Genomic DNA, 72089 nt, shown 5'->3' with positions numbered 1-72089 from the left:
ATTGAGGACGAGGAATGACGGCTGAGGATTGAGGTCTGAGGATTGAGGATTGAGGATTGAGGACTGAGGATTGAGGATTGGGGATTGAGCATTGAGGATTGAAGATTGAGGACTGGGGATTGAGGATTGAAGGTTGAGTATTAAGGATTGAGGATTGAGGATTGTGAATTGAGGGTTGAAGATTGAGGATTGAGGATTGAGGATTGAGGATTGAATATTGAGTATTGAGGATTGAAGATTGAGGATTGAGGATTGAGTGTTGAGGATTGAGGATTGAGGATTGAGGATTGAGAATGAGGGCTGAGGTCTGTGTGTTGAGGTTTGAGTATTGAATCCTGAGAATTCAGGATTTTCTATTGAGTTTGAGAATTGAGGATTGATGGTTGAGTATTGAGGATTGAGGATTGAGGATTGAGTATTGGGTATTGAGGATTGAGGATTGAGGATTGAATATTGAATATTGATGATTGAAGATTGAGGATCGAGGATTGAGTGTTGTGGATCGACGACGAGGACCGAGGGTTGAGTATTGATGTTTGATGTCTGAGGATTGAGGATTGAGGATTGAGAATTGAGGATTGAGGATTGAGGATTGAGGATTGAAGATTGACGATTGGGTGTTGATGATTGAAGAATGAGGATTGAGGATTGAGGATTGAGGATTCAGGATTGAAGATTGAGTATTGAGGATTGAAGATTGAGGATTCATGTCTGAGGATTGAGGATTGAGTATTGAGAATTGAGGATTGATGATTGAGGATTGAAGATTGAGGATTGGGTATTGAGGATTGATGAATGAGGTTTGAGGGTTGAGGATTGAGTTTTGAGGATTGAAGATAGAGGATTGGGGATTGAGTATTGAGGATTGAGGATTGAGTATTGAGAATTGAGGATTGAGGTTTGAGGACTGAGGACTGAGGATTGAGGATTGAGAATTGAGGATTGAGGATTGAGGATTGAGGATTGAGGATGAGTGCTGAGGGTTGTGTGTTGAGGTTTGAGTATTGAATCCTGAGAATTCAGGATTTTCTATTGAGTTTGAGAATTGAGGATTGATGGTTGAGTATTGAGGATTGAGGATTGAGGATTGAGTATTGAGGATTGAGGATTGAGGATTGAATGTTGAATATTGATGATTGAAGACTGAGGATCGAGGATTGAGGGTTGTGGATTGAGGACGAGGACTGAGGGTTGAGTATTGATGTTTGAGGTCTGAGGATTGAGGATTGAGGATTGAGAATTGAGGATTGAGGATTGAGTATTGAAGATTGAGGACTGGGTATGGAGGATTGAAGAATGAGGACTGAGGAATGAGGATTGACGATTGACGATTGAAGATTGAGTATTGAGGATTGAAGCCTGACGATTGAGGATTGAGGATTGAGGATTGAGTATTGAGGTTGAAGTATTGAAGATTGAGTATTGAGGATTGAAGCCTGACGATTGAGGATTGAGGATTGAGAATTGAGGGTTGAGGATTGAGGATTGAAGATTGAGTATTGGGTATGGAGGATTGAAGAATGTGGATTGAGGAATGAGGATTGAGAATTGAGGATTGGGTATGGAGGATTGAAGAATGAGGATTGAGGAATGAGGATTGAGGATTGAGGATTGAAGATTGAGTATTGAGGATTGAAGCCAGACGATTGAGGATTGAGGATTGATGATTGAGGATTGAGGATGGAGGATTGAAGATTGAGTATTAAGGGTTGAAGGTTGAGGATTGAGGATTGAGGATTGAGGATTGAAGATTGAGGATTGGGGACTGAGTGTTGAGGGTTGAATGATGAGGATTGATGTTTGTGGATAGACATTTGAAGATTGCTGATTGAGTATTGGGTATTGAAAACTGTGAATTGATGATATTCTATTGAGGATTGAGAATTGACAACTGATTGTTGAGGACTGAGGTCTGAAGATTGAGGATTGGGGATTGAGGATTGACTATTGAGGATTGAGTATTGAGGATTGAGGGTTGAGGGTTGATTATTGAAGATTGAGTATTGATGATTGAAGATTGAGAATTGAGGATTGAGTATTGAGGACCGAGGATGAGGGCTGAGGGTTGAGGATTGAGGTTTGAGGACAGAGGACTGAGGATTGAGGTTTGAGGTTTAAGGATTGAGGATTGAGGACTGAGGATTGAGGATTGGGTATTGAGGATTGAAGAATGAGGATTGAGGATTGAGGATTGATGGTTGAGGACTGTAGATTGAGGGTTGAGGATTGAGGATTGTATCCTGAGAATTCAGGATCTTCTATTGAGTTTGAGAATTGAGGATTGATGGTTGAGTATTGAGGATTGAGGATTGAGGATTGAATATTGAATATTGATGATTGAATATTGAGGATCGAGGATTGAGGGTTGTGGATTGAGGACGAGGACTGGGGGTTGAGTATTGATCTTTGAGGTCTGAGGATTGAGGATTGAGGATTGAGAATTGAGGATTGAGGATTGAGGATTGAACATTGACGATTGGGTGTTGAGGATTGAAGAATGAGGATTGAGGATTGAGGATTGAGGATTGAGGATTGAAGATTGAGTATTGAGTATTGAAGATTGAGGATTGAGGTCTGAGGATTGAGGATTGAGGATTGAGGATTGAGGATTGAGGATTGAAGATTGAGGATTGAGGATTGAGTGTTCAGAATTGAGGATTGAGGATTGAGGATTGAAGATTGAGGACTGGGTGTTGAGTATTGAAGAATGAGGATTGAGGATTGAGGATTGAGGATGGAGGATTGAAGATTGTGTATTGAGGATTGATGATTGAGGATTGAGGTCTGAGGATTGAGGATTGAGGATTGAGAATTGAGGATTGAGGATTGAGGATTGAAGATTGAGGATTGGTTATTGAGGATTGAAGAATGAGGCATGAGTGTTGAGGATTGAGGATTGAGGATTGCAGATTGAGTATTGAGGATTGAAGGTTGAGGGTTGAGGATTGAGGATTGAGGATTGAGCATTGAGGATTGAGGATTGAGGATTGAGGATTGAAGACTGAGTATTGAGGATTGATGATTGAGGATTGAGGATTGAGGATTGAGGATTGAGGATTGAGGATTGAAGATTGAGTATTGAGGATTGAAGATTGAGGATTGAGGATTGAGGATAGAGGATTGAGAATTGAGAATTGAGGATGAGGACTGAGGGTTGAGGATTGAGTGTTGAGGATTGAGGACGAGGAATGACGGCTGAGGATTGAGGTCTGAGGATTGAGGATTGAGGATTGAGGACTGAGGATTGAGGATTGGGGATTGAGCATTGAGGATTGAAGATTGAGGACTGGGGATTGAGGATTGAAGGTTGAGTATTAAGGATTGAGGATTGAGGATTGTGAATTGAGGATTGAAGATTGAGGATTGAGGATTGAGGATTGAGGATTGAATATTGAGTATTGAGGATTGAAGATTGAGGATTGAGGATTGAGTGTTGAGGATTGAGGATTGAGGATTGAGGATTGAGAATGAGGGCTGAGGTCTGTGTGTTGAGGTTTGAGTATTGAATCCTGAGAATTCAGGATTTTCTATTGAGTTTGAGAATTGAGGATTGATGGTTGAGTATTGAGGATTGAGGATTGAGGATTGAGTATTGGGTATTGAGGATTGAGGATTGAGGATTGAATATTGAATATTGATGATTGAAGATTGAGGATCGAGGATTGAGTGTTGTGGATCGACGACGAGGACCGAGGGTTGAGTATTGATGTTTGATGTCTGAGGATTGAGGATTGAGGATTGAGAATTGAGGATTGAGGATTGAGGATTGAGGATTGAAGATTGACGATTGGGTGTTGAGGATTGAAGAATGAGGATTGAGGATTGAGGATTGAGGATTCAGGATTGAAGATTGAGTATTGAGGATTGAAGATTGAGGATTCATGTCCGAGGATTGAGGATTGAGTATTGAGAATTGAGGATTGATGATTGAGGATTGAAGATTGAGGATTGGGTATTGAGGATTGATGAATGAGGTTTGAGGGTTGAGGATTGAGTTTTGAGGATTGAAGATAGAGGATTGGGGATTGAGTATTGAGGATTGAGGATTGAGTATTGAGAATTGAGGATTGAGGTTTGAGGACTGAGGACTGAGGATTGAGGATTGAGAATTGAGGATTGAGGATTGAGGATTGAGGATTGAGGATGAGTGCTGAGGGTTGTGTGTTGAGGTTTGAGTATTGAATCCTGAGAATTCAGGATTTTCTATTGAGTTTGAGAATTGAGGATTGATGGTTGAGTATTGAGGATTGAGGATTGAGGATTGAGTATTGAGGATTGAGGATTGAGGATTGAATGTTGAATATTGATGATTGAAGACTGAGGATCGAGGATTGAGGGTTGTGGATTGAGGACGAGGACTGAGGGTTGAGTATTGATGTTTGAGGTCTGAGGATTGAGGATTGAGGATTGAGAATTGAGGATTGAGGATTGAGGATTGAAGATTGACGATTGGGTGTTGAGGATTTAAGAATGAGGATTGAGGATTGAGGATTGAGGATGGAGGATTGAAGATTGAGTATTGAGGATTGATGATTCAGGATTGAGGTCTGAGGATTGAGGATTGAGGATTGAGAATTGAGGATTGAGGATTGAGGATTGAAGATTGAGGATTGGTTATTGAGGATTGAAGAATGAGTATTGAGTGTTGAGGATTGAGGATTGAGGATTGCAGATTGAGTATTGAGGATTGAAGGTTGAGGGTTGAGGATTGAGGATTGAGGATTGAGCATTGAGGATTGAGGATTGAGGATTGAGGATTGAATACTGAGTATTGAGGATTGATGATTGAGGATTGAGCATTGAGGATTGAGGATTGAGGATTGAGGATTGAAGATTGAGTATTGAGGATTGAAGATAGAGGATTGAGGATTGAGTATTGAGGATTGAGGATTGAAGATTGAGGATTGAGGATTGAGGATGAGGGCTGAGGGTTGAGGATTGAGGTTTGAGAACTGAGGACTGAGGATTGAGGATTGAGAACTGAAGATTGAGGATTCAGGATTGAAGATTGAGGATTGGGTATGGAGGATTAAAGAATGAGGATTGAGGAATGAGGATTGAGGATTGAGGATTAAAGATTGAGTATTGAGGATTGACGCCTGACGATTGAGGATTGGGGATTGAGGATTGAGGATTGAGGATGGAGTATTGAGGATTGAAGGTTGAGGATTGGGTATTGAGGATTGAAGAATGAGGATTGTGGATTGAGCATTGAGGATTGAGTATTGAAGACTGTGTATTGAGGATTGAAGTTTGGGCATTGAGGATTGAGGATTGAGGATTGAGGATTGAGGATTGAGGATGGAAGATTGAGTATTGAGGATTGAAGATTGAGGATTGAGGATTGAGGATTGAGGATGAGGGCTGAGGGTTGTGTGTTGAGGTTTGAGTATTGAATCCTGAGAATTCAGGATTTTCTATTGAGTTTGAGAATTGAGGATTGATGGTTGAGTATTGAGGATTGAGGATTGAGGATTGAGTATTGAGGATCGAGGATTGAGGATTGAATGTTGAATATTGATGATTGAAGACTGAGGATCGAGGATTGAGGGTTGTGGATTGAGGACGAGGACTGAGGGTTGAGTATTGATGTTTGAGGTCTGAGGATTGAGGATTGAGGATTGAGAATTGAGGATTGAGGAATGAGGGTTGAAGATTGACGATTGGGTGTTGAGGACTGAAGAATGAGGATTGAGGATTGAGGATTGAGGATTGAGGGTTGAAGATTGAGTATTGAGGATTGAAGATTGAGGATTGAGGTCTGAGGATTGAGGATTGAGTATTGAGAATTGAGGATTGAGGATTGAGGATTGAAGATTGAGGATTGGGTATTGAGGATTGAAGAATGAGGATTGAGGGTTGAGGATTGAGTATTGAGGATTCAAGATTGTGGATTGGGGATTGAGTATTGAGGATTGAGGATTGAGTATTGAGAATTGAGGATTGAGGTTTGAGGACTGAGGACTGAGGATTGAGGATTGAGAATTGAGGATTGAGGATTGAGGATTGAGGATTGAGGTTGAGGGCTGAGGGTTGTGTGTTTAGGTTTGAGTATTGTATCCTGAGAATTCAGGATCATCTATTGAGTTTGAGAATTGAGGATTGATGCTTGAGTATTGAGGATTGAGGATTGAGGACTGAGTATTGAGGATTGAGGATTGAGGATTGAATATTGATTATTAATGATTGAATACTGAGTATTGAGGATTGATGATTGAGGATTGAGCATTGAGGATTGAGGATTGAGGATTGAGGATTGAAGATTGAGTATTGAGGATTGAAGATAGAGGATTGAGGATTGAGTATTGAGGATTGAGGATTGAAGATTGAGGATTGAGGATTGAGGATGAGGGCTGAGGGTTGAGGATTGAGGTTTGAGAACTGAGGACTGAGGATTGAGGATTGAGAACTGAAGATTGAGAATTGAGGATTGAAGATTGAGGATTGGGTATGGAGGATTAAAGAATGAGGATTGAGGAATGAGGATTGAGGATTGAGGATTAAAGATTGAGTATTGAGGATTGAAGCCTGACGATTGAGGATTGGGGATTGAGGATTGAGGATTGAGGATGGAGTATTGAGGATTGAAGGTTGAGGATTGGGTATTGAGGATTGAAGAATGAGGATTGTGGATTGAGCATTGAGGATTGAGTATTGAAGACTGTGTATTGAGGATTGAAGTTTGGGCGTTGAGGATTGAGGATTGAGGATTGAGGATTGAGGATTGAGGATGGAAGATTGAGTATTGAGGATTGAAGATTGAGGATTGAGGATTGAGGATTGAGGATGAGGGCTGAGGGTTGTGTGTTGAGGTTTGAGTATTGAATCCTGAGAATTCAGGATTTTCTATTGAGTTTGAGAATTGAGGATTGATGGTTGAGTATTGAGGATTGAGGATTGAGGATTGAGTATTGAGGATCGAGGATTGAGGATTGAATGTTGAATATTGATGATTGAAGACTGAGGATCGAGGATTGAGGGTTGTGGATTGAGGACGAGGACTGAGGGTTGAGTATTGATGTTTGAGGTCTGAGGATTGAGGATTGAGGATTGAGAATTGAGGATTGAGGAATGAGGGTTGAAGATTGACGATTCGGTGTTGAGGACTGAAGAATGAGGATTGAGGATTGAGGATTGAGGATTGAGGATTGAAGATTGAGTATTGAGGATTGAAGATTGAGGATTGAGGTCTGAGGATTGAGGATTGAGTATTGAGAATTGAGGATTGAGAATTGAGGATTGAAGACTGAGGATTGGGTATTGAGGATTGAAGAATGAGGATTGAGGGTTGAGGATTGAGTATTGAGGATTCAAGATTGTGGATTGGGGATTGAGTATTGAGGATTGAGGATTGAGTATTGAGAATTGAGGATTGAGGTTTGAGGACTGAGGACTGAGGATTGAGGATTGAGAATTGAGGATTGAGGATTGAGGATTGAGGATTGAGGATGTGGGCTGAGGGTTGTGTGTTTAGGTTTGAGTATTGTATCCTGAGAATTCAGGATCTTCTATTGAGTTTGAGAATTGAGGATTGATGCTTGAGTATTGAGGATTGAGGATTGAGGACTGAGTATTGAGGATTGAGGATTGAGGATTGAATATTGAATATTAATGATTGAATATTGAGGATCGAGGATTGAGGGTTGTGGATTGAGGACGAGGACTGAGGGTTGAGTATTGATGTTTGAGGTCTGAGGATTGAGGATTGAGGATTGAGAATTGAGGATTGAGGATTGAGGATTGAAGATTGACGATTGGGTGTTGAGGATTGAAGAATGAGGATTGAGGATTGAGGATTGAGGATTGAGGATTGAAGATTGAGTATTGAGTATTGAAGATTGAGTATTGAGGTCTGAGGATTGAGGATTGAGGATTGAGGATTCAGGATTGAGGATTGAGGATTGAGGTTTGAAGATTGAGGATTGGGGATTGAGGATTGACGATTAAGGATTGAGTATTGAGGATTGAGAATTGAAGATTGAGGATTGATTACTGAGGATTGAGGATTGAGGATTGAGGATTGAGCATTGAGGATTGAAGATTGAGGACTGGGGATTGAGGGTTGAAGGTTGAGGATTAAGCATTGAGGATTTGGGATTGAGTATCCAGGATTGGAGATTGATTATTGAGGATTGAAGATTAAGGATTGACGATTGAGGATAGAGAATTGAGAATTGAGAATTGAGAATGAGGACTGAGGGTTGCGGATTGAGGTTTGAGGATCGAGGATTGAGGATTGAGGATTGAGGACTGAGGATTGACGATTGAGTATTGAAGATTGAGGATTGATTACTGAGGATTGAGGATTGAGGATTGAGGATTGAGGATTGAGGATTGAGGATTGAAGATTGAGTAATGAGGATTGGTATTGAGGATCGAGGATTGAGGATTGAGGATTGAGGATTGAGGATGAGGGCTGAATGTTGAGTATTGAGGTTTGAGTATTGAATCCTGAGATTTCAGGATATTCTATTGTGTATTGAGAATTGAGGATTGATGGTTGAGTATTGAGGATTGAGGATTGAGGACTGCGGATTAAGTTTTGAGGATTGAGGATTGAGGATTGAGGATTGAATATTGAATATTGAGGATTGAAGATTGAGGATTGAGGATTGAGGATTGATGATTGAGGATTGAGGATTGAAGATTGAGTATTGAGGATTGAAGATTGAGGATTGGGGATTGAGTATTGAGGATTGAGGATTGAAGATTAAGGATTGCGGATTGAGGATGAGGGCTGAGGGTTGAGGATTGATGTTTGAGGACTGAGGAGTGAGGATTGAGGTTCGAGAATTGAGGATTGAGTATTGAGGATTGAAGATTGAGGTTTGGGTATGGAGGATTGAAGAATGAGGATTGAGGAATGAGGATTGAGGATTGGGGATTGAAGATTGAGTATTGAGGATTGAAGCCAGACGATTGAGGATTGAGGATTGATGATTGAGGATTGAGGATGGAGGATTGAAGATTGAGTATTAAGGGATGAAGGTTGAGGATTGAGGATTGAGGATTGAGGATTGAGGATTGAAGATTGAGGATTGGGGACTGAGTGTTGAGGGTTGAATGATGCGGATTGATGTTTGTGGATAGACATTTGAAGATTGCTGATTGAGTATTGGGTATTGAAAACTGTGAATTGATGATATTCTATTGAGGATTGAGAATTGACAACTGATTGTTGAGGACTGAGTTCTGAAGATTGAGGATTCAGGATTGAGGATTCAGGTTTGAGGTTTGAGGACTGAGGATTGAGGATTGAGTATTGAAGATTGAGGACTGGGTATGGAGGATTGAAGAATGAGGACTGAGGAATGAGGATTGACGATTGACGATTGAAGATTGAGTATTGAGGATTGAAGCCTGACGATTGAGGATTGAGGATTGAGGATTGAGTATTGAGGTTGAAGTATTGAAGATTGAGTATTGAGGATTGAAGCCTGACGATTGAGGATTGAGGATTGAGAATTGAGGGTTGAGGATTGAGGATTGAAGATTGAGTATTGGGTATGGAGGATTGAAGAATGTGGATTGAGGAATGAGGATTGAGAATTGAGGATTGAGGATTGAGGATTGAAGATTGAGGATTGGGTATTGAGGATTGAAGAATGAGGATTGAGGGTTGAGGATTGAGTATTGAGGATTGAAGATTGAGGATTGGGGATTGAGTATTGAGGATTGAGGATTGAGTATTGAGAATTGAGGATTGAGGTTTGAGGACTGAGGACTGAGGATTGAGGATTGAGAATAGAGGGTTGAGGATTGAGGATTGAGGATTGAAGATTGAGGATTGGGGACTGAGTGTTGAGGGTTGAATGATGAGAATTGATGTTTGTGGATAGAGATTTGAAGATTGCAGATTGAGTATTGGGTATTGAAAACTGTGGATTGATGATATTCTACTGAGGATTGAGGATTTGACAACTGATTGTTGAGGACTGAGGATTGAGGATTGATAATTGGGGATTGAGGATTGAGGATTGAAGATTGAGGATTGGGTATGGAGGATTGAAGAATGTGGATTGAGGAATGAGGATTGAGGATTGAGGATTGAAGATTGAGTATTGAGGATTGAAGCATGACGATTGAGGATTGAGGATTGAGGATTGAGGATTGAGGATGAAGTATTGAAAATTGAGTATTGAGGATTGAAACCTGACGATTGAGGATTGAGGATTGAGGATTGAGGGTGGAGGATTGAAGATTGAGGACTGAGGATTGAGGATTGAGGATTGAGGATTGAAGATCGAGGATTGGGGACTGAGTGTTGAGTGTTGAATGATGAGAATTGATGTTTGTGGATAGAGATTTGAAGATTGCAGATTGAGTATTGGGTATGGAAAACTGTGAGTTGGTGATATTCTATTGAGGATTGAGAATTGACAGCTGATTGTTGAGGACTGAGGTCTGAAGATTGAGGATTCAGGATTGAGTATTCAGGTATGAGGTTTGAGGTCTGAGGATTGAGGATTGAGGATTGAGGATTGAGGATTGAGGATTGAGGATTGAGGGTTGAAGGTTGAGGATAGGGTATTGCGGATTGAACATTGAGGATTGAGGATTGAGGGATAAGGATTGAGGATTGAGGACTGAAGATTGAATATTGATGATTGAAGATTGAGGATTGAGGAATGACTGTTGTGGGTTGAGGACGAGGACTGAGGGTTGAGTATTGATTTTTGAGGTCTGAGGATTGAGGGTTGAGGATTGAGAATTGAGGATTGAGGTTTGAGGATTGAAGATTGAGGATTGGGTGTTGAGGATTGAAGAATGAGGATTGAGGATTGAGGATAGAGGATTGAGGATTGAAGACGGAGTATTGAGGATTGAAGGTTGAGGACTGAGGATTGAGGATTTAGGATTGAGGATTGAAGGTTGAAGATTGAGTATTGAGGATTGAAGATTGAGGATTGAAGATTGAGGATTGAGGATTGAGGATTGAGGATTGAGGATTGAGTATTGAGGATTGAGGATTGAGTATTGAATGTTGAATATTGATGATTGAAGACTGAGGATTGAGGTTTGAGGTTTAAGGATTGAGGATTGAGGTCTGAGGATTGAGGATTGGGTATTGAGGATTGAAGAATGAGGATTGAGGATTGAGGATTGATGGTTGAGGACTGAAGATTGAGGGTTGAGGATTGAGGATTGAGGATCTAGGAATGAGGATTGAAGGTTGAAGATTGAGTATTGAGGATTGAAGATTGAGGATTGAAGATTGAGGATTGAGGATTGAGGATTGAGGATTGAGGATTGAATATTGAGGATTGAGGATTGAGTATTGAAAGTTGAATATTGATGATTGAAGACTGAGGATCGAGGATTGAGGGTTGTGGATTGAGGACGAGGACTGAGGGTTGAGTATTGATGTTTGAGGTCTGAGGATTGAGGATTGAGGATTGAGAATTGAGGATTGAGGATTGAGGATTGAAGATTGACGATTGGGTGTTGAGGATTGAAGAATGAGGATTGAGGATTGAGGATTGAGGATTGAGGATTGAAGATTGAGTATTGAGGATTGAAGATTGAGGATTGAGGTCTGAGGATTGAGGATTGAGTATTGAGAATTGAGGATTGAGGATTGAGGATTGAAGATTGAGGATTGGGTATTGAGGATTGAAGAATGAGGATTGAGGGTTGAGGATTGAGTATTGAGGATTGAAGATTGTGGATTGGGGATTGAGTATTGAGGATTGAGGATTGAGTATTGAGAATTGAGGATTGAGGTTTGAGGACTGAGGACTGAGGATTGAGGATTGAGAATTGAGGATTGAGGATTGCGGATTGAGGATTGAGGATGAGGGCTGAGGGTTGTGTGTTGAGGTTTGAGTATTGTATCCTGAGAATTCAGGATCTTCTATTGAGTTTGAGAATTGAGGATTGATGGTTGAGTATTGAGGATTGAGGATTGAGGACTGAGTATTGAGGATTGAGGATTGACGATTGAATATTGAATATTGATGATTGAATATTGAGGATCGAGGATTGAGGGTTGTGGATTGAGGACGAGGACTGAGGGTTGAGTATTGATGTTTTAGGTCTGAGGATTGAGGATTGAGGATTGAGAATTGAGGATTGAGGATTGAGGATTGAAGATTGACGATTGGGTGTTGAGGATTGAAGAATGAGGATTGAGGATTGAGGATTGAGGATTGAGGATTGAAGATTGAGTATTGAGTATTGAAGATTGAGGATTGAGGTCTGAGGATTGAGGATTGAGGATTGAGGATTGAGGATTGAGGATTGAAGATTGAGGATTGAGGATTGAGTGTTCAGAATTGAGGATTGAGGATTGAGGATTGAGGATTGAAGATTGAGGACTGGGTGTTGAGTATTGAAGAATGAGGATTGAGGATTGAGGATTGAGGATTGAAGATTGAAGATTGAGTATTGAGGATTGATGATTGAGGATTGAGGTCTGAGGATTGAGGATTGAGGATTGAGAATTGAGAATTGAGGATTGAGGATTGAGTATTGAAGATTGAGGATTGGTTATTGAGGATTGAAGAATGAGGATTGAGTGTTGAGGATTGAGGATTGAGGATTGCAGATTGAGTATTGAGGATTTAAGGTTGAGGGTTGAGGATTGAGGATTGAGGATTGAGCATTGAGGATTGAGGATTGAGGATTGAGGATTGAAGACTGAGTATTGAGGATTGATGATTGAGGATTGAGGATTGAGGATTGAGGATTGAGGATTGAGGATTGAAGATTGAGTATTGAGGATTGAAGGTTGAGGATTGAGGATTGAGTATTGTGGATTGAGGATTGAAGATTGAGGATTGAGGATTGAGGATGAGGGCTGAGGGCTGAGGGCTGAGGATTGAGGTTTGAGGACTGAGGACTGAGGATTGAGGATTGAGAACTGAAGATTGAGGATTGAGGATTGAAGATTGAGGATTGGGTATGGAGGATTAAAGAATGAGGATTGAGGAATGAGGATTGAGGATTGAGGATTGAAGATTGAGTATTGAGGATTGAAGCCTGACGATTGAGGATTGAGTATTGAGGATTGAGGATTGAAGATTGAGGATTGAGGATTGAGGATGAGGGCTGAGGGTTGAGGATTGAGGTTTGAGAACTGAGGACTGAGGATTGAGGATTGAGAACTGAAGATTGAGGATTCAGGATTGAAGATTGAGGATTGGGTATGGAGGATTAAAGAATGAGGATTGAGGAATGAGGATTGAGGATTGAGGATTAAAGATTGAGTATTGAGGATTGACGCCTGACGATTGAGGATTGGGGATTGAGGATTGAGGATTGAGGATGGAGTATTGAGGATTGAAGGTTGAGGATTGGGTATTGAGGATTGAAGAATGAGGATTGTGGATTGAGCATTGAGGATTGAGTATTGAAGACTGTGTATTGAGGATTGAAGTTTGGGCATTGAGGATTGAGGATTGAGGATTGAGGATTGAGGATTGAGGATGGAAGATTGAGTATTGAGGATTGAAGATTGAGGATTGAGGATTGAGGATTGAGGATGAGGGCTGAGGGTTGTGTGTTGAGGTTTGAGTATTGAATCCTGAGAATTCAGGATTTTCTATTGAGTTTGAGAATTGAGGATTGATGGTTGAGTATTGAGGATTGAGGATTGAGGATTGAGTATTGAGGATCGAGGATTGAGGATTGAATGTTGAATATTGATGATTGAAGACTGAGGATCGAGGATTGAGGGTTGTGGATTGAGGACGAGGACTGAGGGTTGAGTATTGATGTTTGAGGTCTGAGGATTGAGGATTGAGGATTGAGAATTGAGGATTGAGGAATGAGGGTTGAAGATTGACGATTGGGTGTTGAGGACTGAAGAATGAGGATTGAGGATTGAGGATTGAGGATTGAGGGTTGAAGATTGAGTATTGAGGATTGAAGATTGAGGATTGAGGTCTGAGGATTGAGGATTGAGTATTGAGAATTGAGGATTGAGGATTGAGGATTGAAGATTGAGGATTGGGTATTGAGGATTGAAGAATGAGGATTGAGGGTTGAGGATTGAGTATTGAGGATTCAAGATTGTGGATTGGGGATTGAGTATTGAGGATTGAGGATTGAGTATTGAGAATTGAGGATTGAGGTTTGAGGACTGAGGACTGAGGATTGAGGATTGAGAATTGAGGATTGAGGATTGAGGATTGAGGATTGAGGTTGAGGGCTGAGGGTTGTGTGTTTAGGTTTGAGTATTGTATCCTGAGAATTCAGGATCATCTATTGAGTTTGAGAATTGAGGATTGATGCTTGAGTATTGAGGATTGAGGATTGAGGACTGAGTATTGAGGATTGAGGATTGAGGATTGAATATTGATTATTAATGATTGAATACTGAGTATTGAGGATTGATGATTGAGGATTGAGCATTGAGGATTGAGGATTGAGGATTGATGATTGAAGATTGAGTATTGAGGATTGAAGATAGAGGATTGAGGATTGAGTATTGAGGATTGAGGATTGAAGATTGAGGATTGAGGATTGAGGATGAGGGCTGAGGGTTGAGGATTGAGGTTTGAGAACTGAGGACTGAGGATTGAGGATTGAGAACTGAAGATTGAGAATTGAGGATTGAAGATTGAGGATTGGGTATGGAGGATTAAAGAATGAGGATTGAGGAATGAGGATTGAGGATTGAGGATTAAAGATTGAGTATTGAGGATTGAAGCCTGACGATTGAGGATTGGGGATTGAGGATTGAGGATTGAGGATGGAGTATTGAGGATTGAAGGTTGAGGATTGGGTATTGAGGATTGAAGAATGAGGATTGTGGATTGAGCATTGAGGATTGAGTATTGAAGACTGTGTATTGAGGATTGAAGTTTGGGCGTTGAGGATTGAGGATTGAGGATTGAGGATTGAGGATTGAGGATGGAAGATTGAGTATTGAGGATTGAAGATTGAGGATTGAGGATTGAGGATTGAGGATGAGGGCTGAGGGTTGTGTGTTGAGGTTTGAGTATTGAATCCTGAGAATTCAGGATTTTCTATTGAGTTTGAGAATTGAGGATTGATGGTTGAGTATTGAGGATTGAGGATTGAGGATTGAGTATTGAGGATCGAGGATTGAGGATTGAATGTTGAATATTGATGATTGAAGACTGAGGATCGAGGATTGAGGGTTGTGGATTGAGGACGAGGACTGAGGGTTGAGTATTGATGTTTGAGGTCTGAGGATTGAGGATTGAGGATTGAGAATTGAGGATTGAGGAATGAGGGTTGAAGATTGACGATTCGGTGTTGAGGACTGAAGAATGAGGATTGAGGATTGAGGATTGAGGATTGAGGATTGAAGATTGAGTATTGAGGATTGAAGATTGAGGATTGAGGTCTGAGGATTGAGGATTGAGTATTGAGAATTGAGGATTGAGAATTGAGGATTGAAGACTGAGGATTGGGTATTGAGGATTGAAGAATGAGGATTGAGGGTTGAGGATTGAGTATTGAGGATTCAAGATTGTGGATTGGGGATTGAGTATTGAGGATTGAGGATTGAGTATTGAGAATTGAGGATTGAGGTTTGAGGACTGAGGACTGAGGATTGAGGATTGAGAATTGAGGATTGAGGATTGAGGATTGAGGATTGAGGATGAGGGCTGAGGGTTGTGTGTTTAGGTTTGAGTATTGTATCCTGAGAATTCAGGATCTTCTATTGAGTTTGAGAATTGAGGATTGATGCTTGAGTATTGAGGATTGAGGATTGAGGACTGAGTATTGAGGATTGAGGATTGAGGATTGAATATTGAATATTAATGATTGAATATTGAGGATCGAGGATTGAGGGTTGTGGATTGAGGACGAGGACTGAGGGTTGAGTATTGATGTTTGAGGTCTGAGGATTGAGGATTGAGGATTGAGAATTGAGGATTGAGGATTGAGGATTGAAGATTGACGATTGGGTGTTGAGGATTGAAGAATGAGGATTGAGGATTGAGGATTGAGGATTGAGGATTGAAGATTGAGTATTGAGGATTGGTATTGAGGATCGAGGATTGAGGATTGAGGATTGAGGATTGAGGATGAGGGCTGAATGTTGAGTATTGAGGTTTGAGTATTGAATCCTGAGATTTCAGGATATTCTATTGTGTATTGAGAATTGAGGATTGATGGTTGAGTATTGAGGATTGAGGATTGAGGACTGCGGATTAAGTTTTGAGGATTGAGGATTGAGGATTGAGGATTGAATATTGAATATTGAGGATTGAAGATTGAGGATTGAGGATTGAGGATTGATGATTGAGGATTGAGGATTGAAGATTGAGTATTGAGGATTGAAGATTGAGGATTGGGGATTGAGTATTGAGGATTGAGGATTGAAGATTAAGGATTGCGGATTGAGGATGAGGGCTGAGGGTTGAGGATTGATGTTTGAGGACTGAGGAGTGAGGATTGAGGTTCGAGAATTGAGGATTGAGTATTGAGGATTGAAGATTGAGGTTTGGGTATGGAGGATTGAAGAATGAGGATTGAGGAATGAGGATTGAGGATTGGGGATTGAAGATTGAGTATTGAGGATTGAAGCCAGACGATTGAGGATTGAGGATTGATGATTGAGGATTGAGGATGGAGGATTGAAGATTGAGTATTAAGGGATGAAGGTTGAGGATTGAGGATTGAGGATTGAGGATTGAGGATTGAAGATTGAGGATTGGGGACTGAGTGTTGAGGGTTGAATGATGCGGATTGATGTTTGTGGATAGACATTTGAAGATTGCTGATTGAGTATTGGGTATTGAAAACTGTGAATTGATGATATTCTATTGAGGATTGAGAATTGACAACTGATTGTTGAGGACTGAGGTCTGAAGATTGAGGATTCAGGATTGAGGATTCAGGTTTGAGGTTTGAGGACTGAGGATTGAGGATTGAGTATTGAAGATTGAGGACTGGGTATGGAGGATTGAAGAATGAGGACTGAGGAATGAGGATTGACGATTGACGATTGAAGATTGAGTATTGAGGATTGAAGCCTGACGATTGAGGATTGAGGATTGAGAATTGAGGGTTGAGGATTGAGGATTGAAGATTGAGTATTGGGTATGGAGGATTGAAGAATGTGGATTGAGGAATGAGGATTGAGAATTGAGGATTGAGGATTGAGGATTGAAGATTGAGGATTGGGTATTGAGGATTGAAGAATGAGGATTGAGGGTTGAGGATTGAGTATTGAGGATTGAAGATTGAGGATTGGGGATTGAGTATTGAGGATTGAGGATTGAGGATTGAGTATTGAGAATTGAGGATTGAGGTTTGAGGACTGAGGACTGAGGATTGAGGATTGAGAATAGAGGGTTGAGGATTGAGGATTGAGGATTGAAGATTGAGGATTGGGGACTGAGTGTTGAGGGTTGAATGATGAGAATTGATGTTTGTGGATAGAGATTTGAAGATTGCAGATTGAGTATTGGGTATTGAAAACTGTGGATTGATGATATTCTACTGAGGATTGAGGATTTGACAACTGATTGTTGAGGACTGAGGATTGAGGATTGATAATTGGGGATTGAGGATTGAGGATTGAAGATTGAGGATTGGGTATGGAGGATTGAAGAATGTGGATTGAGGAATGAGGATTGAGGATTGAGGATTGAAGATTGAGTATTGAGGATTGAAGCATGACGATTGAGGATTGAGGATTGAGGATTGAGGATTGAGGATGAAGTATTGAAAATTGAGTATTGAGGATTGAAACCTGACGATTGAGGATTGAGGATTGAGGATTGAGGGTGGAGGATTGAAGATTGAGGACTGAGGATTGAGGATTGAGGATTGAGGATTGAAGATCGAGGATTGGGGACTGAGTGTTGAGTGTTGAATGATGAGAATTGATGTTTGTGGATAGAGATTTGAAGATTGCAGATTGAGTATTGGGTATGGAAAACTGTGAGTTGGTGATATTCTATTGAGGATTGAGAATTGACAGCTGATTGTTGAGGACTGAGGTCTGAAGATTGAGGATTCAGGATTGAGTATTCAGGTATGAGGTTTGAGGTCTGAGGATTGAGGATTGAGGATTGAGGATTGAGGATTGAGGATTGAGGATTGAGGGTTGAAGGTTGAGGATAGGGTATTGCGGATTGAACATTGAGGATTGAGGATTGAGGGTTAAGGATTGAGGATTGAGGACTGAAGATTGAATATTGATGATTGAAGATTGAGGATTGAGGAATGACTGTTGTGGGTTGAGGACGAGGACTGAGGGTTGAGTATTGATTTTTGAGGTCTGAGGATTGAGGGTTGAGGATTGAGAATTGAGGATTGAGGTTTGAGGATTGAAGATTGAGGATTGGGTGTTGAGGATTGAAGAATGAGGATTGAGGATTGAGGATAGAGGATTGAGGATTGAAGACGGAGTATTGAGGATTGAAGGTTGAGGACTGAGGATTGAGGATTTAGGATTGAGGATTGAAGGTTGAAGATTGAGTATTGAGGATTGAAGATTGAGGATTGAAGATTGAGGATTGAGGATTGAGGATTGAGGATTGAGGATTGAGTATTGAGGATTGAGGATTGAGTATTGAATGTTGAATATTGATGATTGAAGACTGAGGATTGAGGTTTGAGGTTTAAGGATTGAGGATTGAGGTCTGAGGATTGAGGATTGGGTATTGAGGATTGAAGAATGAGGATTGAGGATTGAGGATTGATGGTTGAGGACTGAAGATTGAGGGTTGAGGATTGAGGATTGAGGATCTAGGAATGAGGATTGAAGGTTGAAGATTGAGTATTGAGGATTGAAGATTGAGGATTGAAGATTGAGGATTGAGGATTGAGGATTGAGGATTGAGGATTGAGTATTGAGGATTGAGGATTGAGTATTGAAAGTTGAATATTGATGATTGAAGACTGAGGATCGAGGATTGAGGGTTGTGGATTGAGGACGAGGACTGAGGGTTGAGTATTGATGTTTGAGGTCTGAGGATTGAGGATTGAGGATTGAGAATTGAGGATTGAGGATTGAGGATTGAAGATTGACGATTGGGTGTTGAGGATTGAAGAATGAGGATTGAGGATTGAGGATTGAGGATTGAGGATTGAAGATTGAGTATTGAGGATTGAAGATTGAGGATTGAGGTCTGAGGATTGAGGATTGAGTATTGAGAATTGAGGATTGAGGATTGAGGATTGAAGATTGAGGATTGGGTATTGAGGATTGAAGAATGAGGATTGAGGGTTGAGGATTGAGTATTGAGGATTGAAGATTGTGGATTGGGGATTGAGTATTGAGGATTGAGGATTGAGTATTGAGAATTGAGGATTGAGGTTTGAGGACTGAGGACTGAGGATTGAGGATTGAGAATTGAGGATTGAGGATTGCGGATTGAGGATTGAGGATGAGGGCTGAGGGTTGTGTGTTGAGGTTTGAGTATTGTATCCTGAGAATTCAGGATCTTCTATTGAGTTTGAGAATTGAGGATTGATGGTTGAGTATTGAGGATTGAGGATTGAGGACTGAGTATTGAGGATTGAGGATTGACGATTGAATATTGAATATTGATGATTGAATATTGAGGATCGAGGATTGAGGGTTGTGGATTGAGGACGAGGACTGAGGGTTGAGTATTGATGTTTTAGGTCTGAGGATTGAGGATTGAGGATTGAGAATTGAGGATTGAGGAATGAGGGTTGAAGATTGACGATTGGGTGTTGAGGACTGAAGAATGAGGATTGAGGATTGAGGATTGAGGATTGAGGGTTGAAGATTGAGTATTGAGGATTGAAGATTGAGGATTGAGGTCTGAGGATTGAGGATTGAGTATTGAGAATTGAGGATTGAGGATTGAGGATTGAAGATTGAGGATTGGGTATTGAGGATTGAAGAATGAGGATTGAGGGTTGAGGATTGAGTATTGAGGATTCAAGATTGTGGATTGGGGATTGAGTATTGAGGATTGAGGATTGAGTATTGAGAATTGAGGATTGAGGTTTGAGGACTGAGGACTGAGGATTGAGGATTGAGAATTGAGGATTGAGGATTGAGGATTGAGGATTGAGGTTGAGGGCTGAGGGTTGTGTGTTTAGGTTTGAGTATTGTATCCTGAGAATTCAGGATCATCTATTGAGTTTGAGAATTGAGGATTGATGCTTGAGTATTGAGGATTGAGGATTGAGGACTGAGTATTGAGGATTGAGGATTGAGGATTGAATATTGATTATTAATGATTGAATACTGAGTATTGAGGATTGATGATTGAGGATTGAGCATTGAGGATTGAGGATTGAGGATTGAGGATTGAAGATTGAGTATTGAGGATTGAAGATAGAGGATTGAGGATTGAGTATTGAGGATTGAGGATTGAAGATTGAGGATTGAGGATTGAGGATGAGGGCTGAGGGTTGAGGATTGAGGTTTGAGAACTGAGGACTGAGGATTGAGGATTGAGAACTGAAGATTGAGAATTGAGGATTGAAGATTGAGGATTGGGTATGGAGGATTAAAGAATGAGGATTGAGGAATGAGGATTGAGGATTGAGGATTAAAGATTGAGTATTGAGGATTGAAGCCTGACGATTGAGGATTGGGGATTGAGGATTGAGGATTGAGGATGGAGTATTGAGGATTGAAGGTTGAGGATTGGGTATTGAGGATTGAAGAATGAGGATTGTGGATTGAGCATTGAGGATTGAGTATTGAAGACTGTGTATTGAGGATTGAAGTTTGGGCGTTGAGGATTGAGGATTGAGGATTGAGGATTGAGGATTGAGGATGGAAGATTGAGTATTGAGGATTGAAGATTGAGGATTGAGGATTGAGGATTGAGGATGAGGGCTGAGGGTTGTGTGTTGAGGTTTGAGTATTGAATCCTGAGAATTCAGGATTTTCTATTGAGTTTGAGAATTGAGGATTGATGGTTGAGTATTGAGGATTGAGGATTGAGGATTGAGTATTGAGGATCGAGGATTGAGGATTGAATGTTGAATATTGATGATTGAAGACTGAGGATCGAGGATTGAGGGTTGTGGATTGAGGACGAGGACTGAGGGTTGAGTATTGATGTTTGAGGTCTGAGGATTGAGGATTGAGGATTGAGAATTGAGGATTGAGGAATGAGGGTTGAAGATTGACGATTCGGTGTTGAGGACTGAAGAATGAGGATTGAGGATTGAGGATTGAGGATTGAGGATTGAAGATTGAGTATTGAGGATTGAAGATTGAGGATTGAGGTCTGAGGATTGAGGATTGAGTATTGAGAATTGAGGATTGAGAATTGAGGATTGAAGACTGAGGATTGGGTATTGAGGATTGAAGAATGAGGATTGAGGGTTGAGGATTGAGTATTGAGGATTCAAGATTGTGGATTGGGGATTGAGTATTGAGGATTGAGGATTGAGTATTGAGAATTGAGGATTGAGGTTTGAGGACTGAGGACTGAGGATTGAGGATTGAGAATTGAGGATTGAGGATTGAGGATTGAGGATTGAGGATGAGGGCTGAGGGTTGTGTGTTTAGGTTTGAGTATTGTATCCTGAGAATTCAGGATCTTCTATTGAGTTTGAGAATTGAGGATTGATGCTTGAGTATTGAGGATTGAGGATTGAGGACTGAGTATTGAGGATTGAGGATTGAGGATTGAATATTGAATATTAATGATTGAATATTGAGGATCGAGGATTGAGGGTTGTGGATTGAGGACGAGGACTGAGGGTTGAGTATTGATGTTTGAGGTCTGAGGATTGAGGATTGAGGATTGAGAATTGAGGATTGAGGATTGAGGATTGAAGATTGACGATTGGGTGTTGAGGATTGAAGAATGAGGATTGAGGATTGAGGATTGAGGATTGAGGATTGAAGATTGAGTATTGAGTATTGAAGATTGAGTATTGAGGTCTGAGGATTGAGGATTGAGGATTGAGGATTCAGGATTGAGGATTGAGGATTGAGGTTTGAAGATTGAGGATTGGGGATTGAGGATTGACGATTAAGGATTGAGTATTGAGGATTGAGAATTGAAGATTGAGGATTGATTACTGAGGATTGAGGATTGAGGATTGAGGATTGAGCATTGAGGATTGAAGATTGAGGACTGGGGATTGAGGGTTGAAGGTTGAGGATTAAGCATTGAGGATTTGGGATTGAGTATCCAGGATTGGAGATTGATTATTGAGGATTGAAGATTAAGGATTGACGATTGAGGATAGAGAATTGAGAATTGAGAATTGAGAATGAGGACTGAGGGTTGCGGATTGAGGTTTGAGGATCGAGGATTGAGGATTGAGGATTGAGGACTGAGGATTGACGATTGAGTATTGAAGATTGAGGATTGATTACTGAGGATTGAGGATTGAGGATTGAGGATTGAGGATTGAGGATTGAGGATTGAAGATTGAGTAATGAGGATTGGTATTGAGGATCGAGGATTGAGGATTGAGGATTGAGGATTGAGGATGAGGGCTGAATGTTGAGTATTGAGGTTTGAGTATTGAATCCTGAGATTTCAGGATATTCTATTGTGTATTGAGAATTGAGGATTGATGGTTGAGTATTGAGGATTGAGGATTGAGGACTGCGGATTAAGTTTTGAGGATTGAGGATTGAGGATTGAGGATTGAATATTGAATATTGAGGATTGAAGATTGAGGATTGAGGATTGAGGATTGATGATTGAGGATTGAGGATTGAAGATTGAGTATTGAGGATTGAAGATTGAGGATTGGGGATTGAGTATTGAGGATTGAGGATTGAAGATTAAGGATTGCGGATTGAGGATGAGGGCTGAGGGTTGAGGATTGATGTTTGAGGACTGAGGAGTGAGGATTGAGGTTCGAGAATTGAGGATTGAGTATTGAGGATTGAAGATTGAGGTTTGGGTATGGAGGATTGAAGAATGAGGATTGAGGAATGAGGATTGAGGATTGGGGATTGAAGATTGAGTATTGAGGATTGAAGCCAGACGATTGAGGATTGAGGATTGATGATTGAGGATTGAGGATGGAGGATTGAAGATTGAGTATTAAGGGATGAAGGTTGAGGATTGAGGATTGAGGATTGAGGATTGAGGATTGAAGATTGAGGATTGGGGACTGAGTGTTGAGGGTTGAATGATGCGGATTGATGTTTGTGGATAGACATTTGAAGATTGCTGATTGAGTATTGGGTATTGAAAACTGTGAATTGATGATATTCTATTGAGGATTGAGAATTGACAACTGATTGTTGAGGACTGAGGTCTGAAGATTGAGGATTCAGGATTGAGGATTCAGGTTTGAGGTTTGAGGACTGAGGATTGAGGATTGAGTATTGAAGATTGAGGACTGGGTATGGAGGATTGAAGAATGAGGACTGAGGAATGAGGATTGACGATTGACGATTGAAGATTGAGTATTGAGGATTGAAGCCTGACGATTGAGGATTGAGGATTGAGGATTGAGTATTGAGGTTGAAGTATTGAAGATTGAGTATTGAGGATTGAAGCCTGACGATTGAGGATTGAGGATTGAGAATTGAGGGTTGAGGATTGAGGATTGAAGATTGAGTATTGGGTATGGAGGATTGAAGAATGTGGATTGAGGAATGAGGATTGAGAATTGAGGATTGAGGATTGAGGATTGAAGATTGAGGATTGGGTATTGAGGATTGAAGAATGAGGATTGAGGGTTGAGGATTGAGTATTGAGGATTGAAGATTGAGGATTGGGGATTGAGTATTGAGGATTGAGGATTGAGTATTGAGAATTAAGGATTGAGGTTTGAGGACTGAGGACTGAGGATTGAGGATTGAGAATAGAGGGTTGAGGATTGAGGATTGAGGATTGAAGATTGAGGATTGGGGACTGAGTGTTGAGGGTTGAATGATGAGAATTGATGTTTGTGGATAGAGATTTGAAGATTGCAGATTGAGTATTGGGTATTGAAAACTGTGGATTGATGATATTCTACTGAGGATTGAGGATTTGACAACTGATTGTTGAGGACTGAGGATTGAGGATTGATAATTGGGGATTGAGGATTGAGGATTGAAGATTGAGGATTGGGTATGGAGGATTGAAGAATGTGGATTGAGGAATGAGGATTGAGGATTGAGGATTGAAGATTGAGTATTGAGGATTGAAGCATGACGATTGAGGATTGAGGATTGAGGATTGAGGATTGAGGATGAAGTATTGAAAATTGAGTATTGAGGATTGAAACCTGACGATTGAGGATTGAGGATTGAGGATTGAGGGTGGAGGATTGAAGATTGAGGACTGAGGATTGAGGATTGAGGATTGAGGATTGAAGATCGAGGATTGGGGACTGAGTGTTGAGTGTTGAATGATGAGAATTGATGTTTGTGGATAGAGATTTGAAGATTGCAGATTGAGTATTGGGTATGGAAAACTGTGAGTTGGTGATATTCTATTGAGGATTGAGAATTGACAGCTGATTGTTGAGGACTGAGGTCTGAAGATTGAGGATTCAGGATTGAGTATTCAGGTATGAGGTTTGAGGTCTGAGGATTGAGGATTGAGGATTGAGGATTGAGGATTGAGGATTGAGGATTGAGGGTTGAAGGTTGAGGATAGGGTATTGCGGATTGAACATTGAGGATTGAGGATTGAGGGTTAAGGATTGAGGATTGAGGACTGAAGATTGAATATTGATGATTGAAGATTGAGGATTGAGGAATGACTGTTGTGGGTTGAGGACGAGGACTGAGGGTTGAGTATTGATTTTTGAGGTCTGAGGATTGAGGGTTGAGGATTGAGAATTGAGGATTGAGGTTTGAGGATTGAAGATTGAGGATTGGGTGTTGAGGATTGAAGAATGAGGATTGAGGATTGAGGATAGAGGATTGAGGATTGAAGACGGAGTATTGAGGATTGAAGGTTGAGGACTGAGGATTGAGGATTTAGGATTGAGGATTGAAGGTTGAAGATTGAGTATTGAGGATTGAAGATTGAGGATTGAAGATTGAGGATTGAGGATTGAGGATTGAGGATTGAGGATTGAGTATTGAGGATTGAGGATTGAGTATTGAATGTTGAATATTGATGATTGAAGACTGAGGATTGAGGTTTGAGGTTTAAGGATTGAGGATTGAGGTCTGAGGATTGAGGATTGGGTATTGAGGATTGAAGAATGAGGATTGAGGATTGAGGATTGATGGTTGAGGACTGAAGATTGAGGGTTGAGGATTGAGGATTGAGGATCTAGGAATGAGGATTGAAGGTTGAAGATTGAGTATTGAGGATTGAAGATTGAGGATTGAAGATTGAGGATTGAGGATTGAGGATTGAGGATTGAGGATTGAGTATTGAGGATTGAGGATTGAGTATTGAAAGTTGAATATTGATGATTGAAGACTGAGGATCGAGGATTGAGGGTTGTGGATTGAGGACGAGGACTGAGGGTTGAGTATTGATGTTTGAGGTCTGAGGATTGAGGATTGAGGATTGAGAATTGAGGATTGAGGATTGAGGATTGAAGATTGACGATTGGGTGTTGAGGATTGAAGAATGAGGATTGAGGATTGAGGATTGAGGATTGAGGATTGAAGATTGAGTATTGAGGATTGAAGATTGAGGATTGAGGTCTGAGGATTGAGGATTGAGTATTGAGAATTGAGGATTGAGGATTGAGGATTGAAGATTGAGGATTGGGTATTGAGGATTGAAGAATGAGGATTGAGGGTTGAGGATTGAGTATTGAGGATTGAAGATTGTGGATTGGGGATTGAGTATTGAGGATTGAGGATTGAGTATTGAGAATTGAGGATTGAGGTTTGAGGACTGAGGACTGAGGATTGAGGATTGAGAATTGAGGATTGAGGATTGCGGATTGAGGATTGAGGATGAGGGCTGAGGGTTGTGTGTTGAGGTTTGAGTATTGTATCCTGAGAATTCAGGATCTTCTATTGAGTTTGAGAATTGAGGATTGATGGTTGAGTATTGAGGATTGAGGATTGAGGACTGAGTATTGAGGATTGAGGATTGACGATTGAATATTGAATATTGATGATTGAATATTGAGGATCGAGGATTGAGGGTTGTGGATTGAGGACGAGGACTGAGGGTTGAGTATTGATGTTTTAGGTCTGAGGATTGAGGATTGAGGATTGAGAATTGAGGATTGAGGATTGAGGATTGAAGATTGACGATTGGGTGTTGAGGATTGAAGAATGAGGATTGAGGATTGAGGATTGAGGATTGAGGATTGAAGATTGAGTATTGAGTATTGAAGATTGAGGATTGAGGTCTGAGGATTGAGGATTGAGGATTGAGGATTGAGGATTGAGGATTGAAGATTGAGGATTGAGGATTGAGTGTTCAGAATTGTGGATTGAGGATTGAGGATTGAGGATTGAAGATTGAGGACTGGGTGTTGAGTATTGAAGAATGAGGATTGAGGATTGAGGATTGAGGATTGAAGATTGAAGATTGAGTATTGAGGATTGATGATTGAGGATTGAGGTCTGAGGATTGAGGATTGAGGATTGAGAATTGAGAATTGAGGATTGAGGATTGAGTATTGAAGATTGAGGATTGGTTATTGAGGATTGAAGAATGAGGATTGAGTGTTGAGGATTGAGGATTGAGGATTGCAGATTGAGTATTGAGGATTTAAGGTTGAGGGTTGAGGATTGAGGATTGAGGATTGAGCATTGAGGATTGAGGATTGAGGATTGAGGATTGAAGACTGAGTATTGAGGATTGATGATTGAGGATTGAGGATTGAGGATTGAGGATTGAGGATTGAGGATTGAAGATTGAGTATTGAGGATTGAAGGTTGAGGATTGAGGATTGAGTATTGTGGATTGAGGATTGAAGATTGAGGATTGAGGATTGAGGATGAGGGCTGAGGGCTGAGGGCTGAGGATTGAGGTTTGAGGACTGAGGACTGAGGATTGAGGATTGAGAACTGAAGATTGAGGATTGAGAATTGAGGATTGAGGATTGAGGATTGAGGATTGAGGATGAGGGCTGAGGGTTGTGTGTTTAGGTTTGAGTATTGTATCCTGAGAATTCAGGATCTTCTATTGAGTTTGAGAATTGAGGATTGATGCTTGAGTATTGAGGATTGAGGATTGAGGACTGAGTATTGAGGATTGAGGATTGAGGATTGAATATTGAATATTAATGATTGAATATTGAGGATCGAGGATTGAGGGTTGTGGATTGAGGACGAGGACTGAGGGTTGAGTATTGATGTTTGAGGTCTGAGGATTGAGGATTGAGGATTGAGAATTGAGGATTGAGGATTGAGGATTGAAGATTGACGATTGGGTGTTGAGGATTGAAGAATGAGGATTGAGGATTGAGGATTGAGGATTGAGGATTGAAGATTGAGTATTGAGTATTGAAGATTGAGTATTGAGGTCTGAGGATTGAGGATTGAGGATTGAGGATTCAGGATTGAGGATTGAGGATTGAGGTTTGAAGATTGAGGATTGGGGATTGAGGATTGACGATTAAGGATTGAGTATTGAGGATCGAGAATTGAAGATTGAGGATTGATTACTGAGGATTGAGGATTGAGGATTGAGGATTGAGCATTGAGGATTGAAGATTGAGGACTGGGGATTGAGGGTTGAAGGTTGAGGATTAAGCATTGAGGATTTGGGATTGAGTATCCAGGATTGGAGATTGATTATTGAGGATTGAAGATTAAGGATTGACGATTGAGGATAGAGAATTGAGAATTGAGAATTGAGAATGAGGACTGAGGGTTGCGGATTGAGGTTTGAGGATCGAGGATTGAGGATTGAGGATTGAGGACTGAGGATTGACGATTGAGTATTGAAGATTGAGGATTGATTACTGAGGATTGAGGATTGAGGATTGAGGATTGAGGATTGAGGATTGAGGATTGAAGATTGAGTAATGAGGATTGGTATTGAGGATCGAGGATTGAGGATTGAGGATTGAGGATTGAGGATGAGGGCTGAATGTTGAGTATTGAGGTTTGAGTATTGAATCCTGAGATTTCAGGATATTCTATTGTGTATTGAGAATTGAGGATTGATGGTTGAGTATTGAGGATTGAGGATTGAGGACTGCGGATTAAGTTTTGAGGATTGAGGATTGAGGATTGAGGATTGAATATTGAATATTGAGGATTGAAGATTGAGGATTGAGGATTGAGGATTGATGATTGAGGATTGAGGATTGAAGATTGAGTATTGAGGATTGAAGATTGAGGATTGGGTATTGAGTATTGAGGATTGAGGATTGAAGATTAAGGATTGCGGATTGAGGATGAGGGCTGAGGGTTGAGGATTGATGTTTGAGGACTGAGGAGTGAGGATTGAGGTTCGAGAATTGAGGATTGAGTATTGAGGATTGAAGATTGAGGTTTGGGTATGGAGGATTGAAGAATGAGGATTGAGGAATGAGGATTGAGGATTGGGGATTGAAGATTGAGTATTGAGGATTGAAGCCAGACGATTGAGGATTGAGGATTGATGATTGAGGATTGAGGATGGAGGATTGAAGATTGAGTATTAAGGGATGAAGGTTGAGGATTGAGGATTGAGGATTGAGGATTGAGGATTGAAGATTGAGGATTGGGGACTGAGTGTTGAGGGTTGAATGATGCGGATTGATGTTTGTGGATAGACATTTGAAGATTGCTGATTGAGTATTGGGTATTGAAAACTGTGAATTGATGATATTCTATTGAGGATTGAGAATTGACAACTGATTGTTGAGGACTGAGGTCTGAAGATTGAGGATTCAGGATTGAGGATTCAGGTTTGAGGTTTGAGGACTGAGGATTGAGGATTGAGTATTGAAGATTGAGGACTGGGTATGGAGGATTGAAGAATGAGGACTGAGGAATGAGGATTGACGATTGACGATTGAAGATTGAGTATTGAGGATTGAAGCCTGACGATTGAGGATTGAGGATTGAGGATTGAGTATTGAGGTTGAAGTATTGAAGATTGAGTATTGAGGATTGAAGCCTGACGATTGAGGATTGAGGATTGAGAATTGAGGGTTGAGGATTGAGGATTGAAGATTGAGTATTGGGTATGGAGGATTGAAGAATGTGGATTGAGGAATGAGGATTGAGAATTGAGGATTGAGGATTGAGGATTGAAGATTGAGGATTGGGTATTGAGGATTGAAGAATGAGGATTGAGGGTTGAGGATTGAGTATTGAGGATTGAAGATTGAGGATTGGGGTTTGAGTATTGAGGATTGAGGATTGAGTATTGAGAATTGAGGATTGAGGTTTGAGGACTGAGGACTGAGGATTGAGGATTGAGAATAGAGGGTTGAGGATTGAGGATTGAGGATTGAAGATTGAGGATTGGGGACTGAGTGTTGAGGGTTGAATGATGAGAATTGATGTTTGTGGATAGAGATTTGAAGATTGCAGATTGAGTATTGGGTATTGAAAACTGTGGATTGATGATATTCTACTGAGGATTGAGGATTTGACAACTGATTGTTGAGGACTGAGGATTGAGGATTGATAATTGGGGATTGAGGATTGAGGATTGAAGATTGAGGATTGGGTATGGAGGATTGAAGAATGTGGATTGAGGAATGAGGATTGAGGATTGAGGATTGAAGATTGAGTATTGAGGATTGAAGCATGACGATTGAGGATTGAGGATTGAGGATTGAGGATTGAGGATGAAGTATTGAAAATTGAGTATTGAGGATTGAAACCTGACGATTGAGGATTGAGGATTGAGGATTGAGGGTGGAGGATTGAAGATTGAGGACTGAGGATTGAGGATTGAGGATTGAGGATTGAAGATCGAGGATTGGGGACTGAGTGTTGAGTGTTGAATGATGAGAATTGATGTTTGTGGATAGAGATTTGAAGATTGCAGATTGAGTATTGGGTATGGAAAACTGTGAGTTGGTGATATTCTATTGAGGATTGAGAATTGACAGCTGATTGTTGAGGACTGAGGTCTGAAGATTGAGGATTCAGGATTGAGTATTCAGGTATGAGGTTTGAGGTCTGAGGATTGAGGATTGAGGATTGAGGATTGAGGATTGAGGATTGAGGATTGAGGGTTGAAGGTTGAGGATAGGGTATTGCGGATTGAACATTGAGGATTGAGGATTGAGGGTTAAGGATTGAGGATTGAGGACTGAAGATTGAATATTGATGATTGAAGATTGAGGATTGAGGAATGACTGTTGTGGGTTGAGGACGAGGACTGAGGGTTGAGTATTGATTTTTGAGGTCTGAGGATTGAGGGTTGAGGATTGAGAATTGAGGATTGAGGTTTGAGGATTGAAGATTGAGGATTGGGTGTTGAGGATTGAAGAATGAGGATTGAGGATTGAGGATAGAGGATTGAGGATTGAAGACGGAGTATTGAGGATTGAAGGTTGAGGACTGAGGATTGAGGATTTAGGATTGAGGATTGAAGGTTGAAGATTGAGTATTGAGGATTGAAGATTGAGGATTGAAGATTGAGGATTGAGGATTGAGGATTGAGGATTGAGGATTGAGTATTGAGGATTGAGGATTGAGTATTGAATGTTGAATATTGATGATTGAAGACTGAGGATTGAGGTTTGAGGTTTAAGGATTGGGGATTGAGGTCTGAGGATTGAGGATTGGGTATTGAGGATTGAAGAATGAGGATTGAGGATTGAGGATTGATGGTTGAGGACTGAAGATTGAGGGTTGAGGATTGAGGATTGAGGATCTAGGAATGAGGATTGAAGGTTGAAGATTGAGTATTGAGGATTGAAGATTGAGGATTGAAGATTGAGGATTGAGGATTGAGGATTGAGGATTGAGGATTGAGTATTGAGGATTGAGGATTGAGTATTGAAAGTTGAATATTGATGATTGAAGACTGAGGATCGAGGATTGAGGGTTGTGGATTGAGGACGAGGACTGAGGGTTGAGTATTGATGTTTGAGGTCTGAGGATTGAGGATTGAGGATTGAGAATTGAGGATTGAGGATTGAGGATTGAAGATTGACGATTGGGTGTTGAGGATTGAAGAATGAGGATTGAGGATTGAGGATTGAGGATTGAGGATTGAAGATTGAGTATTGAGGATTGAAGATTGAGGATTGAGGTCTGAGGATTGAGGATTGAGTATTGAGAATTGAGGATTGAGGATTGAGGATTGAAGATTGAGGATTGGGTATTGAGGATTGAAGAATGAGGATTGAGGGTTGAGGATTGAGTATTGAGGATTGAAGATTGTGGATTGGGGATTGAGTATTGAGGATTGAGGATTGAGTATTGAGAATTGAGGATTGAGGTTTGAGGACTGAGGACTGAGGATTGAGGATTGAGAATTGAGGATTGAGGATTGCGGATTGAGGATTGAGGATGAGGGCTGAGGGTTGTGTGTTGAGGTTTGAGTATTGTATCCTGAGAATTCAGGATCTTCTATTGAGTTTGAGAATTGAGGATTGATGGTTGAGTATTGAGGATTGAGGATTGAGGACTGAGTATTGAGGATTGAGGATTGACGATTGAATATTGAATATTGATGATTGAATATTGAGGATCGAGGATTGAGGGTTGTGGATTGAGGACGAGGACTGAGGGTTGAGTATTGATGTTTTAGGTCTGAGGATTGAGGATTGAGGATTGAGAATTGAGGATTGAGGATTGAGGATTGAAGATTGACGATTGGGTGTTGAGGATTGAAGAATGAGGATTGAGGATTGAGGATTGAGGATTGAGGATTGAAGATTGAGTATTGAGTATTGAAGATTGAGGATTGAGGTCTGAGGATTGAGGATTGAGGATTGAGGATTGAGGATTGAGGATTGAAGATTGAGGATTGAGGATTGAGGATTGAAGATTGAGTATTGAGGATTGAAGGTTGAGGATTGAGGATTGAGTATTGTGGATTGAGGATTGAAGATTGAGGATTGAGGATTGAGGATGAGGGCTGAGGGCTGAGGGCTGAGGATTGAGGTTTGAGGACTGAGGACTGAGGATTGAGGATTGAGAACTGAAGATTGAGGATTGAGGATTGAAGATTGAGGATTGGGTATGGAGGATTAAAGAATGAGGATTGAGGAATGAGGATTGAGGATTGAGGATTGAAGATTGAGTATTGAGGATTGAAGCCTGACGATTGAGGATTGAGGATTGAGGATTGAGGATTGAGGATGGAGTATTGAGGATTGAAGGTTGAGGATTGTGTATTGCGGATTGAACATTGAGGATTGAGGATTGAGGGTTGAGGATTGAGGATTGAGTACTGAAGATTGAATATTGATGATTGAAGATTGAGGATTGAGGATTGATTGTTGTGGATTGAGAACGAGGACTGAGGGTAGAGTATTGATGTTCGAGGTATGAGGATTGAGGATTGAGTATTGAGAATTGAGGATTCAGGATTGAGGATTGAAGATTGAGGATTGGGTATTGAGGATTGAAGAATGAGGATTGTGGATTGAGCATTGAGGATTGAGGATTGAAGACTGTGTATTGAGGATTGAAGTTTGGGCATTGAGGATTGAGGATTGAGGATTGATGATTGAGGATTGAGGATGGAAGATTGAGTATTGAGGATTGAAGATTGAGGATTCAGGATTGAGGATTGAGGATTGAGGTTTGAAGATTGAGGATTGGGGATTGAGGATTGACGATTAAGGATTGAGTATTGAGGATTGAGAATTGAAGATTGAGGATTGATTACTGAGGATTGAGGATTGAGGATTGAGGATTGAGCATTGAGGATTGAAGATTGAGGACTGGGGATTGAGGGTTGAAGGTTGAGGATTAAGCATTGAGGATTTGGGATTGAGTATCCAGGATTGGAGATTGATTATTGAGGATTGAAGATTAAGGATTGAGGATTGAGGATAGAGAATTGAGAATTAAGAATTGAGGATGAGGACTGAGGGTTGAGGATTGAGGATGGAGGATCGAGGATTGAGGATTGAGGATTGAGGATTGAGGATTGAGGATTGAGGACTGAGGATTGACGATTGAGTATTGATGATTGAGGATTGATTACTGAGGATTGAGGATTGAGGATTGAGGATTGAGGATTGAGGATTGAGGATTGAAGATTGAGTAATGAGGATTGGTATTGAGGATCGAGGATTGAGGATTGAGGATTGAGGATTGAGGATGAGGGCTGAATGTTGAGTGTTGAGGTTTGAGTATTGAATCCTGAGAATTCAGGATATTCTATTGTGTATTGAGAATTGAGGATTGATGGTTGAGTATTGAGGATTGAGGATTGAGGACTGCGGATTGAGTTTTGAGGATTGATGATTGAGGATTGAGGATTGAAGATTGAGTATTGAGGATTGAAGATTGAGGATTGGGGATTGAGTATTGAGGATTGAGGATTGAAGAATGAGGATTGAGGATTGAGGATGAGGGCTGAGGGTTGAGGATTGATGTTTGAGGACTGAGGAGTGAGGATTGAGGATCGAGAATTGAGGATTGAGTATTGAGGATTGAGGATTGAGGATTGGGTATGGAGGATTGAAGATTGAGGATTGAGGTCTGAGGATTGAGGATTGAGTATTGAGAATTGAGGATTGAGGATTGAGGATTGAAGATTGAGGATTGGGTATTGAGGATTGAAGAATGAGGATTGAGGGTTGAGGATTGAGTATTGAGGATTGAAGATTGTGGATTGGGGAATGAGTATTGAGGATTGAGGATTGAGTATTGAGAATTGAGGATTGAGGTTTGAGGACTGAGGACTGAGGATTGAGGATTGAGAATTGAGGATTGAGGATTGCGGATTGAGGATTGAGGATGAGGGCTGAGGGTTGTGTGTTGAGATTTGAGTATTGTATCCTGAGAATTCAGGATCTTCTATTGAGTTTGAGAATTGAGGATTGATGGTTGAGTATTGAGGATTGAGGATTGAGGACTGAGTATTGAGGATTGAGGATTGACGATTGAATATTGAATATTGATGATTGAATATTGAGTATCGAGGATTGAGTGTTGTGGATTGAGGACGAGGACTGAGGGTTGAGTATTGATGTTTGAGGTCTGAGGATTGAGAATTGAGGATTGAGAATTGAGGATTGAGGATTGAGGATTGAAGATTTACAATTGGGTGATGAGGATTGAAGAATGAGGATTGAGGATTGAGGATTGAGGATTGAGGATAGAGGATTGAAGATTGAGGATTGAGGATTGAGTGTTCAGAATTGAGGATTGAGGATTGAGGATTGAGGATTGAAGATTGAGGACTGGGTGTTGAGTATTGAAGAATGAGGATTGAGGATTGAGGATTGAGGATTGAAGATTGAAGATTGAGTATTGAGGATTGATGATTGAGGATTGAGGTCTGAGGATTGAGGATTGAGGATTGAGAATTGAGGATTGAGGATTGAGGATTGAAGATAGAGGATTGGTTATTGAGGATTGAAGAATGAGGATTGGGTGTTGAGGATTGAGGATTGAGGATAGCAGATTGAGTATTGAGGATTTAAGGTTGAGGGTTGAGGAATGAGGATTGAGGATTGAGCATTGAGGATTGAGGATTGAGGATTGAGGATTGAAGACTGAGTATTGAGGATTGATGATTGAGGATTGAGGATTGAGGATTGAGGATTGAGGATTGAGGATTGAAGATTGAGTATTGAGGATTGAAGATTGAGGATTGAGGATTGAGTATTGTGGATTGAGGATTGAAGATTGAGGATTGAGGATTGAGGATGAGGGCTGAGTGCTGAGGGCTGAGGATTGAGGTTTGAGGACTGAGGACTGAGGATTGAGGATTGAGAACTGAAGATTGAGGATTGAGAATTGAAGATTGAGGATTGTGTATGGAGGATTAAAGAATGAGGATTGAGGAATGAGGATTGAGGATTGAGGATTGAAGATTGAGTATTGAGGATTGAAGCCTGACGATTGAGGATTGAGGATTGAGGATTGAGGATTGAGGATGGAGTATTGAGGATTGAAGGTTGAGGATTGTGTATTGCGGGTTGAACATTGAGGATTGAGGATTGAGGGTTGAGGATTGAGGATTGAGGACTGAAGATTCAATATTGATGATTGAAGATTGAGGATTGAGGATTGATTGTTGTGGATTGAGAACGAGGACTGAGGGTAGAGTATTGATGTTCGAGGTATGAGGATTGAGGATTGAGTATTGAGAATTGAGGATTCAGGATTGAGGATTGAAGATTGAGGATTGGGTATTGAGGATTGAAGAATGAGGATTGTGGATTGAGCATTGAGGATTGAGGATTGAAGACTGTGTATTGAGGATTGAAGTTTGGGCATTGAGGATTGAGGATTGAGGATTGAGGATTGAGGATTGAGGATGGAAGATTGAGTATTGAGGATTGAAGATTGAGGATTCAGGATTGAGGATTGAGGATGGATATTTGAAGATTGAGGATTGGGGATTGAGGATTGACGATTAAGGATTGAGTATTGAGGATTGAGAATTGAAGATTGAGGATTGATTACTGAGGATTGAGGATTGAGGATTGAGGATTGATGATTGAGGATTGAGGATTGAAGATTGAGTATTGAGGATTGAAGATTGAGGATTGGGGATTGAGTATTGAGGATTGAGGATTGAAGAATGAGGATTGAGGATTGAGGATGAGGGCTGAGGGTTGAGGATTGATGTTTGAGGACTGAGGAGTGAGGATTGAGGATCGAGAATTGAGGATTGAGTATTGAGGATTGAGGATTGAGGATTGGGTATGGAGGATTGAAGATTGAGGATTGAGGTCTGAGGATTGAGGATTGAGTATTGAGAATTGAGGATTGAGGATTGAGGATTGAAGATTGAGGATTGGGTATTGAGGATTTAAGGTTGAGGGTTGAGGATTGAGGATTGAGGATTGAGCATTGAGGATTGAGGATTGAGGATTGAGGATTGAAGACTGAGTATTGAGGATTGATGATTGAGGATTGAGGATTGAGGATTGAGGATTGAGGATTGAGGATTGAAGACTGAGTATTGAGGATTGATGATTGAGGATTGAGGATTGAGGATTGAGGATTGAGGATTGAGGATTGAAGATTGAGTATTGAGGATTGAAGATTGATGATTGAGGATTGAGTATTGTGGATTGAGGATTGAAGATTGAGGATTGAGGATTGAGGATGAGGGCTGAGGGCTGAGGGCTGAGGATTGAGGTTTGAGGACTGAGGACTGAGGATTGAGGATTGAGAACTGAAGATTGAGGATTGAGGATTGAAGATTGAGGATTGTGTATGGAGGATTAAAGAATGAGGATTGAGGAATGAGGATTGAGGATTGAGGATTGAAGATTGAGTATTGAGGATTGAAGCCTGACGATTGAGGATTGAGTATTGAGAATTGAGGATTGAGGATTGAGGATTGAAGATTGAGGATTGGGTATTGAGGATTGAAGAATGAGGATTGAGGGTTGAGGATTGAGTATTGAGGATTGAAGATTGTGGATTGGGGAATGAGTATTGAGGATTGAGGATTGAGTATTGAGAATTGAGGATTGAGGTTTGAGGACTGAGGACTGAGGATTGAGGATTGAGAATTGAGGATTGAGGATTGCGGATTGAGGATTGAGGATGAGGGCTGAGGGTTGTGTGTTGAGGTTTGAGTATTGTATCCTGAGAATTCAGGATCTTCTATTGAGTTTGAGAATTGAGGATTGATGGTTGAGTATTGAGGATTGAGGATTGAGGACTGAGTATTGAGGATTGAGGATTGACGATTGAATATTGAATATTGATGATTGAATATTGAGTATCGAGGATTGAGTGTTGTGGATTGAGGACGAGGACTGAGGGTTGAGTATTGATGTTTGAGGTCTGAGGATTGAGGATTGAGGATTGAGAATTGAGGATTGAGGATTGAGGATTGAAGATTGACTATTGGGTGATGAGGATTGAAGAATGAGGATTGAGGATTGAGGATTGAGGATTGAGGATAGAGGATTGAAGATTGAGGATTGAGGATTGAGTGTTCAGAATTGAGGATTGAGGATTGAGGATTGAGGATTGAAGATTGAGGACTGGGTGTTGAGTATTGAAGAATGAGGATTGAGGATTGAGGATTGAGGATTGAAGATTGAAGATTGAGTATTGAGGATTGATGATTGAGGATTGAGGTCTGAGGATTGAGGATTGAGGATTGAGAATTGAGGATTGAGGATTGAGGATTGAAGATAGAGGATTGGTTATTGAGGATTGAAGAATGAGGATTGGGTGTTGAGGATTGAGGATTGAGCATTGAGGATTGAGGATTGAGGATTGAGGATTGAAGACTGAGTATTGAGGATTGATGATTGAGGATTGAGGATTGAGGATTGAGGATTGAGGATTGAGGATTGAAGACTGAGTATTGAGGATTGATGATTGAGGATTGAGGATTGAGGATTGAGGATTGAGGATTGAGGATTGAAGATTGAGTATTGAGGATTGAAGATTGAGGATTGAGGATTGAGTATTGTGGATTGAGGATTGAAGATTGAGGATTGAGGATTGAGGATGAGGGCTGAGGGCTGAGGGCTGAGGATTGAGGTTTGAGGACTGAGGACTGAGGATTGAGGATTGAGAACTGAAGATTGAGGATTGAGGATTGAAGATTGAGGATTGTGTATGGAGGATTAAAGAATGAGGATTGAGGAATGAGGATTGAGGATTGAGGATTGAAGATTGAGTATTGAGGATTGAAGCCTGACGATTGAGGATTGAGGATTGAGGATTGAGGATTGAGGATTGAGGATTGAGGATTGAGGATTGAAGATTGAGGATTGGGGACTGAGTGTTGAGGGTTGAATGATGAGAATTGATGTTTGTGGATAGAGATTTGAAGATTGCTGATTGAGCATTGGGTATTGAAAACTGTGAATTGATTATATTCTATTGAGGATTGAGAATTGACAACTGATTGTTGAGGACTGAGGTCTGAAGATTGAGGATTCAGGATTGAGGATTCAGGTTTGAGGTTTGTGGACTGAGGATTGAGGATTGAGGATTGAAGATTGAGGACTGGGTATGGAGGATTGAAGAATGAGGATTGAGGAATGAGGATTGACGATTGAGGATTGAAGATTGAGTATTGAGGATTGAAGCCTGACGATTGAGTATTGAGGATTGAGGATTGAGTATTGAGGTTGAAGTATTGAAGATTGAGTATTGAGGATTGAAGCCTGACGATTGAGGATTGAGGATTGAGGATTGAAGATTGAGGATTGAGGATTGAGGATGAGGGCTGAGGGTTGAGGATTGAGGTTTGAGGACTGAGGACAGAGGACTGAGGATTGAGAATTGAGGATTGAGGATTGAGGATTGAAGATTGAGGATTGGGTATGGAGGATTGAAGAATGTGGATTGAGGAATGAGGATTGAGGATGAAGTATTGAAGCTTGAGTATTGAGGATTGAAGCCTGACGATTGAGGATTGAGGATTGAGGATTGAGGATTTAGGGTGGAGGATTGAAGATTGAGGATTGATGATTGAGGATTGAGGATTGAGGATTGAAGATTGAGGATTGGGGACTGAGTGTTGAGTGTTGAATGATGAGAATTGATGTTTGTGGATTGAGATTTGAAGATTGCAGATTCAGTATTGGGTATTGAAAACTGTGAGTTGATGATATTCTATTGAGAATTGAGAATTGACAACTGATTGTTGAGGACTGAGTTCTGAAGATTGAGGATTCAGGATTGAGTATTCAGGTATGAGGTTTGAGGTCTGAGGATTGAGGATTGAGGATTGAGGATTGAGGGTTGAGGATTGAGGGTTGAAGGTTGAAGATTGAGTATTGAGGATTGAAGCCAGACGATTGAGGATTCAGGATTGAGGATTCAGGTTTGAGGTTTGTGGACTGAGGATTGAGGATTGAGGATTGAAGATTGAGGACTGGGTATGGAGGATTGAAGAATGAGGATTGAGGAATGAGGATTGACGATTGAGGATTGAAGATTGAGTATTGAGGATTGAAGCCTGACGATTGAGTATTGAGGATTGAGGATTGAGTATTGAGGTTGAAGTATTGAAGATTGAGTATTGAGGATTGAAGCCTGACGATTGAGGATTGAGGATTGAGGATTGAAGATTGAGGATTGAGGATTGAGGATGAGGGCTGAGGGTTGAGGATTGAGGTTTGAGGACTGAGGACAGAGGGCTGAGGATTGAGAATTGAGGATTGAGGATTGAGGATTGAAGATTGAGGATTGGGTATGGAGGATTGAAGAATGTGGATTGAGGAATGAGGATTGAGGATGAAGTATTGAAGCTTGAGTATTGAGGATTGAAGCCTGACGATTGAGGATTGAGTATTGAGGATTGAGGATTTAGGGTGGAGGATTGAAGATTGAGGATTGATGATTGAGGATTGAGGATTGAGGATTGAAGATTGAGGATTGGGGACTGAGTGTTGAGTGTTGAATGATGAGAATTGATGTTTGTGGATAGAGATTTGAAGATTGCAGATTCAGTATTGGGTATTGAAAACTGTGAGTTGATGATATTCTATTGAGAATTGAGAATTGACAACTGATTGTTGAGGACTGAGTTCTGAAGATTGAGGATTCAGGATTGAGTATTCAGGTATGAGGTTTGAGGTCTGAGGATTGAGGATTGAGGATTGAGGATTGAGTGTTGAGGATTGAGGGTTGAAGGTTGAAGATTGAGTATTGAGGATTGAAGCCAGACGATTGAGGATTGAGGATTGAGGATTGAGGATTGAGGATGGAGGATTGAAGATTGAGTATTGAGGGTTGAAGATTGAGGATTGAGGATTGAGGATTGAGGATTGAGGATTGAAAATTGAGGATTGAGTATTGAGAATTGAGGATTGAGGATTGAGGATTGAAGATTGAGGATTGGGTATTGAGGATTGAGGATTGAGGATTGAGTATTGAGGATCGAGGATTGAGGATTGAATGTTGAATATTGATGATTGAAGACTGAGGGTCGAGGATTGAGGGTTGTGGATTGAGGACGAGGACTGAGGGTTGAGTATTGATGTTTGAGGTCTGACGATTGAGGATTGAGGATTGAGAATTGAAGATTGAGGAATGAGGGTTGAAGATTGACGATTGGGAGTTGAGGACTGAAGAATGAGGATTGAGGATTGAGGATTGAGGATTGAGGATTGAGGATTGAAGATTGAGTATTGAGGATGGAAGATTGAGGATTGAGGTCTGAGGATTGAGGATTGAGTATTGAGAATTGAGGATTGAGGATTGAGGATTGAAGATTGAGGATTGGGTATTGAGGATTGAAGAATGAGGATTGAGGGTTGAGGATTGAGTATTGAGGATTCAAGATTGTGGATTGGGGATTGAGTATTGAGGATTGAGGATTGAGTATTGAGAATTGAGGATTGAGGTTTGAGGACTGAGGACTGAGGATTGAGGATTGAGAATTGAGGATTGAGGATTGAGGATTGAGGATTGAGGATGAGGGCTGAGGGTTGTGTGTTTAGGTTTGAGTATTGTATCCTGAGAATTCAGGATCTTCTATTGAGCTTGAGAATTGAGGATTGATGCTTGAGTATTGAGGATTGAGGATTGAGGACTGAGTATTGAGGATTGAGGATTGAGGATTGAATATTGAATATTGATGATTGAATATTGAGGATCGAGGATTGAGGGTTGTGGATTGAGGACGAGGACTGAGGGTTGAGTATTGATGTTTGAGGTCTGAGGATTGAGGATTGAGGATTGAGAATTGAGGATTGAGGATTGAGGATTGAAGATTGACGATTGGGTGTTGAGGATTGATGATTGAGGATTGAGGTCTGAGGATTGAGGATTGAGGATTGAGAATTGACGATTGAGGATTGAGGATTGAAGATTGAGGATTGGTTATTGAGGATTGAAGAATGAGGATTGAGTGTTGAGGATTGAGGATTGAGGATTGCAGATTGAGTATTGAGGATTGAAGGTTGAGGGTTGAGGTTTGACGATTGAGGATTGAGCATTGAGGATTGAGGATTGAGGATTGAGGATTGAAGACAGAGTATTGAGGATTGATGATTGAGGATTGAGGATTGAGGATTGAGGATTGAGGATTGAGGATTGAGGATTGAAGATTGAGTATTGAGGATTGAAGATTGAGGATTGAGGATTGAGTATTGTGGATTGAGGATTGAAGATTGAGGATTGAGGATTGAGGATGACGGCTGAGGGCTGAGGATTGAGGTTTGAGGACTGAGGACTGAGGATTGAGGATTGAGAACTGAAGATTGAGGATTGAGGATTGAAGATAGAGGATTGGGTATGGAGGATTAAAGAATGAGGATTGAGGAATGAGGATTGAGGATTGAGGATTGAAGATTGAGTATTGAGGATTGAAGCCTGACGATTGAGGATTGAGGATTGAGGATTGAGGATTGAGGATGGAGTATTGAGGATTGAAGGTTGAGGATTGTGTATTGCGGATTGAACATTGAAGATTGAGGATTGAGGGTTGAGGATTGAGGATTGAGGACTGAAGATTGAATATTGATGATTGAAGATTGAGGATTGAGGATTGAGGATTGATTGTTGCGGATTGAGAACGAGGACTGAGGGTAGAGTATTGATGTTCGAGGTATGAGGATTGAGGATTGAGTATTGAGAATTGAGGATTCAGGATTGAGGATTGAAGATTGAGGATTGGGTATTGAGGATTGAAGAATGAGGATTGTGGATTGAGCATTGAGGATTGAGGATTGAAGACTGTGTATTGAGGATTGAAGTTTGGGCATTGAGGATTGAGGATTGAGGATTGAGGATTGAGGATTGAGGATGGAAGATTGAGTATTGAGGATTGAAGATTGAGGATTCAGGATTGAGGATTGAGGATTGAGGATTGAGGATGAGGGCTGAGGGTTGAGGATTGAGGTTTGAGGACTGAGGACTGAGGATTGAGGATTGAGAACTGAAGATTGAGGATTGAGGATTGAAGATTGAGGATTGGGTATGGAGGATTAAAGAATGAGGATTGAGGAATGAGGATTGAGGATTGAGGATTGAAGATTGAGTATTGAGGATTGAAGCCTGACGATTGAGGATTCGGGATTGAGGATTGAGGATTGAGAATGGAGTATTGAGGATTGAAGGTTGAGGATTGGGTATTGAGGTTTGAAGAATGAGGATTGTGGATTGAGCATTGAGGATTGAGGATTGAAGACTGTGTATTGAGGATTGAAGTTTGGGCATTGAGGATTGAGGATTGAGGATTGAGGATTGAGGATTGAGGATGGAAGATTGAGGATTGAGAATTGAGGATTGAGGATTGAGAATTCAGGATTGAGGATTGAGGATTGAAGATTGACGATTGGGTGTTGAGGATTGAAGAATGAGGATTGAGGATTGAGGATTGAGGATTGAGGATTGAAGATTGAGTATTGAGTATTGAAGATTGAGGATTGAGGTCTGAGGATTGAGGATTGAGGATTGAGGATTGAGGATTGAGGATTGAGGATTGAAGGTTGAGGATTGAGGATTGAGTGTTCAGAATTGAGTATTGAGGATTGAGGATTGAGGATTGAAGATTGAGGACTGGGTGTTGAGTATTGAAGAATGAGGATTGAGGATTGAGGATTGAGGATTGAAGATTGAAGATTGAGTATTGAGGATTGATGATTGAGGATTGAGGTCTGAGGATTGAGGATTGAGGATTGAGAATTGAGGATTGAGGATTGAGGATTGAAGATTGAGGATTGGTTATTGAGGATTGAAGAATGAGGATTGAGTGTTGAGGATTGAGGATTGAGGATTGCAGATTGAGTATTGAGGATTTAAGGTTGAGGGTTGAGGATTGAGGATTGAGGATTGAGCATTGAGGATTGAGGATTGAGGATTGAGGATTGAAGACTGAGTATTGAGGATTGATGATTGAGGATTGAGGATTGAGGATTGAGGATTGAGGATTGAGGATTGAAGATTGAGTATTGAGGATTGAAGATTGAGGATTGAGGATTGAGTATTGTGGATTGAGGATTGAAGATTGAGGATTGAGGATTGAGGATGAGGGCTGAGGGCTGAGGGCTGAGGATTGAGGTTTGAGGACTGAGGACTGAGGATTGAGGATTGAGAACTGAAGATTGAGGATTGAGGATTGAAGATTGAGGATTGGGCATGGAGGATTAAAGAATGAGGATTGAGGAATGAGGATTGACGATTGAGGATTGAAGATTGAGTATTGAGGATTGAAGCCTGACGATTGAGGATTGAGGATTGAGGATTGAGGATTGAGGATGGAGTATTGAGGATTGAAGGTTGAGGATTGTGTATTGCGGATTGAACATTGAGGATTGAGGATTGAGGGTTGAGGATTGAGGATTGAGGACTGAAGATTGAATATTGATGATTGAAGATTGAGGATTGAGGATTGATTGTTGTGGATTGAGAACGAGGACTGAGGGTAGAGTATTGATGTTTGAGGTATGAGGATTGAGGATTGAGTATTGAGAATTGAGGATTCAGGATTGAGGATTGAAGATTGAGGATTGGGTATTGAGGATTGAAGAATGAGGATTGTGGATTGAGCATTGAGGATTGAGGATTGAAGACTGTGTATTGAGGATTGAAGTTTGGGCATTGAGGATTGAGGACTGAGGATTGAGGATTGAGGATTGAGGATGGAAGATTGAGTATTGAGGATTGAAGATTGAGGATTCAGGATTGAGGATTGAGGATTGAGGTTTGAAGATTGAAGATTGGGGATTGAGGATTGACGATTAAGGATTGAGTATTGAGGATTGAGAATTGAAGATTGAGGATTGATTACTGAGGATTGAGGATTGAGGATTGAGGATTGAGCATTGAGGATTGAAGATTGAGGACTGGGGATTGACGGTTGAAGGTTGAGGATTAAGCATTGAGGCTTTGGGATTGAGTATCCAGGATTGGAGATTGATTATTGAGGATTGAAGATTAAGGATTGAGGATTGAGGATAGAGAATTGAGAATTGAGAATTGAGGATGAGGGCTGAGGGTTGAGGATTGAGGTTTGAGGATCGAGGATTGAGGATTGAGGATTGAGGACTGAGGATTGACGATTGAGTATTGAAGATTGAGGATTGATTACTGAGGATTGAGGATTGAGGATTGAGGATTGAGGATTGAGGATTGAGGATTGAAGATTGAGTAATGAGGATTGGTATTGAGGATCGAGGATTGAGGATTGATGATTGAGGATTGAGGATGAGGGCTGAATGTTGAGCGTTGAGGTTTGAGTATTGAATCCTGAGAATTCAGGATATTCTATTGTGTATTGAGAATTGAGGATTGATGGTTGAGTATTGAGGATTGAGGATTGAGGACTGCGGATTGAGTTTTGAGGATTGAGGATTGAGGATTGAGGATTGAATATTGAATATTGAGGATTGAAGATTGAAGATTGAGGATTGAGGATTGATGATTGAGGATTGAGGATTGAAGATTGAGTATTGAGGATTGAAGATTGAGGATTGGGGATTGAGTATTGAGGATTGAGGATTGAAGATTGAGGATTGAGGATTGAGGATGAGGGCTGAGGGTTGAGGATTGATGTTTGAGGACTGAGGAGTGAGGATTGAGGATCGAGAATTGAGGATTGAGTATTGAGGATTGAAGATTGAGGATTGGGTATGGAGGATTGAAGAATCAGGATTGAGGAATGAGGATTGAGGATTGAGGATTGAAGATTGAGTATTGAGGATTGAAGCCAGACGATTGAGGATTGAGGATTGATGATTGAGGATTGAGGATGGAGGATTGAAGATTGAGTATTGAGGGTTGAAGGTTGATGATTGAGGATTGAGGATTGAGGATTGAGGATTGAAGATTGAGGATTGGGGACTGAGTGTTGAGGGTTGAATGATGAGAATTGATGTTTGTGGATAGAGATTTGAAGATTGCAGATTGAGTATTGGGTATTGAAAACTGTGGATTGATGATATTCTACTGAGGATTGAGGATTTGACAACTGATTGTTGAGGACTGAGGATTGAGGATTGAGAATTGAGGATTGAGGATTGAGGACTGAGGATTGAGGATTGAGGATTGAGGATTGAAGATCGAGGATTGGGGACTGAGTGTTGAGTGTTGAATGATGAGAATTGATGTTTGTGGATAGAGATTTGAAGATTGCAGATTGAGTATTGGGTATTGAAAACTGTGAGTTGGTGATATTCTATTGAGGATTGAGAATTGACAGCTGATTGTTGAGGACTGAGGTCTGAAGATTGAGGATTCAGGATTGAGTATTCAGGTATGAGGTTTGAGGTCTGACGATTGAGGATTGAGCCTTGAGGATTGAGGATTGAGGATTGAGGATTGAGGGATGAAGGTTGAGGATAGGGTATTGCGGATTGAACATTGAGGATTGAGGATTGAGGGTTGAGGATTGAGGATTGAGGACTGAAGATTGAATATTGATGATTGAAGATTGAGGATTGAGGAATGACTGTTGTCGGTTGAGGACGAGGACTGAGGGTTGAGTATTGATTTTTGAGGTCTGAGGATTGAGGGTTGAGGATTGAGAATTGAGGATTGAGGATTGAGGATTGAAGATTGAGAATTGGGTGTTGAGGATTGAAGAATGAGGTTTGAGGATTGAGGATTGAGGATTGAGGATTGAAGACGGAGTATTGAGGATTGAAGATTGAGGACTGAGGATTGAGGATTTAGGATTGAGGATTGAGGATTGAGGATTAAAGATTGAGTATTGAGTTTTGAAGATTGAGGATTGAGGATTGAGGATTGAGGACTGAGGATTGAAGATTGAGGATTGGGGATTGAGGATTGACTATTGAGGATTGAGTATTGAGGATTGAGGGTTGAGGGTTGATTATTGAAGATTGAGTATTGATGATTGAAGATTGAGAATTGAGGATTGAGTATTGAGGACTGAGGATGAGGGCTGAGGGTTGAGGATTGAGGTTTGAGGACAGAGGACTGAGGATTGAGGTTTGAGGTTTAAGGATTGAGGATTGAGGACTGAGGATTGAGGATTGGGTATTGAGGATTGAAGAATGAGGATTGAGGATTGAGGATTGATGGTTGAGGACTGAAGATTGAGGGTTGAGGATAGAGGATTGAGGATCTAGGAATGAGGATTGAAGGTTGAAGATTGAGTATTGAGGATTGAAGATTGAGGATTGAAGATTGAGGATTGAGGATTGAGGATTGAGGATTGAGAATTGAGAATTGAGGATGAGGACTGAGGGTTGAGGATTGAGGTTTGAGGAACGAGGATTGAGGATTGAGGATTGAGGACTGAGGCTTGACGATTGAGTGTTGAAGATTGCGGATTCATAACTGAGGATTGAGGATTGAGGATTGAGGATTGAGGATTAAAGACTGAGTATTGAGGATTGAAGATTGAGGATTGAGGATTGAGGATTTAGGTTTGAGGACAGAGGACTGAGGATTGAGGTTTGAGGTTTGAGGATTGAGGGTTGAGGACTGAGGATTGAGGATTGGGTATTGAGGATTGAAGAATGAGGATTGAGGATTGAGGATTGAGGGTTGAGGATTGAAGATTGAAGATTGAGGATTGGGTGTGGAGGATTGAAGAATGAGGATTGAGGAATGAGGATTGAGGATTGAGGGTTGAAGATTGAGTATTGGGGATTGAAGCCAGACGATTGAGGATTGAGGATTGAGGATTGAGGATTGAGGATGGAGGATTGAAGATTGAGTATTGAGGGTTGAAGATTGAGGATTGAGGATTGAGGATTGAGGATTGAGGATTGAAGATTGAGGATTGGGGACTGAGTGTTGAGGGTTGAATGATGAGAATTGATGTTTGTGGATAGAGATTTGAAGATTGCTGATTGAGCATTGGGTATTGAAAACTGTGAATTGATGATATTCTATTGAGGATTGAGAATTGACAACTGATTGTTGAGGACTGAGGTCTGAAGATTGAGGATTCAGGACTGAGGATTCAGGTTTGAGGTTTGTGGACTGAGGATTGAGGATTGAGGATTGAAGATTGAGGACTGGGTATGGAGGATTGAAGAATGAGGATTGAGGAATGAGGATTGACGATTGAGGATTGAAGATTGAGTATTGAGGATTGAAGCCTGACGATTGAGTATTGAGGACTGAGGATTGAGTATTGGGGTTGAAGTATTGAAGATTGAGTATTGAGGATTGAAGCCTGACGATTGAGGATTGAGGATTGAGGATTGAAGATTGAGGATTGAGGATTGAGGATGAGGGCTGAGGGTTGAGGATTGAGGTTTGAGGACTGAGGACAGAGGACTGAGGATTGAGAATTGAGGATTGAGGATTGAGGATTGAAGATTGAGGATTGGGTATGGAGGATTGAAGAATGTGGATTGAGGAATGAGGATTGAGGATGAAGTATTGAAGCTTGAGTATTGAGGATTGAAGCCTGACGATTGAGGATTGAGGATTGAGGATTGAGGATTTAGGGTGGAGGATTGAAGATTGAGGATTGATGATTGAGGATTGAGGATTGAGGATTGAAGATTGAGGATTGGGGACTGAGTGTTGAGTGTTCAATGATGAGAATTGATGTTTGTGGATAGAGATTTGAAGATTGCAGATTCAGTATTGGGTATTGAAAACTGTGAGTTGATGATATTCTATTGAGAATTGAGAATTGACAACTGATTGTTGAGGACTGAGTTCTGAAGATTGAGGATTCAGGATTGAGTATTCAGGTATGAGGTTTGAGGTCTGAGGATTGAGGATTGAGGATTGAGGATTGAGGGTTGAGGATTGAGGGTTGAAGGTTGAAGATTGAGTATTGAGGATTGAAGCCAGACTATTGAGGATTCAGGATTGAGGATTCAGGTTTGAGGTTTGTGGACTGAGGATTGAGGATTGAGGGTTGAAGATTGAGGACTGGGTATGGAGGATTGAAGAATGAGGATTGAGGAATGAGGATTGACGATTGAGGATTGAAGATTGAGTATTGAGGATTGAAGCCTGACGATTGAGTATTGAGGATTGAGGATTGAGTATTGAGGTTGAAGTATTGAAGATTGAGTATTGAGGATTGAAGCCTGACGATTGAGGATTGAGGATTGAGGATTGAAGATTGAGGATTGAGGATTGAGGATGAGGGCTGAGGGTTGAGGATTGAGGTTTGAGGACTGAGGACAGAGGACTGAGGATTGAGAATTGAGGATTGAGGATTGAGGATTGAAGATTGAGGATTGGGTATGGAGGATTGAAGAATGTGGATTGAGGAATGAGGATTGAGGATGAAGTATTGAAGCTTGAGTATTGAGGATTGAAGCCTGACGATTGAGGATTGAGTATTGAGGATTGAGGATTTAGGGTGGAGGATTGAAGATTGAGGATTGATGATTGAGGATTGAGGATTGAGGATTGAAGATTGAGGATTGGGGACTGAGTGTTGAGTGTTGAATGATGAGAATTGATGTTTGTGGATAGAGATTTGAAGATTGCAGATTCAGTATTGGGTATTGAAAACTGTGAGTTGATGATATTCTATTGAGAATTGAGAATTGACAACTGATTGTTGAGGACTGAGTTCTGAAGATTGAGGATTCAGGATTGAGTATTCAGGTATGAGGTTTGAGGTCTGAAGATTGAGGATTGAGGATTGAGGATTGAGGATTCAAGATTGAGTATTGAGGATTGAAGATTGAGAATTGAGGTCTGAGGATTGAGGATTGAGTATTGAGAATTGAGGATTGAGGATTGAGGATTGAAGATTGAGGATTGGGTATTGAGGATTGAAGAATGAGGATTGAGGGTTGAGGATTGAGTATTGAGGATTCAAGATTGTGGATTGGGGATTGAGTATTGAGGATTGAGGATTGAGTATTGAGAATTGAGGATTGAGGTTTGAGGACTGAGGACTGAGGATTGAGGATTGAGAATTGAGGATTGAGGATTGAGGATTGAGGATTGAGGATGAGGGCTGAGGGTTGTGTGTTTAGGTTTGAGTATTGTATCCTGAGAATTCAGGATCTTCTATTGAGTTTGAGAATTGAGGATTGATGCTTGAGTATTGAGGATTGAGGATTGAGGACTGAGTATTGAGGATTGAGGATTGAGGATTGAATATTGAATATTGATGATTGAATATTGAGGATCGAGGATTGAGGGTTGTGGATTGAGGACGAGGACTGAGGGTTGAGTATTGATGTTTGAGGTCTGAGGATTGAGGATTGAGGATTGAGAATTGAGGATTGAGGATTGAGGATTGAAGATTGACGATTGGGTGTTGAGGATTGGAGAATGAGGATTGAGGATTGAGGATTGAGGATTGAGGATTGAAGATTGAGTATTGCGTATTGAAGATTGAGGATTGAGGTCTGAGGATTGAGGATTGAGGATTGAGGATTGAGGATTGAGGATTGAGGATTGAGGATTGAGGATTGAAGATTGAGTATTGAGGATTGAAGATTGAGGATTGAGGATTGAGTATTGTGGATTGAGGATTGAAGATTGAGGATTGAGGATTGAGGATGAGGGCTGAGGGCTGAGGATTGAGGTTTGAGGACTGAGGACTGAGGATTGAGGATTGAGAACTGAAGATTGAGGATTGAGGATTGAAGATTGAGGATTGGGTATGGAGGATTAAAGAATGAGGATTGAGGAATGAGGATTGAGGATTGAGGATTGAAGATTGAGTATTGAGGATTGAAGCCTGACGATTGAGGATTGAGGATTGAGGATTGAGGATTGAGGATGGAGTATTGAGGATTGAAGGTTGAGGATTGTGTATTGCGGATTGAACATTGAGGATTGAGGATTGAGGGTTGAGGATTGAGGATTGAGGACTGAAGATTGAATATTGATGATTGAAGATTGAGGATTGAGGATTGATTGTTGTGGATTGAGAACGAGGACTGAGGGTAGAGTATTGATGTTCGAGGTATGAGGATTGAAGATTGAAGATTGAGGATTGAGGATTGATGATTGAGGATTGAGGATTGAAGATTGAGTATTGAGGATTGAAGATTGAGGATTGGGGATTGAGTATTGAGGATTGAGGATTGAAGATTGAGGATTGAGGATTGAGGATGAGGGCTGAGCGTTGAGGATTGATGTTTGAGGACTGAGGAGTGAGGATTGAGGATCGAGAATTGAGGATTGAGTATTGAGGATTGAAGATTGAGGATTGGGTATGGAGGATTGAAGAATGAGGATTGAGGAATGAGGATTGAGGATTGAGGATTGAAGATTGAGTATTGAGGATTGAAGCCAGACGATTGAGGATTGAGGATTGATGATTGAGGATTGAGGATGGAGGATTGAAGATTGAGTATTGAGGGTTGAAGGTTGAGGATTGAGGATTGAGGATTGAGGATTGAGGATTGAAGATTGAGGATTGGGGACTGAGTGTTGAGGGTTGAATGATGAGGATTGATGTTTGTGGATAGACATTTGAAGATTGCTGATTGAGTATTGGGTATTGAAAACTGTGAATTGATGATATTCTATTGAGGATTGAGAATTGACAACTGATTGTTGAGGACTGAGGTCTGAAGATTGAGGATTCAGGATTGAGGATTCAGGTTTGAGGTTTGAGGACTGAGGATTGAGGATTGAGTATTGAAGATTGAGGACTGGGTATGGAGGATTGAAGAATGAGGACTGAGGAATGAGGATTGACGATTGACGATTGAAGATTGAGTATTGAGGATTGAAGCCTGACGATTGAGGATTGAGGATTGAGGATTGAGTATTGAGGTTGAAGTATTGAAGATTGAGTATTGAGGATTGAAGCCTGACGATTGAGGATTGAGGATTGAGAATTGAGGGTTGAGGATTGAGGATTGAAGATTGAGTATTGGGTATGGAGGATTGAAGAATGTGGATTGAGGAATGAGGATTGAGAATTGAGGATTGAGGATTGAGGATTGAAGATTGAGGATTGGGTATTGAGGATTGAAGAATGAGGATTGAGGGTTGAGGATTGAGTATTGAGGATTGAAGATTGAGGATTGGGGATTGAGCATTGAGGATTGAGGATTGAGTATTGAGAATTGAGGATTGAGGTTTGAGGACTGAGGATTGAGGATTGAAGATTGAGGATTGGGGACTGAGTGTTGAGGGTTGAATGATGAGAATTGATGTTTGTGGATAGAGATTTGAAGATTGCAGATTGAGTATTGGGTATTGAAAGCTGTGGATTGATGATATTCTACTGAGGATTGAGGATTTGACAACTGATTGTTGAGGACTGAGGATTGAGGATTGAGAATTGAGGATTGAGGATTGAGGATTGAAGATTGAGGATTGGGTATGGAGGATTGAAGAATGTGGATTGAGGAATGAGGATTCAGGATTGAGGATTGAAGATTGAGTATTGAGGATTGAAGCATGACGATTGAGGATTGAGGATTGAGGATTGAGGATTGAGGATGAAGTATTGAAAATTGAGTATTGAGGATTGAAACCTGACGATTGAGGATTGAGGATTGAGGATTGAGGGTGAGGGATTGAAGATTGAGGACTGAGGATTGAGGATTGAGGATTGAGGATTGAAGATCGAGGATTGGGGACTGAGTGTTGAGTGTTGAATGATGAGAATTGATGTTTGTGGATAGAGATTTGAAGATTGCAGATTGAGTATTGGGTATTGAAAACTGTGAGTTGGTGATATTCTATGGAGGATTGAGAATTGACAGCTGATTGTTGAGGACTGAGGTCTGAAGATTGAGGATTCAGGATTGAGTATTCAGGTATGAGGTTTGAGGTCTGACGATTGAGGATTGAGGATTGAGGATCGAGGATTGAGGATTGAGGATTGAGGGTTGAAGGTTGAGGATAGGGTATTGCGGATTGAACATTGAGGATTGAGGATTGAGGGTTGAGGATTGAGGATTGAGGACTGAAGATTGAATATTGATGATTGAAGATTGAGGATTGAGGAATGACTGTTGTGGGTTGAGGACGAGGACTGAGGGTTGAGTATTGATTTTTGAGGTCTGAGGGTTGATTATTGAAGATTGAGTATTGATGATTGAAGATTGAGAATTGAGGATTGAGTATTGAGGACTGAGGATGAGGGCTGAGGGTTGAGGATTGAGGTTTGAGGACAGAGGACTGAGGATTGAGGTTTGAGGTTTAAGGATTGAGGATTGAGGACTGAGGATTGAGGATTGGGTATTGAGGATTGAAGAATGAGGATTGAGGATTGAGGATTGATGGTTGAGGACTGAAGATTGAGGGTTGAGGATTGAGGATTGAGGATCTAGGAATGAGGATTGAAGGTTGAAGATTGAGTATTGAGGATTGAAGATTGAGGATTGAAGATTGAGGATTGAGGATTGAGGATTGAGGATTGAGAATTGAGGTTTGAGGTTTGAGGATTGAGGGTTGAGGACTGAGGATTGAGGATTGGGTATTGAGGATTGAAGAATGAGGATTGAGGATTGAGGATTGAGAGTTGAGGATTGAAGATTGAAGATTGAGGATTGGGTGTGGAGGATTGAAGAATGAGGATTGAGGAATGAGGATTGAGGATTGAGGGTTGAAGATTGAGTATTGAGGATTGAAGCCAGACGATTGAGGATTGAGGATTGAGGATTGAGGATTGAGGATGGAGGATTGAATATTGAGTATTGAGGATTGAAGATTGAGGATTGAGGATTGAGTGTTGAGGATTGAGGATTGAGGATTGAGGATTGAGGATGAGGGCTGAGGTCTGTGTGTTGAGGTTTGAGTATTGAATCCTGAGAATTCAGGATTTTCTATTGAGTTTGAGAATTGAGGATTGATGGTTGAGTATTGAGGATTGAGGATTGAGGATTGAGTATTGAGTATTGAGGATTGAGGATTGAGGATTGAATATTGAATATTGATGATTGAAGATTGAGGATCGAGGATTGAGTGTTGTGGATCGACGACGAGGACCGAGGGTTGAGTATTGATGTTTGATGTCTGAGGATTGAGGATTGAGGATTGAGAATTGAGGATTGAGGATTGAGGATTGAAGATTGACGATTGGGTGTTGAGGATTAAAGAATGAGGACTGAGGATTGAGGATTGAGGATTCAGGATTGAAGATTGAGTATTGAGGATTGAAGATTGAGGATTGAGGTCTGAGGATTGAGGATTGAGTATTGAGAATTGAGGATTGAGGATTGAGGATTGAAGATTGAGGATTGGGTATTGAGGATTGAAGAATGAGGATTGAGGGTTGAGGATTGAGTATTGAGGATTGAAGATTGTGGATTGGGGATTGAGTATTGAGGATTGAGGATTGAGTATTGAGAATTGAGGATTGAGGTTTGAGGACTGAGGACTGAGGATTGAGGATTGAGAATTGTGGATTGAGGATTGCGGATTTAGGATTGAGGATGAGGGCTGAGGGTTGTGTGTTGAGGTTTGAGTATTGTATCCTGAGAATTCAGGATCTTCTATTGAGTTTGAGAATTGAGGATTGATGGTTGAGTATTGAGGATTGAGGATTGAGGACTGAGTATTGAGGATTGAGGATTGACGATTGAATATTGAATATTGATGATTGAATATTGAGGATCGATGATTGAGGGTTGTGGATTGAGGACGAGGACTGAGGGTTGAGTATTGATGTTTGAGGTCTGAGGATTGAGGATTGAGGATTGAGAAATGAGGATTGAGCATTGAGGATTGAAGATTGACGATTGGGTGTTGAGGATTGAAGAATGAGGATTGAGGATTGAGGATTGAGGATTGAGGATTGAAGATTGAGTATTGAGTATTGAAGATTGAGGATTGAGGTCTGAGGATTGAGGATTGAGGATTGAGGATTGAGGATTGAGGATTGAAGATTGAGGATTGAGGATTGAGTGTTCAGAATTGAGGATTGAGGATTGAGGATTGAGGATTGAAGATTGAGGACTGGGTGTTGAGTATTGAAGAATGAGGATTGAGGATTGAGGATTGAGGATTGAAGATTGAAGATTGAGTATTGAGGATTGATGATTGAGGATTGAGGTCTGAGGATTGAGGATTGAGGATTGAGAATTGAGGATTGAGGATTGAGGATTGAAGATTGAGGATTGGTTATTGAGGATTGAAGAATGAGGATTGAGGATTGAGGATTGAGGATTGAGGATTGAGGATTGAAGATTGAGTATTGAGGATTGAAGATTGAGGATTGAGGATTGAGTATTGTGGATTGAGGATTGAAGATTGAGGATTGAGGACTGAGTATGAGGGCTGAGGGCTGAGGGCTGAGGATTGAGGTTTGAGGACTGAGGACTGAGGATTGAGGATTGAGAACTGAAGATTGAGGATTGAGGATTGAAGATTGAGGATTGGGTATGGAGGATTAAAGAATGAGGATTGAGGATTGAGGATTGAGGATTGGTTATTGAGGATTGAAGATTGAGTAATGAGGATTGGTATTGAGGATCGAGGATTGAGGATTGAGGATTGAGGTTTGAGGATGAGGGCTGAATGTTGAGTGTTGAGGTTTGAGTATTGAATCCTGAGAATTCAGGATATTCTATTGTGTATTGAGAATTGAGGATTGATGGTTGAGTATTGAGGATTGAGGATTGAGGACTGCGGATTGAGTTTTGAGGATTGAGGATTGAGGATTGAGGATTGAATATTGAATATTGAGGATTGAAGATTGAAGATTGAGGATTGAGGATTGATGATTGAGGATTGAGGATTGAAGATTGAGTATTGAGGATTGAAGATTGAGGATTGGGGATTGAGTATTGAGGATTGAGGATTGAAGATTGAGGATTGAGGATTGAGGATGAGGGCTGAGGGTTGAGGATTGATGTTTGAGGACTGAGGAGTGAGGATTGAGGATCGAGAATTGAGGATTGAGTATTGAGGATTGAAGATTGAGGATTGGGTATGGAGGATTGAAGAATCAGGATTGAGGAATGAGGATTGAGGATTGAGGATTGAAGATTGAGTATTAGGGATTGAAGCCAGACGATTGAGGGTTGAGGATTGATGATTGAGGATTGAGGATGGAGGATTGAAGATTGAGTATTGAGGGTTGAAGGTTGATGATTGAGGATTGAGGATTGAGGATTGAGGATTGAGGATTGAAGATTGAGGATTGGGGACTGAGTGTTGAGGGTTGAATGATGAGGATTGATGTTCGTGGATAGACATTTGAAGATTGCTGATTGAGTATTGGGTATTGAAAACTGTGAATTGATGATATTCTATTGAGGATTGAGAATTGACAACTGATTGTTGAGGACTGAGGTCTGAAGATTGAGGATTCAGGATTGAGGATTCAGGTTTGAGGTTTGAGGACTGAGGATTGAGGATTGAGTATTGAAGATTGAGGACTGGGTATGGAGGATTGAAGAATGAGGACTGAGGAATGAGGATTGACGATTGACGATTGAAGATTGAGTATTGAGGATTGAAGCCTGACGATTGAGGATTGAGGATTGAGGATTGAGTATTGAGGTTGAAGTATTGAAGATTGAGTATTGAGGATTGAAGCCTGACGATTGAGGATTGAGGATTGAGAATTGAGGGTTGAGGAATGAGGATTGAAGATTGAGTATTGGGTATGGAGGATTGAAGAATGTGGATTGAGGAATGAGGATTGAGAATTGAGGATTGAGGATTGAGGATTGAAGATTGAGGATTGGGTATTGAGGATTGAAGAATGAGGATTGAGGGTTGAGGATTGAGTATTGAGGATTGAAGATTGAGGATTGGGGATTGAGTATTGAGGATTGAGGATTGAGTATTGAGAATTGAGGATTGAGGTTTGAGGACTGAGGACTGAGGATTGAGGATTGAGGATAGAGGGTTGAGGATTGAGGATTGAGGATTGAGTATTGAGGATTGAAGATTGAGGATTGGGGATTGAGTATTGAGGATTGAGGATTGAGTATTGAGAATTGAGGATTGAGGTTTGAGGACTGAGGGCTGAGGATTGAAGATTGAGGATTGAGGTCTGAGGATTGAGGATTGAGTATTGAGAATTGAGGATTGAGGATTGAGGATTGAAGATTGAGGATTGGGTATTGAGGATTGAAGAATGAGGATTGAGGGTTGAGGATTGAGTATTGAGGATTGAAGGTTGTGGATTGGGGATTGAGTATTGAGGATTGAGGATTGAGTATTGAGAATTGAGGATTGAGGTTTGAGGACTGAGGACTGAGGATTGAGGATTGAGAATTGAGGATTGAGGATTGCGGATTTAGGATTGAGGATGAGGGCTGAGGGTTGTGTGTTGAGGTTTGAGTATTGTATCCTGAGAATTCAGGATCTTCTATTGAGTTTGAGAATTGAGGATTGATGGTTGAGTATTGAGGATTGAGGATTGAGGACTGAGTATTGAGGATTGAGGATTGACGATTGAATATTGAATATTGATGATTGAATATTGAGGATCGATGATTGAGGGTTGTGGATTGAGGACGAGGACTGAGGGTTGAGTATTGATGTTTGAGGTCTGAGGATTGAGGATTGAGGATTGAGAATTGAGGATTGAGGATTGAGGATTGAAGATTGACGATTGGGTGTTGAGGATTGAAGAATGAGGATTGAGGATTGAGGATTGAGGATTGAGGATTGAAGATTGAGTATTGAGTATTGAAGATTGAGGATTGAGGTCTGAGGATTGAGGATTGAGGATTGAGGATTGAGGATTGAGGATTGAAGATTGAGGATTGAGGATTGAGTGTTCAGAATTGAGGATTGAGGATTGAGGATTCAGGATTGAAGATTGAGGACTGGGTGTTGAGTATTGAAGAATGAGGACTGAGGATTGAGGATTGAGGATTGAAGATTGAAGATTGAGTATTGAGGATTGATGATTGAGGATTGAGGTCTGAGGATTGAGGATTGAGGATTGAGAATTGAGGATTGAGGATTGAGGATTGAAGATTGAGGATTGGTTATTGAGGATTGAAGAATGAGGATTGAGGATTGAGGATTGAGGATTGAGGATTGAGGATTGAAGATTGAGTATTGAGGATTGAAGATTGAGGATTGAGGATTGAGTATTGTGGATTGAGGATTGAAGATTGAGGATTGAGGACTGAGTATGAGGGCTGAGGGCTGAGGGCTGAGGATTGAGGTTTGAGGACTGAGGACTGAGGATTGAGGATTGAGAACTGAAGATTGAGGATTGAGGATTGAAAATTGAGGATTGGGTATGGAGGATTAAAGAATGAGGATTGAGGAATGAGGATTGAGGAATGAGGATTGACGATTGAGTATTGAAGATTGAGGATTGATTACTGAGGATTGAGGATTGAGGATTGAGGATTGAGGATTGAGGATTGAGGATTGAAGATTGAGTAATGAGGATTGGTATTGAGGATCGAGGATTGAGGATTGAGGATTGAGGTTTGAGGATGAGGGCTGAATGTTGAGTGTTGAGGTTTGAGTATTGAATCCTGAGAATTCAGGATATTCTATTGTGTATTGAGAATTGAGGATTGATGGTTGAGTATTGAGGATTGAGGATTGAGGACTGCGGATTGAGTTTTGAGGATTGAGGATTGAGGATTGAGGATTGAATATTGAATATTGAGGATTGAAGATTGAAGATTGAGGATTGAGGGTTGATGATTGAGGATTGAGGATTGAAGATTGAGTATTGAGGATTGAAGATTGAGGATTGGGGATTGAGTATTGAGGATTGAGGATTGAAGATTGAGGATTGAGGATTGAGGATGAGGGCTGAGGGTTGAGGATTGATGTTTGAGGACTGAGGAGTGAGGATTGAGGATCGAGAATTGAGGATTGAGTATTGACGATTGAAGATTGAGTATTGAGGATTGAAGCCTGACGATTGAGGATTGAGGATTGAGGATTGAGTATTGAGGTTGAAGTATTGAAGATTGAGTATTGAGGATTGAAGCCTGACGATTGAGGATTGAGGATTGAGAATTGAGGGTTGAGGAATGAGGATTGAAGATTGAGTATTGGGTATGGAGGATTGAAGAATGTGGATTGAGGAATGAGGATTGAGAATTGAGGATTGAGGATTGAGGATTGAAGATTGAGGATTGGGTATTGAGGATTGAAGAATGAGGATTGAGGGTTGAGGATTGAGTATTGAGGATTGAAGATTGAGGATTGGGGATTGAGTATTGAGGATTGAGGATTGAGTATTGAGAATTGAGGATTGAGGTTTGAGGACTGAGGACTGAGGATTGAGGATTGAGGATAGAGGGTTGAGGATTGAGGATTGAGGATTGAGGATTGAGGATAGAGGATTGAGGATGAAGTATTGAAAATTGAGTATTGAGGATTGAAACCTGACGATTGAGGATTGAGGATTGAGGATTGAGGGTGAGGGATTGAAGATTGAGGACTGAGGATTGAGGATTGAGGATTGAGTATTGAAGATCGAGGATTGGGGACTGAGTGTTGAGTGTTGAATGATGAGAATTGATGTTTGTGGATAGAGTTTTGAAGATTGCAGATTGAGTATTGGGTATTGAAAACTGTGAGTTGGTGATATTCTATTGAGGATTGAGTATTGACAGCTGATTGTTGAGGACTGAGGTCTGAAGATTGAGGATTCAGGATTGAGTATTCAGGTATGAGGTTTGAGGTCTGACGATTGAGGATTGAGGATTGAGGATTGAGGATTGAGGATTGAGGATTGAGGGTTGAAGGTTGAGGATAGGGTATTGCGGATTGAACATTGAGGATTGAGGATTGAGGGTTGAGGATTGAGGATTGAGGACTGAAGATTGAATATTGATGATTGAAGATTGAGGATTGAGGAATGACTGTTGTGGGTTGAGGACGAGGACTGAGGGTTGAGTATTGATTTTTGAGGTCTGAGGATTGAGGGTTGAGGATTGAGAATTGAGGATTGAGGTTTGAGGATTGAAGATTGAGAATTGGGTGTTGAGGATTGAAGAATGAGGTTTGAGGATTGAGGATTGAGGATTGAGGATTGAAGACGGAGTATTGAGGATTGAAGATTGAGGACTGAGGATTGAGGATTTAGGATTGAGTATTGAGGATTGAGGATTGAGTATTGAGAATTGAGGATTGAGGTTTGAGGACTGAGGACTGAGGATTGAGGATTGAGAATTGAGGATTGAGGATTGAGGATTGAGGATTGAGTATGAGGGCTGAGGGTTGTGTGTTGAGGTTTGAGTATTGAATCCTGAGAATTCAGGATTTTCTATTGAGTTTGAGAATTGAGGATTGATGGTTGAGTATTGAGGATTGAGGATTGAGGATTGAGTATTGAGGATTGAGGATTGAGGATTGAATGTTGAATATTGATGATTGAAGACTGAGGATCGAGGATTGAGGGTTGTGGATTGAGGACGAGGACTGAGGGTTGAGTATTGATGTTTGAGGTCTGAGGATTGAGGATTGAGGATTGAGGATTGAGGATTGAGGATTGAGGATTGAAGATTGACGATTGGGTGTTGAGGATTGAAGAATGAGGATTGAGGATTGAGGATTGAGGATTGAGGATTGAAGATTGAGTATTGAGGATTGATGATTGAGGATTGAGGTCTGAGGATTGAGGATTGAGGATTGAGAATTGAGGATTGAGGATTGAGGATTGAAGATTGAGGATTGGTTATTGAGGATTGAAGAATGAGTATTGAGTGTTGAGGATTGAGGATTGAGGATTGCAGATTGTGTATTGAGGATTGAAGGTTGAGGGTTGAGGATTGAGGATTGAGGATTGAGCATTGAGGATTGAGGATTGAGGATTGAGGATTGAAGACTGAGTATTGAGGATTGATGATTGAGGATTGAGGATTGAGGATTGAGGATTGAGGATTGAGGATTGAAGATTGAGTATTGAGGATTGAAGATAGAGGATTGAGGATTGAGTATTGAGGATTGAGGATTGAGGATTGAGGATTGAGGATTGAGGATGAGGGCTGAGGGTTGAGGATTGAGGTTTGAGGACTGAGGACTGAGGATTGAGGATTGAGAACTGAAGATTGAGGATTGAGGATTGAAGATTGAGGATTGGGTATGGAGGATTAAAGAATGAGGATTGAGGAATGAGGATTGAGGATTGAGGATTGAAGATTGAGTATTGAGGATTGAAGCCTGACGATTGAGGATTGGGGATTGAGGTTTGAGGATTGAGAATGGAGTATTGAGGATTGAAGGTTGAGGATTGGGTATTGAGGATTGAAGAATGAGGATTGTGGATTGAGCATTGAGGATTGAGGATTGAAGACTGTGTATTGAGGATTGAAGTTTGGGCATTGAGGATTGAGGATTGTGGATTGAGGATTGAGGATTGAGGATGGAAGATTGAGTATTGAGGATTGAAGATTGAGGATTGAGGATTGAGGATTGAGGATGAGGGCTGAGGGTTGTGTGTTGAGGTTTGAGTATTGAATCCTGAGAATTCAGGATTTTCTATTGAGTTTGAGAATTGAGGATTGATGGTTGAGTATTGAGGATTGAGGATTGAGGATTGAGTATTGAGGATTGAGGATTGAGTATTGAATGTTGAATATTGATGATTGAAGACTGAGGATCGAGGATTGAGGGTTGTGGATTGAGGACGAGGACTGAGGGTTGAGTATTGATGTTTGAGGTCTGAGGATTGAGGATTGAGGATTGAGAATTGAGGATTGAGGATTGAGGATTGAAGATTGACGATTGGGTGTTGAGGATTGAAGAATGAGGATTGAGGATTGAGGATTGAGGATTGAGGATTGAAGATTGAGTATTGAGGATTGAAGATTGAGGATTGAGGTCTGAGGATTGAGGATTGAGTATTGAGAATTGAGGATTGAGGATTGAGGATTGAGGATTGAAGATTGAGGATTGGGTATTGAGGATTGAAGAATGAGGATTGAGGGTTGAGGATTGAGTATTGAGGATTGAAGATTGTGGATTGGGGATTGAGTATTGAGGATTGAGGATTGAGTATTGAGAATTGAGGATTGAGGTTTGAGGACTGAGGACTGAGGATTGAGGATTGAGAATTGTGGATTGAGGATTGCGGATTTAGGATTGAGGATGAGGGCTGAGGGTTGTGTGTTGAGGTTTGAGTATTGTATCCTGAGAATTCAGGATCTTCTATTGAGTTTGAGAATTGAGGATTGATGGTTGAGTATTGAGGATTGAGGATTGAGGACTGAGTATTGAGGATTGAGGATTGACGATTGAATATTGAATATTGATGATTGAATATTGAGGATCGATGATTGAGGGTTGTGGATTGAGGACGAGGACTGAGGGTTGAGTATTGATGTTTGAGGTCTGAGGATTGAGGATTGAGGATTGAGAATTGAGGATTGAGGATTGAGGATTGAAGATTGACGATTGGGTGTTGAGGATTGAAGAATGAGGATTGAGGATTGAGGATTGAGGATTGAGGATTGAAGATTGAGTATTGAGTATTGAAGATTGAGGATTGAGGTCTGAGGATTGAGGATTGAGGATTGAGGATTGAGGATTGAGGATTGAAGATTGAGGATTGAGGATTGAGTGTTCAGAATTGAGGATTGAGGATTGAGGATTGAGGATTGAAGATTGAGGACTGGGTGTTGAGTATTGAAGAATGAGGATTGAGGATTGAGGATTGAGGATTGAAGATTGAAGATTGAGTATTGAGGATTGATGATTGAGGATTGAGGTCTGAGGATTGAGGATTGAGGATTGAGAATTGAGGATTGAGGATTGAGGATTGAAGATTGAGGATTGGTTATTGAGGATTGAAGAATGAGGATTGAGGATTGAGGATTGAGGATTGAGGATTGAGGATTGAAGATTGAGTATTGAGGATTGAAGATTGAGGATTGAGGATTGAGTATTGTGGATTGAGGATTGAAGATTGAGGATTGAGGACTGAGTATGAGGGCTGAGGGCTGAGGGCTGAGGATTGAGGTTTGAGGACTGAGGACTGAGGATTGAGGATTGAGAACTGAAGATTGAGGATTGAGGATTGAAGATTGAGGATTGGGTATGGAGGATTAAAGAATGAGGATTGAGGATTGAGGATTGAGGATTGGTTATTGAGGATTGAAGATTGAGTAATGAGGATTGGTATTGAGGATCGAGGATTGAGGATTGAGGATTGAGGTTTGAGGATGAGGGCTGAATGTTGAGTGTTGAGGTTTGAGTATTGAATCCTGAGAATTCAGGATATTCTATTGTGTATTGAGAATTGAGGATTGATGGTTGAGTATTGAGGATTGAGGATTGAGGACTGCGGATTGAGTTTTGAGGATTGAGGATTGAGGATTGAGGATTGAATATTGAATATTGAGGATTGAAGATTGAAGATTGAGGATTGAGGATTGATGATTGAGGATTGAGGATTGAAGATTGAGTATTGAGGATTGAAGATTGAGGATTGGGGATTGAGTATTGAGGATTGAGGATTGAAGATTGAGGATTGAGGATTGAGGATGAGGGCTGAGGGTTGAGGATTGATGTTTGAGGACTGAGGAGTGAGGATTGAGGATCGAGAATTGAGGATTGAGTATTGAGGATTGAAGATTGAGGATTGGGTATGGAGGATTGAAGAATCAGGATTGAGGAATGAGGATTGAGGATTGAGGATTGAAGATTGAGTATTAGGGATTGAAGCCAGACGATTGAGGGTTGAGGATTGATGATTGAGGATTGAGGATGGAGGATTGAAGATTGAGTATTGAGGGTTGAAGGTTGATGATTGAGGATTGAGGATTGAGGATTGAGGATTGAGGATTGAAGATTGAGGATTGGGGACTGAGTGTTGAGGGTTGAATGATGAGGATTGATGTTCGTGGATAGACATTTGAAGATTGCTGATTGAGTATTGGGTATTGAAAACTGTGAATTGATGATATTCTATTGAGGATTGAGAATTGACAACTGATTGTTGAGGACTGAGGTCTGAAGATTGAGGATTCAGGATTGAGGATTCAGGTTTGAGGTTTGAGGACTGAGGATTGAGGATTGAGTATTGAAGATTGAGGACTGGGTATGGAGGATTGAAGAATGAGGACTGAGGAATGAGGATTGACGATTGACGATTGAAGATTGAGTATTGAGGATTGAAGCCTGACGATTGAGGATTGAGGATTGAGGATTGAGTATTGAGGTTGAAGTATTGAAGATTGAGTATTGAGGATTGAAGCCTGACGATTGAGGATTGAGGATTGAGAATTGAGGGTTGAGGAATGAGGATTGAAGATTGAGTATTGGGTATGGAGGATTGAAGAATGTGGATTGAGGAATGAGGATTGAGAATTGAGGATTGAGGATTGAGGATTGAAGATTGAGGATTGGGTATTGAGGATTGAAGAATGAGGATTGAGGGTTGAGGATTGAGTATTGAGGATTGAAGATTGAGGATTGGGGATTGAGTATTGAGGATTGAGGATTGAGTATTGAGAATTGAGGATTGAGGTTTGAGGACTGAGGACTGAGGATTGAGGATTGAGGATAGAGGGTTGAGGATTGAGGATTGAGGATTGAGTATTGAGGATTGAAGATTGAGGATTGGGGATTGAGTATTGAGGATTGAGGATTGAGTATTGAGAATTGAGGATTGAGGTTTGAGGACTGAGGGCTGAGGATTGAAGATTGAGGATTGAGGTCTGAGGATTGAGGATTGAGTATTGAGAATTGAGGATTGAGGATTGAGGATTGAAGATTGAGGATTGGGTATTGAGGATTGAAGAATGAGGATTGAGGGTTGAGGATTGAGTATTGAGGATTGAAGATTGTGGATTGGGGATTGAGTATTGAGGATTGAGGATTGAGTATTGAGAATTGAGGATTGAGGTTTGAGGACTGAGGACTGAGGATTGAGGATTGAGAATTGAGGATTGAGGATTGCGGATTTAGGATTGAGGATGAGGGCTGAGGGTTGTGTGTTGAGGTTTGAGTATTGTATCCTGAGAATTCAGGATCTTCTATTGAGTTTGAGAATTGAGGATTGATGGTTGAGTATTGAGGATTGAGGATTGAGGACTGAGTATTGAGGATTGAGGATTGACGATTGAATATTGAATATTGATGATTGAATATTGAGGATCGATGATTGAGGGTTGTGGATTGAGGACGAGGACTGAGGGTTGAGTATTGATGTTTGAGGTCTGAGGATTGCGGATTGAGGATTGAGAATTGAGGATTGAGGATTGAGGATTGAAGATTGACGATTGGGTGTTGAGGATTGAAGAATGAGGATTGAGGATTGAGGATTGAGGATTGAGGATTGAAGATTGAGTATTGAGTATTGAAGATTGAGGATTGAGGTCTGAGGATTGAGGATTGAGGATTGAGGATTGAGGATTGAGGATTGAAGATTGAGGATTGAGGATTGAGTGTTCAGAATTGAGGATTGAGGATTGAGGATTGAGGATTGAAGATTGAGGACTGGGTGTTGAGTATTGAAGAATGAGGATTGAGGATTGAGGATTGAGGATTGAAGATTGAAGATTGAGTATTGAGGATTGATGATTGAGGATTGAGGTCTGAGGATTGAGGATTGAGGATTGAGAATTGAGGATTGAGGATTGAGGATTGAAGATTGAGGATTGGTTATTGAGGATTGAAGAATGAGGATTGAGGATTGAGGATTGAGGATTGAGGATTGAGGATTGAAGATTGAGTATTGAGGATTGAAGATTGAGGATTGAGGATTGAGTATTGTGGATTGAGGATTGAAGATTGAGGATTGAGGACTGAGTATGAGGGCTGAGGGCTGAGGGCTGAGGATTGAGGTTTGAGGACTGAGGACTGAGGATTGAGGATTGAGAACTGAAGATTGAGGATTGAGGATTGAAAATTGAGGATTGGGTATGGAGGATTAAAGAATGAGGATTGAGGAATGAGGATTGAGGAATGAGGATTGACGATTGAGTATTGAAGATTGAGGATTGATTACTGAGGATTGAGGATTGAGGATTGAGGATTGAGGATTGAGGATTGAGGATTGAAGATTGAGTAATGAGGATTGGTATTGAGGATCGAGGATTGAGGATTGAGGATTGAGGTTTGAGGATGAGGGCTGAATGTTGAGTGTTGAGGTTTGAGTATTGAATCCTGAGAATTCAGGATATTCTATTGTGTATTGAGAATTGAGGATTGATGGTTGAGTATTGAGGATTGAGGATTGAGGACTGCGGATTGAGTTTTGAGGATTGAGGATTGAGGATTGAGGATTGAATATTGAATATTGAGGATTGAAGATTGAAGATTGAGGATTGAGGGTTGATGATTGAGGATTGAGGATTGAAGATTGAGTATTGAGGATTGAAGATTGAGGATTGGGGATTGAGTATTGAGGATTGAGGATTGAAGATTGAGGATTGAGGATTGAGGATGAGGGCTGAGGGTTGAGGATTGATGTTTGAGGACTGAGGAGTGAGGATTGAGGATCGAGAATTGAGGATTGAGTATTGACGATTGAAGATTGAGTATTGAGGATTGAAGCCTGACGATTGAGGATTGAGGATTGAGGATTGAGTATTGAGGTTGAAGTATTGAAGATTGAGTATTGAGGATTGAAGCCTGACGATTGAGGATTGAGGATTGAGAATTGAGGGTTGAGGAATGAGGATTGAAGATTGAGTATTGGGTATGGAGGATTGAAGAATGTGGATTGAGGAATGAGGATTGAGAATTGAGGATTGAGGATTGAGGATTGAAGATTGAGGATTGGGTATTGAGGATTGAAGAATGAGGATTGAGGGTTGAGGATTGAGTATTGAGGATTGAAGATTGAGGATTGGGGATTGAGTATTGAGGATTGAGGATTGAGTATTGAGAATTGAGGATTGAGGTTTGAGGACTGAGGACTGAGGATTGAGGATTGAGGATAGAGGGTTGAGGATTGAGGATTGAGGATTGAGGATTGAGGATTGAGGATTGAGGATGAAGTATTGAAAATTGAGTATTGAGGATTGAAACCTGACGATTGAGGATTGAGGATTGAGGATTGAGGGTGAGGGATTGAAGATTGAGGACTGAGGATTGAGGATTGAGGATTGAGTATTGAAGATCGAGGATTGGGGACTGAGTGTTGAGTGTTGAATGATGAGAATTGATGTTTGTGGATAGAGTTTTGAAGATTGCAGATTGAGTATTGGGTATTGAAAACTGTGAGTTGGTGATATTCTATTGAGGATTGAGAATTGACAGCTGATTGTTGAGGACTGAGGTCTGAAGATTGAGGATTCAGGATTGAGTATTCAGGTATGAGGTTTGAGGTCTGACGATTGAGGATTGAGGATTGAGGATTGAGGATTGAGGATTGAGGATTGAGGGTTGAAGGTTGAGGATAGGGTATTGCGGATTGAACATTGAGGATTGAGGATTGAGGGTTGAGGATTGAGGATTGAGGACTGAAGATTGAATATTGATGATTGAAGATTGAGGATTGAGGAATGACTGTTGTGGGTTGAGGACGAGGACTGAGGGTTGAGTATTGATTTTTGAGGTCTGAGGATTGAGGGTTGAGGATTGAGAATTGAGGATTGAGGTTTGAGGATTGAAGATTGAGAATTGGGTGTTGAGGATTGAAGAATGAGGTTTGAGGATTGAGGATTGAGGATTGAGGATTGAAGACGGAGTATTGAGGATTGAAGATTGAGGACTGAGGATTGAGGATTTAGGATTGAGGATTGAGGATTGAGGATTAAAGATTGAGTATTGAGTATTGAAGATTGAGGATTGAGGATTGAGGATTGAGTACTGAGGACTGAAGATTGAGGGTTGAGGATAGAGGATTGAGGATCTAGGAATGAGGATTGAAGGTTGAAGATTGAGTATTGAGGATTGAAGATTGAGGATTGAAGATTGAGGATTGAGGGTTGAAGATTGAGTATTGAGGATTGAAGCCAGACGATTGAGGATTGAGGATTGAGGATTGAGGATTGAGGATGGAGGATTGAAGATTGAGTATTGAGGGTTGAAGATTGAGGATTGAGGATTGAGGATTGAGGATTGAGGATTGAAGATTGAGGATTGGGGACTGAGTGTTGAGGGTTGAATGATGAGAATTGATGTTTGTGGATAGAGATTTGAAGATTGCTGATTGAGCATTGGGTATTGAAAACTGTGAATTGATGATATTCTATTGAGGATTGAGAATTGACAACTGATTGTTGAGGACTGAGGTCTGAAGATTGAGGATTCAGGATTGAGGATTCAGGTTTGAGGTTTGTGGACTGAGGATTGAGGATTGAGGATTGAAGATTGAGGACTGGGTATGGAGGATTGAAGAATGAGGATTGAGGAATGAGGATTGACGATTGAGGATTGAAGATTGAGTATTGAGGATTGAAGCCTGACGATTGAGTATTGAGGATTGAGGATTGAGTATTGAGGTTCAAGTATTGAAGATTGAGTATTGAGGATTGAAGCCTGACGATTGAGGATTGAGGATTGAGGATTGAAGATTGAGGATTGAGGATTGAGGATGAGGGCTGAGGGTTGAGGATTGAGGTTTGAGGACTGAGGACAGAGGACTGAGGATTGAGAATTGAGGATTGAGGATTGAGGATTGAAGATTGAGGATTGGGTATGGAGGATTGAAGAATGTGGATTGAGGAATGAGGATTGAGGATGAAGTATTGAAGCTTGAGTATTGAGGATTGAAGCCTGACGATTGAGGATTGAGGATTGAGGATTGAGGATTTAGGGTGGAGGATTGAAGATTGAGGATTGATGATTGAGGATTGAGGATTGAGGATTCAAGATTGAGGATTGGGGACTGAGTGTTGAGTGTTGAATGATGAGAATTTATGTTTGTGGATAGAGATTTGAAGATTCCAGATTCAGTATTGGGTATTGAAAACTGTGAGTTGATGATATTCTATTGAGAATTGAGAATTGACAACTGATTGTTGAGGACTGAGTTCTGAAGATTGAGGATTCAGGATTGAGTATTCAGGTATGAGGTTTGAGGTCTGAGGATTGAGGATTGAGGATTGAGGATTGAGGGTTGAGGATTGAGGGTTGAAGGTTGAAGATTGAGTATTGAGGATTGAAGCCAGACGATTGAGGATTCAGGATTGAGGATTCAGGTTTGAGGTTTGTGGACTGAGGATTGAGAATTGAGGATTGAAGATTGAGGACTGGGTATGGAGGATTGAAGAATGAGGATTGAGGAATGAGGATTGACGATTGAGGATTGAAGATTGAGTATTGAGGATTGAAGCCTGACGATTGAGTATTGAGGATTGAGGATTGAGTATTGAGGTTGAAGTATTGAAGATTGAGTATTGAGGATTGAAGCCTGACGATTGAGGATTGAGGATTGAGGATTGAAGATTGAGGATTGAGGATGAGGGCTGAGGGTTGAGGATTGAGGTTTGAGGACTGAGGACAGAGGACTGAGGATTGAGAATTGACGATTGAGGATTGAGGATTGAAGATTGAGGATTGGGTATGGAGGATTGAAGAATGTAGATTGAGGAATGAGGATTGAGGATGAAGTATTGAAGCTTGAGTATTGAGGATTGAAGCCTGACGATTGAGGATTGAGGATTGAGGATTGAGGATTTAGGGTGGAGGATTGAAGATTGAGGATTGATGATTGAGGATTGAGGATTGAGGATTGAAGATTGAGGATTGGGGACTGAGTGTTGAGTGTTGAATGATGAGAATTGATGTTTGTGGATAGAGATTTGAAGATTGCAGATTCAGTATTGGGTATTGAAAACTGTGAGTTGATGATATTCTATTGAGAATTGAGAATTGACAACTGATCGTTGAGGACTGAGTTCTGAAGATTGAGGATTCAGGATTGAGTATTCAGGTATGAGGTTTGAGGTCTGAGGATTGAGGATTGAGGATTGAGGGTTGAGGATTGAGGGTTGAAGGTTGAAGATTGAGTATTGAGGATTGAAGCCAGACGATTGAGGATTGAGGATTGAGGATTGAGGATTGAGGATGGAGGATTGAAGATTGAGTATTGAGGGTTGAAGATTGAGGATTGAGGATTGAGGATTGAGGATTGAGGATTGAAAATTGAGGATTGGGGACTGAGTGTTGAGGGTTGAATGATGAGAATTGATGTTTGTGGATAGAGATTTGAAGATTGCTGATTGAGCATTGGGTATTGAAAACTGTGAATTGATGCTATTCTATTGAGGATTGAGGATTGACAACTGATTGTTTAGGACTGAGGTCTGAAGATTGAGGATTCAGGATTGAGGATTCAGGTTTGAGGTTTGAGGACTGAGGGTTGAGGATTGCGGATTGAAGATTGAGGACTGGGTATGGACGATTGAAGAATGAGGATTGAGGAATGAGGATTGACGACTGAGGATTGAAGATTGAGTATTGAGGATTGAAGCCTGACGATTGAGTATTGAGGATTGAGGATTGAGTATTGAGGTTGAAGTATTGAAGATTGAGTTTTGAGGATTGAAGCCTGACGATTGAGGATTGAGGATTGAGGATTGAGGAATGATTGTTGTGGATTGAGGACGAGGACTGATGGTTGAGTATTGATGTTTGATGTCTGAGGATTGAGGGTTGAGGATTGAGAATTGAGGATTGAGGATTGAGGATTGAGGGTAGAGGATTGAGGATTGAGGATTGAAGGTTGAGGATTGGGTATTGCGGATTGAACATTGAGGATTGAGGATTGAGGGTTAAGGATTGAGGATTGAGGACTGAAGATTGAATATTGATGATTGAAGATTGAGGATTGAGGAATGATTGTTGTGGATTGAGGACGAGGACTGAGGGTTGAGTATTGATGTTTGATGTCTGAGGATTGAGGGTTGAGGATTGAGAATTGAGGATTGAGGATTGAAGATTGAGGATTGGGTGTTGAGGATTGATGAATGCGGATTGAGAATTGAGGATTGAGGATTGAGGATTGAAGCCTGAGTATTGAGGATTGAAGATTGAGGATTGAGGATTGAGAATTTAGGATTGAGGATTGAGGATTGAGGATTAAAGATTGAGTATTGAGGAATGAAGATTGAGGATTGAGGATTGAGGATTGAGGATTGAGGATTGAAGATTGAGGATTGGGGATTGAGGATTGACGATTGAGGATTGAGTATTGAGGATTGAGAATTGAGGGTTGATTATTGAAGATTGAGAATTGATGATTGAATATTGAGAATTGAGGATTGAGTATTGAGGACTGAGGATGAGGGCTGAGGGTTGATGGTTGAGGTTTGAGGACAGAGGACTGAGGGTTGAGGTTTGAGGTTTGAGGATTGATGATTGAGGACTGAGGATTGAGGATTGCGTAATGAGGATTGAAGAATGAGGATTGAGGATTGAGGATTGAGGGTTGAGGATTGAAGATTGAGGGTTGTGGATTGAGGATTGAGGATCTAGGATTGAGGGTTGGGGATTGAGGATTGGCTATTGAGGATTGAGTATTGAGGATTGAGGATTGAGGGTTGATTATTGAAGATTGAGTATTGATGATTGAAGATTGAGAATTGAGGATTGAGTATTGAGGACTGAGGATGAGGGCTGAGGGTTGAGGATTGAAGTTTGAGGACAGAGGACTGAGGATTGAGGTTTGTGGTTTAAGGATTGAGGATTGAGGACTGAGGATTGAGGATTGGGTATTGAGGATTGAAGAATGAGGATTGAGGATTGAGGATTGAGGGTTGAGGACTGAAGATTGAGGGTTGAGGATTGAGGACTGAGGATCTAGGAATGAGGATTGAAGGTTGAAGATTGAGTATTGAGGATTGAAGATTGAGGATTGAAGATTGAGGATTGAGGATTGAGGATTGAGGATTGAGAATTGAGAATTGAGGATGAGGACTGAGGGTTGAGGATTGAGGTTTGAGGAACGAGGATTGAGGATTGAGGATTGAGGACTGAGGCTTGACGATTGAGTGTTGAAGATTGCGGATTCATTACTGAGGATTGAGGATTGAGGATTGAGGATTGAGGATTGAAGACTGAGTATTGAGGATTGAAGCCTGACGATTGAGGGTTGAGGATTGAGGATTGAGGATTGAGGATGGAGTATTGAGGATTGCAGGTTGAGGATTGTGTATTGCGGATTGAACATTGAGGATTGAGGATTGAGGGTTGAGGATTGAGGATTGAGGACTGAAGATTGAATATTGATGATTGAAGATTGAGGATTGAGGATTGATTGTTGTGGATTGAGAACGAGGACTGAGGGTAGAGTATTGATGTTCGAGGTATGAGGATTGGGGATTGAGTATTTAGAATTGAGGATTCAGGATTGAGGATTGAAGATTGAGGATTGGGTATTGAGGATTGAAGAATGAGGATTGTGGATTGAGCATTGAGGATTGAGGATTGAAGACTGTGTATTGAGGATTGAAGTTTGGGCATTGAGGATTGAGGATTGAGGATTGAGGATTCAGGATTGAGGATGGAAGATTGAGTATTGAGGATTGAAGATTGAGGATTCAGGATTGAGGATTGAGGATTGAGGTTTGAAGATTGAGGATTGGGGATTGAGGATTGACGATTAAGGATTGAGTATTGAGGATTGAGAATTGAAGATTGAGGATTGATTACTGAGGATTGAGGATTGAGGATTGAGGATTGAGCATTGAGGATTGAAGATTGAGGACTGGGGATTGAGGGTTGAAGGTTGAGGATTAAGCATTGAGGATTTGGGATTGAGTATCCAGGATTGGAGATTGATTATTGAGGATTGAAGATTAAGGATTGAGGATTGAGGATAGAGAATTGAGAATTGAGAATTGAGGATGAGGACTGAGGGTTGAGGATTGAGGTTTGAGGATCGAGGATTGAGGATTGAGGATTGAGGACTGAGGATTGACGATTGAGTATTGAAGATTGAGGATTGATTACTGAGGATTGAGGATTGAGGATTGAGGATTGAGGATTGAGGATTGAGGATTGAAGATTGAGTAATGAGGATTGGTATTGAGGATCGAGGATTGAGGATTGAGGATTGAGGGTTGAGGATGAGGGCTGAATGTTGAGTGTTGAGGTTTGAGTATTGAATCCTGAGAATTCAGGATATTCTATTGTGTATTGAGAATTGAGGATTGATGGTTGAGTATTGAGGATTGAGGATTGAGGACTGCGGATTGAGTTTTGAGGATTGAGGATTGAGGATTGAGGATTGAATATTGAATATTGAGGATTGAAGATTGAAGATTGAGGATTGAGGATTGATGATTGAGGATTGAGGATTGAAGATTGAGTATTGAGGATTGAAGATTGAGGATTGGGGATTGAGTATTGAGGATTGAGGATTGAAGATTGAGGATTGAGGATTGAGGATGAGGGCTGAGGGTTGAGGATTGATGTTTGAGGACTGAGGAGTGAGGATTGAGGATCGAGAATTGAGGATTGAGTATTGAGGATTGAAGATTGAGGATTGGGTATGGAGGATTGAAGAATGAGGATTGAGGAATGAGGATTGAGGATTGAGGATTGAAGATTGAGTATTGAGGATTGAAGCCAGACGATTGAGGATTGAGGATTGATGATTGAGGATTGA

The sequence above is a fragment of the Calliopsis andreniformis genome, unplaced genomic scaffold, assembly GCF_051401765.1.
Source record: "Calliopsis andreniformis isolate RMS-2024a unplaced genomic scaffold, iyCalAndr_principal scaffold0041, whole genome shotgun sequence".
Taxonomy (NCBI): domain Eukaryota; kingdom Metazoa; phylum Arthropoda; class Insecta; order Hymenoptera; family Andrenidae; genus Calliopsis; species Calliopsis andreniformis.
Note: the sequence above shows the minus strand (reverse complement) of the source record.